The following is a 72,089-nucleotide window of genomic DNA, read 5'->3' on the forward strand; positions in this document are numbered from 1 at the left end:
AAAGAAGAATAGGGAGATGCATGACATATATAGGAAACAAGGAACAAATAAGATACTTCAGGAGTATAAAAAGAGTAAGAAAATACTTAAAAATAAATCAGGATAGCTAAAAGAAGACGGCGTTGCTATGCCATTCAAGGTGAAGGAGCTTCGATAGATTAAGGAAGCGCAAAAGGATGGTAAGGGATAAAATTTGTCCTCTTGAAGATCAGAACGGTGGGCTATATATGGATCCAAAAGAAATGGGGAGATCTTAAACTTTTTTTTTTGCGTCTGTATTTACTACCGAAACTGGAATGGAGTCAATGGAAATAAGGCAATCAAAGAGTGAGTTCATGGAACCTATATAGATTGAAGAGGAGGAGGTGCTTGCTATCTTGGGACAAATCTGAGTAGACGAATCTCCAGAACCTGGCGGGGTATTGCCTTGGATCTTGAAGGAGACTGCTGTTGAAATTGCAGTGTCCCTGGTCGGTATATTTAAAATGTCGATATCTACGACTGAGGTGCCGGAGGATTGAAGGATAGCCCATGTGGTTCCGTTGTTTAAGAAAGGTTCTGAAAGGAATCCAGGAACTTAGAGCCCGATAATTTTGAAGTCGGTTGTAGGTAAACTATTGGAACGGGTACAAAGAGATAGTATCTACAGGTATCCTATCTACAAATCCCTCTCATTAGGGAGAGAAAACGCAGCTTTTTGCTGGTTAGGTCATGTTTGACAAATCGATTAGAGTTTGTCGAGGAGGTTATCAGGAAAGTGGATGAAGGGAATACATTGGCTTCAGTAAGGCCTTTGAGAAGGTGCTGCATTGGAGGTTAGTTAGGAATATTCAGTCGCTAGGAACACATGGTGAGGTTATAAATTGGATTAGACATTTGCTCAATGGAAGAAGTCAGAGAGTGGTAGTGGAGAACTGCTTCTCTTAGTGACGGCCAGTGACAAGTGGTGTGCCACAGGGATCAGTGCTGGGTCCATTATAACTGGTCATCTATATCAATGATCTGAATGCTAATGTGGTAAATTGGATCAGCAAATTTTCTGATGATACAAAGACTGGAGGTGTAGTGGACAGTGAGGAATATTTTCAAAACTTACAGCGGGATTTGGAACAGCTGGAAAATGTGCTGAAAATGGCAGATTGAGTGTAATACAGACAGGTGTGTGGTGTTTCACTTCGGAAGGTAAAAACAAGGTAGAACATGCAAGGTAAATGATAGGGCACTGACGAGTGCAGTAGAACAGAGTGATCTGGAAACACAGATACGTAATTCTGTAAAAGTGGCGTCACAGTTAGATAGGGTCGTGAAGAAAGCTTTTGGCACACTGACCAATATAAATCAAAGTATACAATAAAAGAAATGGAATGTTATCGTGAGGTCATATAAGGAATTGATGATACCGAGTTTGGAGTATTGGTTGCGGTTTTGGTCACCGAATTATAGGAAGGATATTAATAAGGTTGAAACAGTGCAGAGAAGGTTTACAAGGAGGTTGCCGGGACCTGAGAAACTGAGTTACAGAAGAATGTTGAATCGGTTAGGACTTTATTCCCTGGAACGTAGAACATTGTGGGGTGATTTGATAGAGTTGTATAAAATTATGATGGGTATGGATAGAATGGATGTAAGCAGGCTTTTTCCACTGAGGCAGGGGGAGAAAAAAAAACAGAGGACATGGATTAAGGGTGAAGGGGGAAAAGTGGAATCGGAATTTTAGGGGAGGGCTTCTTCACACGGAGAGTGGTGGAAGTGTGGAACGAACTGCCAGATGAAGTGGAGAATACTGGATCACTTTTAACATTTAAGAAAAACTTGGACAGGTACATGGATAAGAGGTGTATGGAGGAATATGTTCCAGCAGCATGTCAGTGGGACTAGGCAGAAAAATGGCTCGGCACAGCCTAGAAGGGCCAATAGGCCTGTTTCTGTGCAGTAATGATGTATGGTTCTATCGGCAGCCATTTCAATTTCTCTCGCTATTCCTCTCCGACATGTCAGTCCATGTGCTCATCATCTGCTTTAATGAACCCATTCTCATTTTGGATAAGCAACGGTTTGTATTTCGTCCAGGTAACCTCCAATCTAATGGCATTAACTTCGATTTCCCTAACTTCCTTGTTGTCCCTGCTTCTTTCCTCTTTCCTCGTTTCTCCAATTTGTCCTATAACGCTTCCTCCTCAACTGCCTATCACCACCCATTTTGACAATCTTCTACCCCGCCCCCTCCCATGATTCACTAATATCTCCTTTCAGATTCCTTCTCACTTCTCCAGCATTTTTTCCTTTACACATGAATTTCCAGTCGTGTCCTTAACCAACTCTTCTGTTCTGCCCTCTGCACCTCCTAGCCCTAACAGGTAAAATTTTCTATGGCATGAGGCTTGAACCGAAACTTCCTTTCAGTTTTTTTTTCCTCTCTATTACCCACTCTGTCTTATTCCTCAAACCCCTCTTTCATCCGTCGTTCGTATTTTGTACTCTCCTGACATATAAGATTCATTCTTCTGTAGCTCTGGACCTATCCGATCCACCTGGCTTCATCTATCACATTATAGTTAGCCTCATTCCTCTCCCTCACCTTGTTTATGTTGCGTCCATTGAGTCTTTATTCAATTCCATAAATGCTACCTGATCTGCCGAGACCCTCCCAACATTTTGTATGGGTTGTATTCGATTTTTAGCATCTCCAGGCGTTCTACTGTTAGTGACTTGCTTGTTACTTTTTTTTTCTATCTTGCAGCGTTTTGTGTGTGCTGCTGAAAATTAAGTTTGTTCATTCTCATTTTTTCGGTAAAGCACTACAGAAAAGAAAATTATGCATATAAAAATAAACAAATTTAGCCTGAAACACACAATAAGTTACGATGTATATATAAACACTTTAGATTAGGCTTTATACTTGGACTGATTGTATGCAGAATAAGTACCGCTGGGTAGAGGAGTATCTGTGAATGAGTTGACTCTTGCAGGAAATTGTAAACTCGTTGTTGGTGGAAGTGGGCGGGGTGGGGTGATGGGTTATAGGATGGATCTGTTGATTAACCTGACGGTTTGTGGGGAAGAACTATGTTCGAGAATGGTGACCGAGGTGTGTCTGTTGGGGGGCGAGAAGTAATCTTCCTCGTGGAAGTGCGACAAACAGTCAATAATCAAGTTATAAAGAGTTATTCATGATAGGGAAAGCGGCTACTGAGTGAATGGTCCACAATAATCGACTCCGAATTCCCCTCTCCTGCCATCTACAGTCATTTATTCGTTTTAACTACATTGAGTGAGGGGTTGTTGTTACTACACCACTCAGCCAAGTTTTCAATCTCCCTTCTGTATGCTAATTCAACGTCACATTCGATACTGCTAACAACAGTGTTGTCATCAGCGTACGCGTATACACTGTCGGAGCTCTGCTTAGTCACACAGTGATACGCGTATCGTGAGTAGAACAGAGGGCTACGTACATATCCGTATTCTGCGTCTGCGCTGATGGTGTTTGGGGAAGAGGTGTTTTTACCAATCCGAACTGACTAAGGTCTACATGTGAGGAAATCCAGCATCCATTAACACATCGTCATGGAGGCCCAGGTCACGGAGATTACAGATCAGATTTTACAGGATGATGGTGTAAATACCGAGTAATTACCGATAAAGACTATCCTGATATACGTATCTCTGCTGTCCAGATATTCCAGAGTTGTTTGAAGAACGAACGGGAAAGCATCTGTTGCAGCGTCGGAAAGGGCTGATGCTGAAGCATATTAGATGCTCTCTGAAGGGTGAATTGGATGGGTTCCATCTGGCCTGCCGAACACTTCATCATTGTGTATGCACGTACCTGTGGGCGATCATCATTTGGACAGTTTACTACGCTTTTCTTTGGCACCAGCACGAACCTGCTTTAAGCTGGTGGGTACCAGCTACTGCTGGACTTGAGACTGAGGTCACCCGTGAACACATCAGCCAGCTGGTCGGACCTGGTCTTTCGTACTCGGCCAGGTACTCCGTCCGGATAGGATGCTTTCTTTAATTACACTCTCTTGAAGTGAATCCGCACGTCATCTTCAGATACCGAGACTAAAGTATCATCGGGTGACATGGGGTTGCACAATGGTTCCATCCTGTAGTGATGGTCAAAGTGAGCATAGAGAACATTGAACTCATCCTGAAGCGAAGATCTTCTGGTCCCTATGTCGTAAGATTTAGTTTTGTAGCAGTTCATGGGATTCAAATCCAGGCACTGCCGTCGAACATCCCTTGTTGATTCAGTCTCGTCCGGAATATCCACTTCACCCGAGAAATGCCTTTACTGAAATCATAAGTGCTCCTCGTGTAGGATTCTGGATCTCCAGACTTGAATGCCTCTTAGCAAGTCCCGGATTTCATTGTTCAACCAGGACACACCAATACAGTGCCGTTTTAATAAAGTCACTAACACCCCTGGTGTAGTCATTCAGTCATGTTATAAGATATTGATCAGGTCAGAACCCACTGAAACCAATAAAGGCAATATTGAAACAATTCAATTGCCTTCAGCGACCATCCATCAGTTGGTATTAACTTTGCAGTCTTTCACTTTCGGCTCTGTCTTTATGCAGGGAGCAGGATCCAGTCCAGTGATCCGATTTGTCAAAATACGGACTCGGGTAGCAGCGACAGGCCTTACCTATCGTACAGGTCTAATGTTTTGGAACCTCTGGTACTGCGGGCTAAGTGCTGATGACACTTGGCAGGGTTTTCTTCAAATGCCCTGGAAAAAAAACAGTCCGCCATATTTTGAAAACTTTCGGGATGGGCCGTTTCTTGTTTACAGCCGCATCGTGCTTGCTTATAATCGGTCACTGGTGTTTGTTATCGATATCGATGATCTGTTTGGTAATATGATAAACTAAAACTGCAAATAACAGAGGAATAACAGTGGGACCTGATAATACCGACCTATAATTCCTTGAAAGTAGAGTCATAAGTAGATAGTGTCTAAGGAGAACTTATGACCCTTCGGCCTTCATATATCAATGTAATACGTACAGGATTTATGATGCTGTGTTCATGTTGTAGAAGACAATGATAATGTTTAAGATGGAGTATTGTATGTGTTCGGGTCACCTACTTGCATGAACGATATCAGCAATTTTGAAAGAGTACAAAGATATATTGAGAGGCCGAAGCCGTGATTTCAGGACTGGGGTCATAGGGAAAGTTTGGGACGGTTCAGAATCGGAACGTTATCAACCATTGATTTCAATATTTAAAAGACAATGGGATAACAACATCAATAACATGGGAGGACTATGGGATAACAACAACATGCATGTCAGCGTTCTGGATAACACGGTCCAGTTCAACACTGACGAGTGAGTGGAGGAGTCTGCTTCAGTGCCGTACTGCTCTATGATTCTCTGTTCCATGATTCTGTTACCGAATGCAACTGCAGGATGGTCTTCAGAGGGGTATATGTACTTCCGACAGGCTGGGTGTCGAGTGACATCAACATGGGACCTCTTACTTTCTTCTTACCGTCTGTTGTGGGTAAAATATTCAGTTTTTTTGTGCTTTTGTGTTTCACATTTTGTGTGCTAATGTTGTCAGCGAATTAGGAAAAGAAATCGCAAAACAAAATGTCGTTTTCCAAAAGAAACTCGGAATTACCTTTTGAATTTTTTTTCCGCTCCCGACTTGACCTTATGTAAGTACCGAAATTTCTGTGATTGAATACATGAACAACCAGGACTGTATTTAAAATATCAGGCTGCATCTGTGGAAGATTATGGTCAACTGACCTTGCGGGTCCAGACATCTTATGTGGGCCCTTCATAGAATTCATAATACACAGATCATCGAGGAGGGGTTCACTGCGCTCAATTAAATATTTTATTCTCATGCACATACAAAGGGTTTCGACAATTACTGCCGGAATGCTCCCTGATATGCCATTAAACCCAAATCTTCGACACAGAGGTATTTCAACAGCTGCAATTAGAAGCCACTGCACAGCCGAAAGCTGAGTTACTGATACTGGTTTCAGAATGCTGATCTGTTGAATATTAACTTACGTACAATACATAACAACCATCGGCACTTTCCTTTCTACTCGAAAGGATTTCTTAAATGTTGTATGATAGTAATTATAGATTATTTGTTAACTGCTCAACACCTGAAAGTATGCCGTGGTCTGTGATAGTTTAAAGTGTGAAAGCATTAAAATGTAAACTATTGCACAGGGACTGGACATTTGTAATTTCAGTTAAAAAAGAAACAGGCGTAATGAGTGCGTGAATCTACGGAAGGTTGGTCTTGTGATTGTTAGGATTGTATTGAAAAGAAGTTTAAATTAATCCTTTTCATTCACGATAGGGTCTCACTGCCTGCAAATGTCTGCATCATTGTGAGAAATGAATTTGCAGGAACATGTGAAAGTCAGAGACAGCTTCTTTTTCCGAAATTGTATAAAATCTTAGTGTATGGGGGTCGCAATCAAACACATCTGTTTTCCCTTTGTTCTTCAGAATATCTGATAAGGATTCTCATTCTAGGAATTAAATGTTTATTCTGCATACGCCAGATACCAACGACAGTTTTGAAAGAGGAAACGTCGGGCTTAGATTTTTGTTTTGACATACCTGCGTGTTTAGATTGTGTTCCTTCGTTCGTTTGTTTTGATATTGATTTCAGAGGGAGACACGGATTCCACACTGGCCATGTGAAATCAAGGCTAATGTGATCGAGATACTAGTTTATCTATTCTGAGTACTATAAGCCGGTTGCTCAAAGGTAAATTGACAGTAAGACAAATTCCAGGTGCTGCAGGATGTTCAAATTAATGTCACTCTCTCAGAATACAGTTGTACGGTGTACTAAGAATTTTACCTTCCTTCCAGAACATCTCCATCCACTGGCATTCCTTGCTTAGCCAGTTCTGAATCTATGCAGCCAGGGTTCACAAGATCCCAGACCATTTGACGTTCTGAATGCGTGCTGCATACGGAGCTCAGAGAAACACCTTAACATTTGATATACCTCAGCTGGAATGTTGTGACTTAATTAGCTCATTTCCTACCTTTTCATCGAATTTATTCTGGCTCATTATCCTGCCTTCAGATATCCATGCTGACAATCCCCAACCACGATTAGTTTCTCAAAATGCTTGTAAATTCTGTCTTTAAAAATAAATACCTTTCCAATAGCTTGCCCACTACTGACCGTAGAATCACTGGCCTGTAATTCTCAGGACTACAGAACATTTCTTGAACAATGAAATAACATTTGCCATTCTCCAAACCTCCCGCACTACTTCTGTGGCTAGTCATGACGCAAATGTCATGTCCAAAAGCCCAGAAATATCTTCTCTCGCTTTCTCTAATTACCTGGAGTATATTCCTTCTAGCACCCCGGGAAATATTTATTTCAATGTTTTCCCACTTTCTAGCTTCTATTTCTAAGCGTCTGAATGCTCCAGTACATCTGTCTTTTTCGCGGTATCCACACAAATCAACGTCGCACTCACTGGGGAATATTGAGGCAAAGTATCAGTAAGGACTTTCACTTCCTCCTTGCACTCCAGACACATGCTTCCTCTTTTATCGCTTGTCTCTCCCACTCCCTCTCTCGTCCCTTCTACGTCTATTGTTAAATTCTTCCTGGCTACATTCTGACTTTCAGTAACCCTGTCTGATCATTTTTCCCAAACGTTAAGTGTATTTCTGTCTTCCTCTTGAAGAGGTTTTCCTTAACTCTTGTCAATCAAGTTCACTCTACATGGCCATCCGTTTCCCGCCTCAATGAAACAATCCAATACTTAACCCCAATCAAGTGCTCCATAAACAATCACCATATATCTTTGGTGCATCTGAAGTAACACATCACTTCCCAAATACGGCTCACAGATTCCTACCTAATAATGTCAATTAAGTCAGAGGTCCCCAACCTCCGGGCCGTGTAATGATACCGGGCAGGGAAGCATGGAGGGATGCAACGGTAGCCAGCTCTTCTTTAAGAAAAAGGCCGTAATAATCAACGTAATTAATTAGGTGACTCCCGGTACGTAAACGTCGGTCCAGATCAGAGTGTTATTCTGAAATGCAACATTCAAATAAGCGAGAGTTACTCATTTTGGTGGCCTGGTGGACGAAGCTATCCCGGGCCCTGTTGATCCTGGCTTTTGTGCTGCGGTATCATTTCCCGGCTGATTGTCAAGTCTCTACGATAATTTGGAATTCATTCGTTTCTGGAAAACCAAGCACATGATTATTTGAACTTATGACATATTTGGCAAACTTACTCATTTAAAAAAAAACCGTTTTATTTGAAAACTCTGCTGAATTGCAATTGGGGCTGGGCGTTATCAACAGAGTTGGCCATTTCCCAAATTATTTTCCCAAGTTCCTACCTAATAGCATCAATTAAATACATTCCATACTATCAGCTCCTATGTGTAAGGTTATTGCAAATGTTCATCAGTTACCCGCGATGAGACATGTCACTTGATGCGTTTCTTTTCCAGGTACGAAATCCCAAAAGGATAGTACTCTATATCTCTTGCCCTCTTATTGTGCCAGGACACTTTTCGAGACGCAACTGAGAAACTCTGTCATATCTAAACCTTTTATTCCGTGGAAGTGCCATTAAGTTGCCTGTGAGAACATCCGTCTTAATATGGCACCCGTCCAAAATCTAGTTCCCGAACAGTTCCTCGTTTCTCCGTTTTTTTTCTGCTGATAGGTTTGGGGAGGGGATGCGTGTATTCTTCGCAGTATACTTCCGAAAGAGTAATGACTCCCTTTCTGCTTCAGTGATATTCTTACAGTCTATCAATAGACAGTTTATCCACTGTTTCTTTCCTTTCTACAGCTGTGTTAATATAATAATCACCCCGTGTTTCAGTGCCAATCCCTTTACTCTCTTTTATCCAATTCTGACTATTTTCAAAAATCTGAACCCGCGGGTGTCCAGAAGCAATTCCCACCCTTAGGAGTGTCAATTCTCTGTGATAGTTTGGAGTGCACCTCAACATATGTGAAAATCAAGCCAGATCAATGTACGTTTGTCACATTTCCTACCTTAAATGAAGGAAGTAGGCAATATTCCGTGGATTGTGCATTTTCAGGATGACCAGGAGGCAAATGATTGTTTAAATTGATGACAAACCTACTCATGCTTAAAACTGTTTTATTCGAAAGCTCCTCTAAATTTCAATTCGACGGGGGCGTCATTTACACAGGACTCCATTTACCGTAAGCATGTATTTCAATCCATTCTTCAGTTCCTCTCTGAATTTCCTTTGTGTCAGTGTATAGATACAAGTATTGGTGCACATGCTCAGAATTTGCAACATGTACCCAAGTTGTTGTAGTATATATACCGGGGTATTCAAATATCTGTCCTGGTAGACATAGTTTTCCGGTTGCCATTTCAAGGAATGAGCTACATAGGGCATCCAAAATAATATGAAATTAGCTGATATAGCAAACAACAAAATCATTGACTTTCTGCGGTTTTCCATTTCGGTATCTTTCTGTTTATCACTGCTGTTCCGAAGCCCTCTGCGAACTCTATTTGCCACAAAGATATGTCTGACTGTTAATCCATTGAAGACAAGAATTAAGCTGATTGGTAGCAACGGTGTTAAAATGCTGTCAAACAATTCGATTCCTTTCCACTCAAGTGAAGTGGCATATTCATGTGTGAGGGAGCAACGCCACGGCATGTTGTCAATGATGACGTATGGTTCAACGGCGAAGTAAAACGGGGCACATCTCCCGCAGCTCACTATGGCCACCGTCACCATAACCACCGTTGCTGTTCTCTCAGTGCAGTATCGTTCACGCAGCTTTCCACAACATATTGCGATGAAACGATCGAAGGTAAAACTGACCGTATACCAAACAGAACAGTCCCGCGTTACAACCCTAAATACAAGTGTCAGAGCACAGACAGGAGTGATGAGCAGGTATCTAGAAAAAATGTAGATATTGTTGGTCTGATCCACCAAAGCAAAAACTATAACGACCATCAGATCCGCTGTTGCCATTCCAACCAGGTAACGGGTGATGCATTTGGAGAGGCCGCACTTTCCCCGAGATAGGATCACAATGGCCGTTAAATTAACTACGAGAAATTTGGAGAGGGAGAAAAAAAAAACATCACAGAAGTATCAGTGTCTTCAGCTCTCTGATTGCCCACCATTCTTCCAATGCTATGCAGGGTATAGTTGTTTTGGAAGTAAAAAGTAGAGATTCAATGTGTGCCGGCTCCGTCGGTGCACTCCGGCTGGAGGACAATAATGGACTGGAGTGGCATTGTGTTGGCGTCCTACTGACAGTTCAAAGCGGGGAATCGGATTTACGCGATGCACGAACCGGTGAGAAGTCGTTCCCTCCAGAAACAACACCATTTCCAATATTAGAGGTGAAATTGTTGAAAGGATTATGTGCATTGAACTTAAAGTGATTCAAAGCATAAGTTATTTTTTTGTGATTATGGATGAACTGACCTGCTTGTCGATATTCGACTGGAAGGTCAGTTGAAAAAGCTGCGTATCTGGAAAAGAGACCGCTGCCTTTTAAGAAAGCAGAGCAAGATCAAACCATGAAACTGCGGCAATATTGGCACACCGTATTTGACAAAGGAGTAAAAAAAGAATCATCACACGGAAAAAAAATGTGGAAAATGAACTGAGGTGAGTGAAAGTCCAAACAGTTCAGAGGAACAAAAGCAAGACGATGGCTCTATAAATAGAGTGAAAGTTCCAGTATCTTACCGGGGATACCAATCGCTACAATTGCAGGATAGAAAACGCTCGCGATGAAGTAAATCGCTGGATATCCCATATTCCGTCGGAAGCAGCGTTCAGTGGTACGAAACGTTCCAACTGCTCATGTGGACCGGAGATCAATTTTACAGAGTTATATAGACTTCAAGAGTAATTCCTCTGAGGCAGTTACAGTGGTTATGACATCAGCCACACAAGGGTCAAAGATCTACACAACACTGACATTAAAGTGTTCTTTTCACTCCGAAACCATGCCATAAATTAATTTCTCCATGGGATGTTACAGGTTATTAAATTTAAAACAAGTGTTAATATGAACATTACCAAAGTAGTTTCCAAGATACCCGGCTTCAGCTGCTGAAATTGAACATTTTCTGATTAGTGTTGTTATTAACATAGACAATTATCCTGAGCAATCAACATGGACAATCTACTTTGAACACGTTTTGTCACATTCGACGGAGTCATTCGTTTCCGACATTACGGGCAGGAGTTTAGCTTAGGAGGTGAAATGGAGTACACGCCTTAATTGACTGTTTCATTTGTTCTTTCCATTCATTTCGAGTGTGTTGAGTGCTGAAATTCGCAGTACCAGCCGATGACATGTATCACAATTAAACACGATGCACATATGTGCTTCTAAGCATATAAGAGAGATCGAGGGCAATATTTCAAGGACTTTTGTTAATAAAAAAGGTAGACAGCGACATTCGCTGCGGTTTGTGGTCCGATTGCTGAACGTTCCTTTACAGCACACACATGGACCGTTCGGTATGAAACATAGAACATCAACTGGTATTACACTTGACCAATTCATGAGAAGCATGGGAGAGCCGAATTAAGGTAGGTGAAAAACAGGAGGATGATGAGAGAGAGAGTGGGAGAGATAAGAGATAAAAGAGGAAACGTGTATGGTGTGCAAGGAGGCAGTGAAAGTCATTTATGATACTTTGCTTCAGTATTCACCAGTGCGTAAGACCTTAATGAATGTGGATACAGCGGAAAAAGGAAGTTGAGCTGAGGCATGCAGACACTTAGAATTACGACCTGGTAACTGGGAATACATGAATGTAAACCATTTCCCGGCAATAGAAGGTATGGAATCGAGGAAAATAGAGAAAACGAGCGAAAATATTGCTGAAGAAATGTAATAGGGATTGGAAAGGCTTCTTGGAGACGGAATTTATGAAGAAACGTATTCTAGTTGGGGATAGTCAGCATGTTTTTGTGTCCCTAATGAGGCAGAAAAACTCCATGAAGAAATGATGAAGCAGAAGAGCCGATCTAGGATACATGAATTTTGTAATGTATTAGACTGGGTTCCCTATGTTGCACACTTTCAGAAAGCTAGGTGGCCTGGGGTCTAGTGAAACCAGGCTGCATAGATTCAGAACTGGTTAACCAAGGGAAGGCCGACGAAGTAGTGGATGGAGTGTATTCTGCCTGGAGGACTGTGGCTAGTGATTTTCCACAAGGAAGGTATAATCTTCGGAACAGTTTACAACTATACCTAAAAGCTGCTATTATAGTGTTCTTGGAGACAGACTTTAATTTGACCATCCTTCAGGACATGGATGATTTACTGAGTTAGGGCTGAATTTGAAAGCAGACTGCTTAATTCGAACTGAAGCTGCACGCTATCTAAACTGAAATCACGGTTACCTATTACAGGACGGATGCTATGATTACATCCAAACATGTTTTCCAATGGACCCTTGCGACTCAGGATCAGCTTTTTAAAATACTCAGCAGCATTCTTTGTTGCTTTCCGAATGAACCAGCCTGCCAGAAGGCGAATTTCAAATTCCCAATTCAAGTACACACGAATTTGTCTTGTCAATTTACCTTTGAACAGCTGGTTCATCGTACCCGGAATAGATACACTCATATTTCGGTCCATTTAACGTGGATTTCACATGTCCAGTGTGGAATCCGTGTCTCCCTCTGAAATCAATACCACAGCAAACAAACAGAAAAACGCAATCAAGATACGCAGTTAAGGCAAAACAAAAATCTAAGCTCTAACGTTTCTTCCTTCAAAACTGTCGCTGGTAACTGGCGTATATAGAATAAACAGTTAACTCCTAGGATGAAAATCTTAATCAAATATTCTAAAGAACAAAGGGACAGCAGATGTGGTTGATTGCGGCTCCCATACACTAAGACTTCATGCAATTTCGGAAACTGATGCAGTCTCTGATATTCACATCTTCCTGCAAATTTATTTCAACCAATGAAGCAGACATTTGCGGACAGTGAGATACTCTCGTTAAAAAATATTAATTCAAACATCCTTTTATGACAATGTTAACAATCACATGACTATCTTCCGTTCACTCACGCACGCATTACCTCTGTTTCTCTTCCAACTGAATTCACAAATATCCAGTCCTGTGCAATATTTTACATTCTCAATGCATTCGTACTTTAATCTATCGCAGAAATTTTAAGTGTTGAACAGATAACAAATAATCTATAATTAGAATCATACAGCATTTAAGAAATCATTTCGAATCTAAAGCAAATGAACGCTGTAAGTTATGTATCGGCCGCAAATTATTATTCAATATATCTGAAAGATTACGTCACGACGTCACCAAATCTTCAACGACTTAAACGTTTTCTCACATCTAATCACTGACCAAGGATAGGATTGAGATTAAATGAACGATTTGTTGTGTATTATCAGGTTTAATATTCCCATCACTACCGTTAAAGTAACAGATTTTTATACTGTACTGGCCCGTTTGCTACACGCCCCCAGCCCAATCCGGAACTATGGCGTTTACTGCCTTAATGATGGAGTGAAGGTATATTCCTTTAGTGTTTTACCTCCCTTATAATCAGAGGGAAGAGTGTATGATGATGGCGCCTAAAAGAAACTCGTTTGCTTGCATCTTCTGATTCAGCTCTGTTTCTATCTCTAATAACTCTTTTTCGTCTTTTTCCAAGTTCTGTTGAAGTCTGTGGCTTGGAGTTGCACGATATAGAAACATATTGAACTAGGAAAGGGATGGATAATATAGAGGCAGAAACTTTTTTTTTCTACTGGTAGATGAAACCGAAACTAGGAGACATAGCCTCAAGTACGACAAAGTTGATTTTGGACGGAGATAAGGAGAAAATAGTTTCCCAGAGAGTGGTAAATCTGTAGAATTCTCTGCCCAATTAAGTAATGGAGGCTACTCCAGCAAATATATTTAAGATTATGTCGGACAGATTTTTGAAAAGTGGGGGAATTAAGGGTTAATGGGAAAAGACAGATAGGTGGAAAAGCGCCCATGGTCAGATTGGCTATGAACTTACTAAATGGCGGAGAAGACTCGATGGGCCAAATGCCCTACCGCTGTTTCTATTTCGTAAGTTTTTCAGTTTTTATTCTTGCCGCTCGTGTAGTTACATTTGGTTAGCACCTCTAGCGGTGTCCTCTGATCTATCACAAAAGCAACCTATCGGATTTTTTAATTCTTCACTTAAGTCTTCTATCCTTGTATTTCCGGAAAAGTCGAATGTTATGAATATAATTTTGTGGCTTCATAAAGCTGCTCTGTGTTGTGGTCTTTTGATATGTCGCACAGGAACACATTCCAATCAATTTCCTTTCATCTGTCATAACGTTACATTACACTGCCCTCTGGTGGTCAGCTGCTCACCATGCTTATCCGCGGGCAGTAATGTCATGATCAATATTTCTCAGATGCTGAGGTAAAAAAAAAAGTAGGGCATGGTATATTCTTCTTTCAGATTCCTGCCCCGTTTCCTACCATTGCGACTTTCTAATTGGTCTCAAATGGGTAAGGAAATCGGAGTATTGACAACAGAACTGGGATTTTTGTTTGTATGCTGGCGGGAGATGTATGGAAATAGCCTGCCATTTATCGTCATATTATAAGGAGCTGCATCACGACGTCTATCACCAACCTTCTGTTTCAAACCTAACCCCTGCTTATTATATTTCTGTGAATGGAGATGTTGTACCGGCAACTTTTCTATCGACTGTAAACACTTAATTTGATCTCCAGTGTTACGCTTCTATTCTGATAATAATTACGATACTACATTCAAAATTCGCATAAATCATTACATGTTTCACGCTATCCTTCCCCTTCGCTACGATATAATTTTTTTCTTATTATTCACTCTTTTCTTTCACAAGCACTCTAGGACTGACTCAAATGCATTACTTACACGCTCCTGGCACTCAGCTTCATCGCAAATAAGTTGCCTCCTCATTAAGGTGGACAACATCTCTTCAAGACGGGTCACCACATGATGGAAAACATGAATGCTTCTTTTAATCTGTCCCCCTACACTGTAGATTGCTGCCGCAATTCCGCCCAATACTCAATTAAGCACCATTTTGCTTCGACTTCGTTTTCATTCCTTGCCTCACATCGTTCCATAGGTAATCATCTAAATCGTTATCACAGCGTTTTTATTTTCCTTTAGACATACATGACCAACGATATCGCCACACTGAGGACAATTCCACGTTACCCTGTGACAATCAGGGTAGAACTAAGATTAGGGAAGTTGTTGATCCTTTTGCAGCAAGTTATTATTTCATTGTTTGTCCAAAAGTTTTATCGGGGATTATATCAATAAAAAAGTAAATTAACTTTCATAATGGCAAAGTGTGTGTATATACTGCTGGGACTTGAGAAGGTAAACTGAAAGGAACTGCTTGACGTTGCGTCAGCGGCGGAACAATGAGGTCTGATTAAAATGTTTATACACGCTGTGTAGGAGGCTTTTCAAACCCAATAGATTACATTTGAAAGTTCATAGTAAAATTTAGTAGCAAAACACGTAAAACATACAATCTGAAATACTTTATTTTCCCTGCAGGGATATTTAGTAAATCGATAGAAGAGTACATGGATGAATAACCACACAAGATAAATATTGAAGACAAGACAAATGTAAAAAGAATAGATAGTAATGATGTTAACCGTACGGCATATGAAACTGTGAGAGCAATAGTCATGAGTTATATTGGGATTGCCAAAATATAGATTGAGATGGATTTTGCCGACAATACTAAGATTGACCACAACAGATGTTCTTCCTTTAATTGAACAGTAAAATAAAAGTTAAGGAGGAAGCAGAGTGTATTAGGAATAATAGTGGGATGGTACATTATGCAGAGAAGGACATAGTGGAGCATTAACTCATATTTTGCCGCTTATTCATCTGCGAAAGTCATAGCAATATGCAATTAAATATAGAGAAACATCAAGTTGTTTTCATTTTGCTCAGCAGAAATTGTCCAATCGAAGACAGGTGGAGCAGTCATGCCACTAGTCCTTGTATAGGTATCAATCCCCCCCACACCTTTTTGTGGACTCTGAACTGATTCTTGCTCTTGGATAATCAAATCAGGGAAATAGAATTTCAGGTATTGAGCTGCTAAACCTGTGACCATTCCCGGAGAATCAGATATTTGTTCTGCATAGAGCGTGGAATCGGGTTCTGGGTCAAACTAATCTGAGGAATTGAACGTCGACACAAGGAACTTTAGATCATGTTCTGCTAAATGACACCATTCTTGGAGGAGCAGCTACTTATTATGTAAAACGACAAAACTACCAAAGAAGTAATTTGTAATCCCGAAAAAAACTGTCTTTGTTGCATTATTTAATTGGTTTAGACCAGTCAGAGTTGGAAGACAAAATATAGAAGGCTGGGGTGGGACAATGATGGTTATAGCCCTGTAACAAGCTGATCCAGCTAGGTTAGGTGACATTAAGCCAATGGAATTGAGATCAATTGATGAGGAAGACAATAAAAGTCGGGAGTTCTAAATGCACTGGGGCGATAACTCTCCAGCAACCAGAAACCAATCAACGTTGTTAAGGACGACCCCACGGACACGTGGAGATCGGTTCCCACGATGAATGTCTGGCCAGAGCAGACTCTTTTCTCGTGTAATCAGTTTTCTCTTCATTGACTCTTCATGGGGGGTCAGGAATTCTAGTAGAGTGGACACAGGTAGATAGTTTGTGAACCCACGTGCTTTTTACCTGAGAGTGTAAGATACTTGTCGTTAAATACAGATTCTCTGTGCCTCACTGATCATTATTGCAATAGAATTGACGCCCCTGCGTGGTCTCGAAGATGATTCTCTTTGTTGAACTGGTGACTCGAGTCCGACCACGTGCGTGAGGTATTGATAGATCAGATGTAACACAGGCTGAAGTTCACAGGATGAAATCCAGGGGATTCTCCAAATCGAAAATACTTGGATTGTTTTAATTTGAATGGATACCTCTAGAACTTCGCGTTGAAGCAGAGACTGGGTATGTGGAATTTGTGTGGCTGTGACGTGAAAGCAACTGGGCATGCCCTGTGTAAATTAGTCCTCATCGAAGCAGTCGAACAGGAAGTTTAAACAATTACAAAAAACAGTCCCAGTTGGCTGTTTAAATGAGGATGTGGTCGGGTTAGGACAAAGTGGTATGTCAGAACCGCGGAGATAAGAATCGGAAAAAGACTGTGGCAAAAAGTAGAAGCAGAGTGATATAGGTTAGAAGGCGAGCACAAAATGATCCAAAAGGAAGAAGAGACCTTTAGTGAGAGAGTTACACAGTGGAGACCTGATGCATATGAACCAGTTTCGGCTCCAGTATGAGAAATCACTTAAAGAAAATAAAAACTAAACTACAGTCAGCAGCCGAAGTCGTGAAGGATGAAGCGGAAGCATTGCGGTAACAATGCAGTGATTTATAAACGGCTACAAATGTGATTCGGAAACCTGCACCGGAAATGAAAAGCAACACTGGCGATCGTGCAAAGTGTGTAAATCAGATTCAAAATTTGCAGGACCAACTTGAAGCACAGAGAGGAATAATTTATGCTTCTGGATCTAAACAAGGAAGGAAGGTGAATATGAACTTATTGATTTGTAGGATTTGATAATTGAAGCTACTTGACACAGTTACGATAATTACAGAGCACCATTTCCCGTGGAATTCAAACTAACACGGTATTACGTTCTGCACGATTCGTATCTCGAGTTACTATCAGAAAGTTGGGACAGGGGCCGCGCATAGTGAACAAATCAAAAACGAACCTCTCATACACCGCACAGATCGAGGTACAGCAGCTTACAGATATTGCTACATATATCGCGACCTCGGTGCTCGGAGACGATCCGTGAGTTCTTTCCAAGCAACTAGACATGACAGTGTAATATATGGCATAGCTCACTCAGAGGAAAGGAAATTAATGGTAATGTGTTAATATCCAAATATGCATTCAGCTTTGCCAGATATACATCCGCATGTTCTGGGAACGCAACGTTCTGGGAATGGACTGAAGAACGCAGTAATCACTGCAATGGGTGCTGACAAGGGAGACCCGGTAGACCCGCTATGCAATGTTACCAGAGGAGAGGGGAACATCCCACTGCATTTGCATCCCGTTTATGGACTGTGTACCAAGGGGTGTTTGGAACAGCATTAAAGTGCGACTATTTAGAACGGGGTCCTCAGATATATGTTTGAGAAAAGTGGTGACTCACCGTTCCGATAAATCTAAAAGGGTTCTGGAAATATTTGATCGCACCCCAACTAAGGCACTGAGGAAAATGAGTAGAGCGCGAAAAAAAGAGATGCAAAGACCAACTAAACTCTGTAATGGGAAGGGGATGTCTATCGAATGTCAGGCTGCCTGTTCGCTTCCCAATGACCTCCCTGTTACATATCAAATGGGAAGGAATTTCAGAGGATATGGAACAAGGCTAGGAAAAGGGAGAACTGAAGGTGGAGAAATTAAATCATATATCTGAGGTCAATAGAGACATATTAAGAGAGAACGGCCAAACCGGAGACGAGAAAGAGTAGAGCAATGTGGTTTGTCATTGGAGTGGCCAGAAAGACCGGCATTACAAAATAACATGAGAGAGACACGACCTTACAGGGAATTGTATCCTGAACTCCAATGACCTTGTCAGGCCTAACCAACATAGCTATGTGAGACAAGGTATGATGAAATCGGAAGGCCTCTGGCGAATGGTAGGGTTGGAGTCCACACTGTTAACTTTCTGTAGACTCTGGCGAGTCGCAAAAACACCTTTAACATCACTAATGTAATAACAACGCAAAATGGAAGATACAAGGTAAAAAAAAAGTGGTACATGCGAGTGCACCTTTGGACGTTATATTAGGAGACCTTGCATTGAAACGTTCGATAGTTTTGGCAGCATTACTTGGTGAGCAAGGTACATATACCTGACGTGGTTGTATGACCGAAGCGCGGCTTTGCTTTGACCCAGTAAACTGTATGATTTAACAGATGCCAACTATAATGCAATACATACAACGCATGCAGATTCCAGCAGGAGAATATCAGGATGGAAGATGCACATGGCTGAAATGTGGATAAAGCCGGAGGGGGTGAGCAATGATCAGAAGGTGCAGCAAATCATTGCACAGAAGACAGGGGCATTTGCCAGGTCCAAGCATCCCCAGCCACAAAAAAAGAAAAGGAGAGGATGTTGTAGGTGAGGTAATATAATTTTAGTACAAAAGGAGTACTGAGGCTGGTGGCTACTGCTAATAACTCACCTATTTGGCCATTGAGGAAACCAGATGTAGCTGGCGGTTCACAATAGACTACCGGCAGCTGAATAAAGCAACTCTGTTAACAGCCCCAACTCTTTCAGCTGACTCGGAGACAGTGATCAAACATATTGAAAGAGTGCAATTGTTCACAGTATCAGATATAATTAATGGATTTTGATCTATCCAACTGGAATGAGAGTGTCAATACATGTTACCTTACATGATCAGCAGTATGAATGGACTGCCCTACCACAGGACTACCATAACTCCATTTATAGTTCACCAGTGCTTAGGGGGAAGGTTTAAAAATATTTCAGAAACCCAGTGTTTGGTACAATAGGTAGATGACATACTCTTGCAAACTGAAACCATGCAGGAGCATATCAGCTATTGACAAAAATATTGGAAAATATTACTTGAATTGGGACTAAGGATAAACCCTAATAACACACAGGTGATGGCACGAGAAGTAAAGTATTTACGAATGATCTTAACATGGGGAAAATGAAAAAGTGAAAATTGAAGAGAAAAAGTCATTATGAAACTGCCTATTTCCCGAAAACTGAAAGGACTGTGGTCTGTCTTGGGGCTGGTAGGCTACTTTTCCGATCATAGTGATGGATGTTTGACTAAGGCAGCTGCTTTACTACAGTTACCGAAAACAAATATTGTGTGGGAATGGAAATAAGAACATACCCACTCCGTTAAAGTTTCGCAGCAAGTGTTGCCCACTGTTCCTGCGTTAAAAACCGGAAATCCGAATGAGATTACAAAGAAGGTGGAAGCTGTCCAAGCTAACACAAAACCTACAAATGCCAAAGCAAAGCAACTTTTTGGAAAGACTATTCACTTGCTGGTGACTACCCCGGAGTATCAAATCGGAACAAGGCACACATTTCCCGATCCAGATAATGGCTCCTTTAGGGAACGAGCAGAGATATGATATACCCTATAGACCACAATCTATTGGAATTGTGGAAAGGTTAAATCGACCACTTAAAATATAATTGCAAAAATGTTGCAACAACGTAGAACAACATGGCTGGTTCTTTGGCCGTGATGATATTAAAAAAGATAGTGTCAGCTTCAGCTGATTACACCCCTTATAAACTCATGATAGGAAGGGACATGAGAGCTTTAGAGGAGTAGTTAGGGCTAACATAGTCAGAACACGAAATGGAATGGAATGCTTCAGCAAAGTAGTTCCAACATTTCGCGGAGACTGTGAAAGAGGCTAATTGTGTGGCAGCCAACCAAATGCTAAAGACGAAGCAGCAGAGAAAAGTCTATATCTGAAAAGGCAGTCTTTTCGAACTGCTCAGTACAAAGAGAGATGATTAGAATACAACAGTCTACTTCATTTTAAATGGATAGTTTGCAGGGCCCTATGAACTTATAGACAAAACGAGTCCATCAATATACACAGAAATGATTCTCCAGATAAATGTGGGTGGAGCCATATCAACCAGCTGTTGTTGTTGGGGTGCGGAGGGACAGCAATGTTATCACTATCGGCACTGAGCAATTGATGTAGACGGGGGCACTGAATTGGGAAGCTTCAGGATGGAGCAACTGTTCCAAGAAATGGGACCGGGAGAGTTCCTTTCAATGTGGTGATTGTCAGTTCCCTCACCTTGAGAACAAGGGCAGTTTTGTGAAAAAATCAAAGGAAAAGAACAACATCCAAGTGCCTGTTCACACTTTTCCGAAGCAAAAGGGCATATGGACGCCTTGAATCCAAAGACAATTGAAAGTCTGGATTGGATGGTCTATAAATACAAGTAAAATATGGACATAAAATAATTTAAGATTTAAGTTAAAAATAGGTGCAGAAAATGCCGTTGTGTGTTAGAGGTTTACCTGAACATGAATATAACAATACATTTAGTTTTGATGGCATTTACCATGACTGGGCCATGGAGAGTCTTTTTTTTCCAGAACCAGTACAACGGACAAACATGCCCACAGTGATATTGATATGATTGCTTGGAAAACAGTCAATGAACAACAAGAATATCTTCTCATTGAACACTGGTAATAATGTCTAAAACAAAAGTAATGGATCGCTCCCCCACTTGATTGCTGGCTGGTCACGTGTTGTGGAGAAAGCAAGAGAGACAATCCATCAATGGACTAAACATACTAAAATAATTAAAACCCACGCTCATAAGCCAAAAAAAATATTCAGTGACCAAAGGTCTTCGATAAGTTTTGGAATTGGTGACAGATGTTCAAATATCACCGTGGATCCGAGTAGTATCACATGCTGCTGTAAAAATAATTTAATGTACCCTGATATTGCTCAATGTAAATAAACAGAGAATATGGAAGGCTGAACTAATGAGAAATATTGAAGATAATGCTTTCATAAAACAGCAGAGCCTGTTATGAGCATATAGTGGATAACTTTAGTGATTAAATGTTACTATTTGTATAGAATGGAAGTGTTCCTCTCGGACTGGGGTTCCATTGCCATCTAATATGCAGACTGCTGAGTGAGTGGTAATAATGTTTCCAAGAGAAATACCTCTGGATTAAGAGGAGGGAGATTTTGACCGGGTGTGGGGGAAGTAAACAGTCGAACTAATGACAGGGGAAGCAGACAAACCAGTTGATTTTTCCCCCGATTAGATGGAGTCTGAACTGATTCTTGCTCTGTGACAATGTAAACAGAAAAAAATTACACAAGAAGCTTCATGTAATAACCTGCTAAACCCGGGACCATTCTTAGACAAGTAGACTATTTTTTATGAAAATGGTCTGGACTCTAAACTGATTATTGCTCTTGAGAATATAAACAAAGCAACTGAGCGTGGTCACAAGGAAAGTGAGGTAATGATCTGCTAAATTTGAGACATTTCTTGGAGGAGTAAACTGCCAGTCTACCAAAGAAGCAATCTGAAAACTCGTTGGACTCTGTCTGGGTGTCCTCACCTAACTAGGTTGGACCAGTCGGTGTAAAAAGACACAAGTAAGTAAGGCAAGTGTGGGCAAAGCCATGGAAATGTGTTGGCTATAGCCCTGTACAATGACCAGTAGCAACGTGACGCAGGTAAGACAGCTGACCGTGAACCAGACTGAGCTGAAAGCAACTGATTGGGCAATCGAGGTCAAGCGAACAAGCGGTCTGATAGGGCAATCGAAAATTGTAAGCACAAACAAATAAAAAGAGGGGTAGCGCAAGCAGGGTAGCCAGTGAGCGAGTGGGCCAGTGAATGAGTGGAGTTTTGAGGCTTTAGCGAGAAAAGGCGGAGGACGTGTATGCTCCCAGGGAGGTAAGGCCGGCTGTTTCTTTAATTAATGTAATTAACATAGAAGTTGGTAATGGAAGCAGTAGATGGAGCAGTCCAGTTCTCCGTTTGTCAGATGTGGCAGCTCAGGGACAGTACAATTGTCTCTGATGACTACACCTGCAAAAAGGGGCATAGAGCTGCATCTCCTGTCAAACCGAGTGAGGGAACCGGAGCTGGAGCTGGAAGAACTTCGCATCATTATGACCTGGATGAAAAGGCGAAATGATGGGTAAGTTTGCGGATGACACGAGGACTGGAGGCGTCGTGGATGGAGCTGTCGGTTGGCGAAGATTACATTAGGATATAGACAGGATGCAGAGTTGGGCAGAAAGTTGGCAGATGGAGTTCAATCTGGATAAGTGTGAGGTGATGCACTTTGGAAGGACACACCAGAAGGCTGATTACAGGGTTAATGGTTGGTTACTTATGAGTGTGGATGAACATAAGGACCTTGGGTTTCAAATCTATTCATTCTTCAATGTCGCTGCACAGGTTGATAGGATAGTTAAGAAGGCCTATGGGATGCTAGGCCATTAATAGGGGGATTGAGTTCAAGAATAGAGTGGTTATGTTGCAAATCTACAAATCTTTCGTAAGACCACACTTGGAGTATTGTGTTCAGTTCTGGTCACGTCATTATAAGAATGATGTGGAAACTATGGAGAGGGTGCAGAGGAGATTTACCAGGATGTTGCCTGCATTGGAGAACAAGTCTTATGAGGCAAGGCTAGAAGATCTGCGTCTTTTCTCTTTGGAGCTCAGAAGGATGAGTGGGAAACTAATAGAGGTCTAGGAGATCATGGGAGTCTTGATAGTGTGGATAGCCAGTGTCAGCACACCATGGCAAGAATAGCAAGTACCAGAGGGTACAACGTTAAGGGAGGGAAGTTTAGGGGAGACATGAGGGGTAAGTTTTTTTTTACACAGAGGTTTGTGGGTGCATGGATTGACTTGCCAGGGATGGTGGTGGAGGCTAAAACATTAGAGGTATTTAAGAGCTTCTTGACTGGCACATGGTTGGAAGAAAAATAGTGGGTTACGGGGTAATTTAGTTTAGTATTTCTTTCAGGAATATGCGGATCGGCACAACATCGAGGGCCAAAGGACCTGTACCGTGGTGTAGTATTCTAGAGCCTAGTGTCATTCGGGAGGCATAATCAGTAATAAATCGGAGTTTCAGGGAGACAGTCACCCCGAAACATCAGGAAACAGTTAACTGGGTGACTGTCAGGAGGGGGAAGGGGAATAGTCAGAAAGAGCAGAGCTCCCCTCTGGCCGTTCCATCAATATTAAGTATACGGTTGGTAGGGACAACCTAACAGGGACATTTGTAGTGATCGCAACTCTGACACCGAGATTGAACTCTCAGCTCAGAAAGGAAGGTGGGAAAAAAGGAGAGCAGTAGTGATAGGGGGTGCCATAGTTAGGGCGACAGGTAAGAGGTTCTTTGAGAGACATCTAGAATCCCGGATGAGCTGTTGTCTTCCTGGTGCCATGGTCCGCGATATCTCGGATCGAGTTCTCGATATCCTCAAGAGAAAGGGCGAGCAGCCAGTTATTGTGGTCCGTATAGGGACCAATGACATAGATAGGAGTAGGAATGAGGCCCTGAAGAAGAAATATATGGAGTTAGGAAAGAAGTTGAAAAGAACGATCTCGGGGTAGGTAATCTTGGGATTGTTGCCTTTGCCACGAGACAGGGAGGGGAGGACAAGGAAGTTATAACAGATGAATGCGTGGCTGATAGTTGGTGCAGGGGGCAGGGGCTCTGATTGCTGGATCATTGGGGTCTCTTCTGGGACAGGTTTGAGCTTTACAAAAAAGAACGTGCTGCACCTGACTTAGAAAGTGACCAATATCCTGGCGGACAGGTTTGCTACAGCTGTTGGGGAGGGTTGAAACTAGTTTGCCAGGTTGGTGGTGTGGGAATCAGAATCAGAATGCTAGTGCAGAGATTAGGGTAGAAGGACAAGTGCATGATGCTATGTGTTCTGAGTTGGTGAGGAAAGACAGGCAGGGGACAAAACATAAATGTAGCCAGAGCGGTTGAAATGTGTCCATTTCACAGCTAGGAGAATTAGGAATAAAGGGGATGAACTTAGAACATGGAACTACGATAGTCTATAGGCCCCCATTTAGCCCTTTGGACACCGAGGAGTAGATGAGCAGGCAGATTTTAGAATAATGCAGGAAATACAGGGTTGTAATTATGGGTGATTTAAACTTCCATCATATTGACTGGAACCTCCTGACTGGAAGAGGGTTGGATGAGGCTGAATTTGTCAGGTGTGTTCAAAAAGGATTCCTAACACTGTATATAGACCTTCCGATGAGCGGAGAGGCCACACTGGATCTAGTTCTGGGTAATGATCCTCGTCAAGCGGTAGACCTCTTGGTCTGGGAGCGTTTTGGTGAGAAGGACCACTACTCCTTTAGCTTCAGCATAGCTGTGTAAAAGGATAAAAACAGACAAAATGGAAAGAGCTTAACTGAAGAAGAGCTAACTATGAAGGGAGGAGTTAGGAACTGGTTAGTGTAAATTGGAATCAGATGTCCAAGTGTGAAAGCACAGAAGTAATGTGGAGGAGGTTTAGCGGTCACTTGTGCTGTGTTCTGGATAGGTTAGTCCCACTGAGACAAGAAAAAAACTGATAGGAAAAGGGAATCGTGGTTGACGAAACACGTGAGGCAACTCGTCAAGAGGAAGAAGGAAGCAAATGTTAGATATAAGAAGCAAGAGGCAGGAGGGTCTCATGAGAAATATAGAGTAGCCAGAAGGGAGTATAGGAAGGAATTCGCAGAGCTCGAATTGGGCATGACAAAGCTTTGGCATCTAGGATTAATGAGAAACCCAAGGTGTTCAATGCGTTCGTTAAGAACAGCAGAATGACAAGAATGAAGGTGGGGCCGCTAAAGGATAAAGAAGGCAACATGGGCCTTGAGGAGGAAGAGGTTAGGAATAAGCGAAATGAATATTTTGCTTCAGTATTCAGAACTAAAAAGGATCTTGATCTGGTTGAGGTCGAATTAGAACAGACCCGTGTGCAGGACAATGCGGAGATTAAGGATGAAGAGGTTTTGAACCTTCTTAAAAACGTCAAAATTGATAGGTACGCATGGCTGGACGTGATATATCCCAGCTATCGCTGGAGCAGTAGATATGATCTTTGAATCCTCTTTAGCTGCACGGGAGGTGGCGGAGTATTGGAGAATGACGAATGTAGCTCCCATGCTTAAAAAAAAGGTAATCGGGTGAATCCTGGGAGCTATAGACCAGTGAGTCCTATGTCGGTTGTCTGCAAACTGTTGGAAAGGATTCTTAAGGATAGGATCTACGAGCATTTGGAGAAGTATAGTCCTTGAGTGAAGGATAGCCAACATAGTTTTGTGAAGGGATGGTCGAGACTCACGAGCCTAATTGACATTTTTGAAGAGGTAACAAAAGAAATTCATGACGGTAGGGCGGTAGATATGGTCTACATGGATTTTAGCAAGTTATTGACAACGTTTGAATCATCCGGGAAGACATAGGGCATGGGGTCAGTGGATGTTTTGCTGTTTGGATAAAAAATTAGCATACAGGAAGATAGCAGAGGGTAGTAGTGGAAGGAAAGTATTCTGCCAGGAGTTCGGAGACAAGTGGAGTTCCGCAAGGATCTGTCACGGGACCCCTGCTCTTTGTGACTTCTATAACTGACCTGAATGAAGAGGCGGAAGGATGGGTGAGAAAGTTTGCGGATGACACGAAGATTGGAATAGTTCTGGATGGAGCTGCAGTTTGTCGAAGGTTACATGAGGATACAGACAAGATGCAGATATGGGCGGAAAAGTGGCAGATGGAGTTCAATTCCGATAAGTGTGAGGTGATGCATTTTCGAAGGTCAAACAAGAAGGGTTAGTTCAGGGTTAATGTTCGGTTACTGAAGAGTGTGGATGAACAGAGATTCCGTGGGAGTGAAATCCATACATCCGTTAAGGTCGCCGCCCAGATTGATAGGATAGAGTAAGAAGGCCTATGGGATATTAGGTTTCATTAATTGGGGGATTGAGTTCAAGAGTAGAGAAGTCATGTTGCAACTCTACAAATCTCTGGTGAGACTACACTGGTCACCTCGTTATAGAATGGATGTTGTCTGGATTGGAAAACAAGTCTTCTGAAGCAGGGTTAGCAGAGTTGGGACTCTTCTCCTTGGAGCGAAGAAGAATGATAGGGGACTTGATAGAGGTCTACTAGATCATGAGAGTCATAGATAAGGTGGACAGTTAGTACCTGTTTCCCAGGGCACGAATAGCAGGCACTAGAGGGCATATGTACAACATTAAGGGACGGAAGAGTATGCGATTTATCAGGAGTAATGTTTTTACACAAAGTACATCCCTGAAATGACTTGCCAGGGATGGTGGTGGACGATAAAACATTAGAGGTATTTAAAAGCCTCCTTGAGAGGAACATGGATAAAAGATAAAGATTATTACTGGGTAGTGTGGGTTTAGTATTTTTTTAAAGGAATATATGGGTCAGCATAGCATCAATGGCTGAAGGGCCTTTACTGAGCTGTAGTTTTCTATTGCTGTAGTGCGTACAGGACAATCAACGCTGCTGCGCAGTTTGACAATGTTGTTAACATGGCTTATGGTGTGTTGGCATTCACCAGCTGTGGGATTGAGTTCAAGAGCCGTGAGGTAATATTACACCTATATAAGAGCCGTGAGGTAATATTACACCTATATAAGAGCTTGGCCAGACACCACTTCAAGTATTGTGATCAGTTCATTACAGGACGGATATGGATACTATAGAGGGAGTGTAGAGGAGATTTACAAGAATTGTGCCTGGATTGGAGGGCGTACCTTTTGAGTATAGGTTGAGTGCAGTTGGCCTTATCATCTTGGAGGGTTGAAGGATGCGAGGAACCTAATGGAGGTGTCTAAGATGATGAAGGACATTGATTAGGCAGATTCAATGGGATCTTTTAAGACCCGCTTAGATAGGTACGTGGAGCTTAGAAAAATAGATAGCTGTGCGCTAGGGAAATTCTAGGCAGTGTCTGGAGTAGGGTACTTGGACCACAAAACATTGTGAGCGAAGGAACCTGTCAAATGCTGTAAATGTCTCTGGTTTATGTTCTGCGCTCTAATTAAGCCATTGATATTGCTGTATCCCGAAAAAAAAAAACAATACATGTTTCAAACCAGAATACGGGATATTCGTTTGATATCTTGAATAGTGTCTTCCACACTATCAAAGGGTTCACAATAGTTCTGGACAAAGATCGGGGGATATTTGCTGGCTTTTCTCTGACAAAGGCACACACACACACACATCGCATTATATATACATAGACATCCATACTCTAAAAATCACAGTAACAGAAACTCACGCACACACAGATAAGCGCTTACACATACATTTACAAGCGTACAAACACAGCGAGCCACAGACTCGCACAGATACACATAGACACAAAAACACATATGCAAACACAGACATACACACCAACGACGCATGCAAGCGCATACAGATTCGCAAATTAATAACGACCCCCGAAGTCTAAAACACACGCACACCGACCCACACACACGTACGTTGAAAAAAAAACCGAAGCGCGTACACACACGCACTCACAGTCACACACACACACACACCATCAGGCTACACTATCTTTTCCACCTCTCCAGCTCCCCAATAGGTGATGGAAAACAATTTCGCAAACTGTAGTGATATAATTTACTTCAAGATTCAGTGACTGCCAAATGGTTCATTTGACGTATTTATTTACAATCAAATCACCTTTAATTCATTAGTCACTTCGGAAAGCTCACTCACAATCTTGGGCGGGAGGCGGGGGTGGGGAAGCGGAACAACACCAACAAATGATCGAGAATTTAATTTATTAAATTAGCTAAAATCTTTCACAGCAGGGATTGCATGTCTGACGTAATCGGTTTGCAATTTTTTTCAACCTTTATTTTTAAATCTATTGAGATCTCTCCCTGTGGAGACGCTGTATCGTATTAAAATCCAAAGCATGAGAGGCCTGAGCATTTAATTTCGAGAGATCGGCCCAGCAGTGGGAGAAAATCATAACACATAGAAAATGGCTGTAATGTGGTTTAGGTACGACGGCGTGCAGAAAATATTGTACATATTCATCGCCGTCATTGGAGTTCCTGGTGAGTGGGCAGAGCAATTCATGTTTGCCATTTCTGTGTACTGACCGGTGTGAACATGTTCGTTGTCAATTTACAAGCTTTGAACATGACGACTCGGAGATATCGATCTTGTCATTTCAAATCTCAGATTTATTTTTTCATATTTAATGGCAAATAAAATATCTGCCTCTCCTCTAACTCAAGGAATCAACTCGAACGTTGTTCCTGCTTTCAATAAAACTTCGTCCGGTGTTGTCACGGTGGACGATGAGGAGGAGTAACAGGGAGGGATTTAAGTTCTGAAGATTGCTGTTTCCGAGTCATTGACCAGTGAAACTATGTTTGACATCTGGCTATGGAGTCTATCACACTCGGATGCCACTGCCTGTTGGTCAAAGATTAGGTGTGATCACCTGAACCAGTGTGCAGAGATCTGCTGCCATGGGTTGTCGAATTGAACAGTTCCATAGAATTCATCCATTAACGGAGACTCTCAGCCTCTGGTTACTCAGTTGAGTCTGTTTTCCCTCGTCAGAAGCTAGGGCATCGTCTCGGCCTGAAGAAGTGTCTTAAACGAGTTTGTTCAATTCCATGGGTGTTGCCTGATCTGCTGAGTTCCTCCATTGCTTCGAGCGTGTTACTGCCCTCTGAATCCCTTCTTGGCCCCATCAGATGCTGAGTTTCCAGAGGCCTGAGCACTCCTAGTTAAATCAGAGAATCCGGTACTATCAACGGCTTCGAACAGGAATAGCACCGATTGTTGTTGTTGAGCTAGATCGATTTTATCGCTGACGATTCCCCGCACATTGTTTTAATTGCACATTAAAGAACGCTGGTCAGAGACAAGCCGACGCGTTTCTCAGGTTAGATGCCGTTCACGAACTGTAGCAACTGTGATGCCCAAATGAACCAAATCCCGTGTTAATTTCCGGAAACAATTTTCAGTAATGCCAAGTGTCTGTTCTCTCTTTCTCACTCTCTCCAGTGAATTTAGTGGCTATGGTGATCCTATCCCGGGGAAAGTGCGGCCTCTCTAGCTGCACCACACGCTACCTGGTGGCCATGGCGACGGCGGATCTACTGACCGTTGTGACGCAGGTTATGTTGTTTCAAATCACTTGGTATTACTTCCCATGGACTTTTATGGACATCACTCCTGTGTGCAGTCTTATCAACGTACTAGCATTCACAGCCACCGATTTTTCGGTCTGGTTCACCGTCACGTTCACCTTTGATCGGTTTATCGCCATTTGCTGCCAGAAGCTGAAAACAAAATATTGCACAGGAAAAACTGCGGCTGTGGTTCTAACAACCACCGGTGTAGTGTTCTTTCTGAGAAATGTTCCCCGATACTTCACTTTTGAGCCCTGGCTAGTCATCGACAATATACCGTGGCTCTGTAAGATCAGGAAAAATATTTTCACTGACCCCGGATGGGTAGGATATGACTGGCTCGATAAGGTTTCAACTCCGTTTCTCCCTTTCATTCTGATATTGCTGCTCAATGCGCTGACAGTCCGGTACATTTTAGTGGCCAGTCGTATACGTAAGGGGCTATTGGGTCAGAATAAGGAGGAGAACGGCCATGACCCGGAGATGGAGAGCAGGAGGAGGTCTGTGGTTTTACTCTTCACCATCTCCGGCAATTTCATTCTCCTTTGGATGACATACTTTGCAAATTTCATATATAAGTATGTCTCAGAAAAACATATCGGTTCCAATGATTCTGAACGGATCTTTAACAATGTCGGCTTTTTGCTGAGTGATTTCAGCTGCTGCACGAACACATTTATTTATGTGATAACCCAGTCGAAACTCAGGGAGCAGGTGATCAGTGCACTGCAATTTCCGGTCACATCGCTGCATCAAATCATTAATAAAGCCAGGTAGTGAGCACAAGACATAGGTTGTCGCCCTGAGTCTGGTCTGGCCTACAGTTCCACACATTCACCTTCTGATCTCCCTGTTGGATTATCCTTTCGAACGGCTGCTCCGAGGAATTAGTGCATTGGGTGGTGGAGGAGGGTGGCGGGTGGAGACGTTTGCGAGCAAAGCACCGCTCTTTCGAGGCAGTACCTCATTATCCTGCCAGATGTAATTCAAAGGGCTATTCCGTTCTTTGGATACGTCCACCTATTCCCATTCACGTCCTCACAGTAACCCCAGAGTGTGGCGTTCTCAGTCATCTGCTCAGACGTCTCTTCGTATCGAGCAAAATAAAATTATTGTGAAACTTACCGAAAAGAATGTTTGTGTTTTGTACGACGACTTAAGTGAAGGTTTGATGGGTAAGGTAATAAAAGGTTATGTCATATTATTCATCAAAGGATTTCGTATTTAAAAAGCCATTAAAAGGAGATAATGTTTCGAAGGGATATAAAACTTGGAAATGTTTGGGGATTTATTAAAAAGGCGGTTTGTTTGATGAGTGCAAAATGAAATCGATGAAATGAATTAATAAATGAAATAGATAAGTTAATGGCCAGGTGATTAGCTGCCATACATATCAAGGATAATTTAAGTGAAATAGTTCAACAATATGTGGATAAGTTTCTTAGGGAATACCCTGATGTGTTGGAAGTCAACTGTGGCAATGGTAGTCTTACTGATGGCGAGATTTCTTTCGGTGAATTTAAGCAGGCCATTATTAATGCACGTCAGACGTCCCCAGGATAGGATAATTGGACACGACAGGAAAATATCTTCAGATAATATTAAAATTTCTGAATTGCGTTTGGAGGTTAAGCAAACCGTCCTTCCTCATGGAAGCTGGCGTTATCAGTGCCTGTTCTCAACTCTGGGAGCGCCCTAGCACATCCTCCAAGCTGTATATTTGATTGTCTCATTGCTGCAAGCTTACGGAACATATGGCAATCGAGTGTTTGAATTATGTTTTGGAAACAAGATGAGATATGTCGTTTTATCAAAGTGGATTTCAGAAGGGTAGAATGACATTCGATTCAGTTTTATGTCTGGAAACTGGTGCTAGGAAAGCAGATAATTAAAGGTACTGTAATGACAGTATTTCTCATATTAAAATGCGTGTGACGTGTCATGGAAGGAAAGACATTTTAAAATTTGGATATTAGCAGTAAGGGGGATATGTTTATTGTTCGGAGTTTATAATTTGGACGATCTTAGTAGGTAAGGGTGAGCAAGTTATTTTTGTGTTTCTGTGAAGAAGAGATTGGGTCCCCGCAAGGCCGCATTGGTAGCCCCTTATTATTTAATATTATTCTTAATGATAATTTCTCTGCGATAGGTACTATAGTGGGTTCTTCATTAAATACAGATATTGGTGCTTTATTGATCAGAGGTAGAAATTTCGATCTGACTGTATATGGGGTGCGCTTTACAATTAACGATTTCGAACAGTGGACAAGTAGATGGGGATTTCAGCGTCCAACAGTTACGTACTTTACAAACAGGTTAATAGACCTGCACTTCATTATAAATTAACTGATCATACTGTTGAAGTAGTGTCTGTGGCAATATTTCTAGCCTTGTGACTGCACAACATGCTGATATGGAAGCACGATATTAGTAAAATAGCTGGTAAATAGGAAGGGGCATTAAATCCCTTTAGGCATTTCAGTCGGTATTCTTGGAATGCTACTTGAAAATATTTCTTCAAAATTTTTATTTTTTAATTAGATCCGTTATTGATTCTGTCCTTGTGGCTTATGGAACAGCTCCATCTTCACCTTAATATGTTTGGATGTCATACAAGCATAGGGTTTACGTTTGTGTTGTGCTGCCGTTAAGTCGTCCACAGCGTCGGATTTACTGATTAGAAGGGGATTAATGGTCTTACAGTTGCGGTGGTTACAGCTGATGAAAACACACTGGATCAATTTGCGGGGCAAAGGAATGATCATCAGGTCCAGAGTAAGTTGGACGACAGATGCCAGCATCACAAGTAGAGTGTTCTTAGTTTTGCATGAGCGGCTTCCTATCACGCGAGGAACTTTGCTTTGTTGGAGTCTTCATTATGTCCCACTGTCGCGTTCTCGGTAACCCCAAATTTCCCACTATGACTTCAGTTGATTTTAGGTGACACGACTTATTAAAGCTTAGGTATTTCGCTAATCCTGAGAAGCTGTTTGGTTCATCGATATATTAAGGGAAATTATTCTAATATGTTAAGTACTTTTACAGTTCGATCAAAAGATAATTTAACTGGAAATGTTGATGCTGCTGATTTTGTGCCCGAATTACAGGGAATGATGAAGACACGTATTACTAATCATTTATCAGCATCCTCGATTGTCATCATGTCTCGTTTACTGTGGGTGGTGGATGTCTGTCCGTATTAAGTTGTAATTTACTCAGATTCCTATCGCTTTGATGAGTCTCAAAACAGGTAGGAGGTCAGATGTACTGTTGGAAACGTATCAACCTTTTTTTTCATACACCAAGTATCGGGTTACATCTTTCCTATATGGGTCACTGCTTAGCGAGTTGTTGAGGGAAATGAGCGGGTTGATTGACTAGTTAGGAAATTGGTTAATAATTCCACTTCGGAGGCTTAATAAATACAAGCTTATGGCAAAACTATTGCAATAATGTGCATAAAGGGAGACACCTTTACAGAACACATAAAATTATTGGGTTTATGGTGGAAGGGGTTGAACAGGAAATGAAGGAAATACATTGACGTGACTTATAACTGGAGAAAATATGCTTAATCATTCCTTATATCGTTGGAAAACATCATTCTGGTTAATAATAACAAAAGTAAGAGGAGCAGGAGTCGGCCATCTGGCTCATCCAAACTGCTTGCCCATTCAATATGATCACGGCTGATCTGAGCATGGACTCATATCCAGCTACCCACCTTTTTTCCGTAACCCTTAATCCCCCTACTATCCAAATATCCCTCGAAACTTGCCTTAAATATATTTAATGATATACCCTCCGCCGCTTCACTGGGCAGAGAATTCCAGACGTTTTTACACGCATTAGGAAAATCAGTTCATCCTTTCTTCCTTCCTAAATTTAGACTCCCGAATCTTAAAGCTGGTTCCCGTAGTTCTTGTCTCAGCTGCCAATGAAAACAACTTTCCTGCCTCAATCTTACCTTTCCCTTTTATAATTTAATGTTTCTTATAAGACTCCTTTCATTCGTCTGCTTTCCAACGAGTACAGACCCAGGGGAGTCAATCTCTCCTCATAGTCTAACACCCTCATCTCTGGAATCAACCTGGGGAATCTCAGCTGCACCAGACCCAAAGCGAGTATATCCTTCTTCAAGTAAGAGACCAGGACTGCATGCAGTACTCCAGATGCGGCTAATCGGTACCTTGTGAAGTTGCAGTATAACCTCACTGCTCTTAAATTCAATCCCACTAGCAATTAAAGTCAACATTCTTGCTGCACCTACAACCAAGATTTTTGCGAGTCATGAATGGGCACTCCCAAGTCCCTCTGCACAGCAGCATGCTGCTGTCCTTTACCATTTAATAATCTCAAATTCCATTATTCTCCCATTGTACATAAACTCGCATTTATCATCAATATACTCCATGTGCCAGATCCTTTCCTACTTACTTGACCTATCTATATCTCTCTTCAGACTCACCGTATCCTCTGAAAAAATTAGCTTTTCTAATCAATTTAGTGTCATCAGCCAACTTAGTCACACTACGCACGGACTTCTCTTCCAGATCGTTCCAGAATGTCATGAACAATTGTGGGCACAGCACCCCCCCCCCCCCACCTGCGGCACACCGTTCTCCATAGATTACCAAGAAAGTATCATCCATATACCCCAACTTTCTGCTTTCTATTAATTAACAAATCCTCTATCCATGCCAATTCATCATACAGGACTCGATGAAGCATCATATGGATAAGCCCTCTGTGCTTCACATTACTGTACGCCTTCAGAAAATCCAAGTAGATTACGTCCACCTGCTTCTTTTATGGACTGCGGATTGTTATTTCTTCAAATAACTCCAAAAGCTTTGTTAAACAGGACCTTACTTCGCTGAATCCATGCTGCTTCTGCCTGATAGATCCATTACATTGCTGTTGCCTCTCGAATTCTTCTAAAATTAAATTTTCAAGCATGATCTCAACTATAGAACTGGCCTATGCATACCTGACTTTTGCCTACATATTTTTGAACAGCTTAATGACTTCCGCCTTCTTCCAATCGCCGGGGCCTGCGCAGAGTCCGGAGATTTTTGCTAAATTAACACTAAAGCCACTACTACAAATCTGCCATTTATTTCAGTACTCTGGGACACAATCCATTAAGACCAGGAGACTTGTCTACCTCTTGGTTCACAAGTTTGTTCTGTACTACTTCTTCAGTGATAGCTATTGCATTTAGGCCCTCAGATCTCATTGCATCCATGTCATTTCTCTTCGGCATGATATAGTATGTCAACAAATACACTAAAAGGCGTCCATAGACGTCAAGTGAAAAACATTCTGACAGGCTGCCTCACTGTCTGGCTTGGGGACTACTGCACAGGACCAAAAGAAGTTGCCGATTATTGTAAATGTAGTCAACTCCATATTAGTTATTAGTCTAGGATATCTTCAAGGAGCGGCCATTATTAAGGACCTCCAGCACCCAGAGCCTATTTCTCAATTTACCTTTTGGTAGGAGGCACAGAAACCTAAAGGCACAAACACAGCGATACAAGTACAGATTCATTCCGTCTGCCAACCGATTCTTAAAATGCCATTGAACCCTTGGACACTACCTAACTTTTTTAATATATTGTATTTTTGTTTTGCACGATTTTAATCTATTCAGTATGCATGCACTGTATAAAGTATACTGAATAAGATTTATTTATTTATTTATTTATCTATCTATCTATCTATCTATCTATCTATCTATCTATCTATCTATCTATCTATCTATCTATTTATTTATTTATTTATTTATTTATTTATTTATTATTACTGTTACCATTGTTTTACATTGTGTATTGCATTAAACTGCTGCTAGTATGTTAACAAATTTCATGTCACATGCCGTTAATAATAAACCTGATTCTGAAAAGTGATTCTGATTCGTCACTGGAGATTTTGTAACGGGGAGCTGTCAACCCCATTTTCTTGATCCTCCGCTTTTGGGTGAGTCAATGCCCAGCTCTCGGAGGCGTGTTACTCCACTATCTGCTTGGTTAGTCTTGATCTCTTCAACTCCCGGTCGGTCGCTCTCGTCTCTATGTTGCACATCTCATCCTAGCTCGCGGCATCGTGGTGCTGTGCTCCTTTGCCACCCGATCAACCAACTTCGTCGAGTAAGCAACACTCTAGCCTCACTCCTCAGTCACTCCCCTCGCCGTGTATTCAATCCAAAACCCTTACACCCCACTTTCCCCTACGTCTATCTATCATCTTCAGCCAGATATTTTCTGACATGAAGTGCCAAACGCTCGTCCACTTTATTTGCAGTCCTTTCCTCATCCCATCAGTAGCAGCACATTTACCTGACTGTCTTCTAGCTCAGCTACCACCACAACCAGGACACAACCCACAACACCCACAAACTTCCTATTGTGTCTTTAATACCTGTTGGATGCCATTTCGCCTACTCATTCAGTGACATCCGAACAGATATCAAAATGTTAGTGTACAAAGCAGTGGTAATGCCAAAGCTCCTGTATGCATCAGAAACCTGGACGACATACCGATGGTATCTGAAAGTACTTGAAAATTTCCATCAATGCTGCCTTCGAAACATCTTAAATATCAGCTGTGAAGATAGACGAACCAACATCAGCGTGCTAAATGAAGCAACAACAACAAGCATTGAAGCCTACGTCATCAAGAACCAACTAATATGGAGCGGTTATGTTTTTCGGATGAAAGACGAACGTCGGCCGAAACAAATCTTCTACTCCCAGTTTAAAGAAGGCAAACGTAAAGGAGGCAGACAACAGAAGAGATTCAAAGACGTCTTAAAAGCCAAAATGAAGAAATGTAACATCGACATCAACAATTTGGAAACCAATGCCAAGTACAGGAAACTCTGGCAAGCCATCATCTGAGAAGGTACAGCAACTTTCGAAGCCAACAGATGTGCAGAATGTGATAAAAAAAGAAGGAAATGGGAAGAGAGGCAGCAGCAACCAAAGACCAACCTGCCATCTGGAACTACCTGTCCTGAATGCTGCAGAACTTTCAAAGCCAAGATTGCACTCATAAGCCACTTGAGAGGCCCATAAATAGTCAAGTCAAATCAAGTCAAGTCAACTTTCATTGTCATTTCGACCATAATTTCTGGTACAGTGCATAGTAAAACTGAGACAACTTTTTTCAGAACCATGGTTTACATGACACAGTACAAAAAAACTAGACTGAACTCCATAATAACAAAACACAGAGAAAGATAAACTAGACTACAGACCTACACTGGACAGCATAACTTGCACAAAAACAGAGCAGGCATTACAATAAATAATAAATAGGACAGTAGGACAAGGTGTCAGTCCAGGCTTCGGGTATTGAGGAGTCTGATAGCTTGGGAGAAGAAACAGTTACATAGCCTTGTCGTGAGACCCCGAATGCTTCGGAGCCTTTTTCCAGACGGCCGGAGGGAGAAGAGATTGCATGATGGCTGCATGGGGTACTTCATAATGCTGTTTGCTTCACGGATGCAGCGTATAGAGTAAATGTCCGTGATGGCGGGAAGAGAGACCCCAATGATCTTCTCAGCTGACATTATCCCCTGCAGGGTCTTGCGATCCGAGATGTTGCAATTTCAGAATCAGGCAGTGGTGTAGCTGCTCAGGATGCTCTCAATACATCCCCTGTAGAATGTGATGAGGATGTGGTGTGGGGGATGTACTTTCCTTAGCCTTCGCAAAAAGTAGAGACGCTGGTGGGCTTTCCTTGCTATGGAGCTGGTGTTGAGGGACCCAGGTGAGATTCTCCGTCAGCTGAACACCAAAAAATTTGGTGCTCTTTACAGTCTCTAATGAGGAGCCATCGATGTTCAGCGGGGAGTGCCCTCCTGAAGTCAATAACCATCTCTTTTGTTTTGTTCACATTAAGAAACAGGTTGTGGGCTCTGCACCAGTCCGTTAGCCGCTGCACTTCCTCTCTGTAAGCTGGCTCGTCGTTTTTTTCTGATGAGACCCACCATGGTGGTGTCATCGGCGAACTTGATGGTATGGTTCGAGCTGTGTGTTGCAGCACAGTCGTGGGTTAGCAGAGTGAAGAGCAGTGGAGTGAGCACGCAACCGTGGGTAGCCCCAGATAGATCTTCCCCACCAGTCCCAAAACAGAGGTCAACGGGTAACCTTGCCCAGACCTCAGATAATATGCCTCAGATAAAGTACTCAGTAACTTCAGTCTGTGTATAGGTTTAGCAGCGGACCAGATGTATTATCCCTCAGAACCCCATTCTACCTCCTTTACCAGGAAGACATTGACATCTTTACAAATCAAGGAATTGTCATCATCTGCTTCAAATATGCCAATTTATTTAGAATTTGTGACAACAAATGCCATAGCCGCAGCAATTCCTCGCTAAAGATATTTCGACTCAGCACGAAGTGGTCATCTTTCTATTCTGAGACGCTGCTCCCCAGTCGCCGACTGCTCCACTGTAACAAACATTCTCCACACTTCCACTGTAACTAGGCCTTTCAATATTCAATAATTTTAATGAGATTTTCCTGCAGGGAACACAGGAACAGAGTAACCAAACGCCCCTCACGTGTTAACTAATCCGTTCCTGGCACCATCCTTGAGAACCTCCTTAAGAATCTCCAAGTGCATCTGTGACTGCTGAAGATCTTTCACCCATAGAGATGCCTTTATCGGTTCTTCCAAGGTGCCATGATGATTCACATTCTACACAACATTCTATTGAAGAACCGTTTTTCTTTTCTCCTCAACACTTGTCCAAATCCTTCTGCAAAGTCTCCGTCTCCTCAGCACTGCCTACCTTTTCAATTGTCTCCGTATCTTCCGCATACTTGGCCATTAACCCGCCGGGTTCATCAGTTGAATGTTGCTCATATAATGTGAAACGAAACGGTCCCAACGCCAATCTATGGAACACAATGCCCAAGAATGAAGATGTATGCGTCTTCAATACGGACAAATATTTTCATCAGAGTCAATGGAATTGAACTACAGTGTTTTTCAAGTTAATGCAACAAAGAAAGTGAGCCAGGGGTATATCCTAATCCCTGGACACAGATCCTCTGTATAAATCAGGGTTGTTTCTAATGCATCAACTCAGAGTGTCTGCCGGACCGATGACTTCAGGAGCAACAGAAGTCAGATTCTCACTGGAATGGTGCACTCAGTCATCTGGCGAAAACACGAAGTTTACTATCCTTTTATTTCAACGTTTGGAATTCCCGGTAAGTCGTCTGTCAGCTACCTTTGGTGGGAATTGAAATTTAATTACAATGTTGTCATTGTTTCTGTCTCTTGTTTGATTGTCACGTGTCCAGTCCGAGGATTCCGCGTTCCCGGAATGGAATGAAAACACCGGGACTTTGGATTCGGGAAACTGGATCTAAAAACAGACTGCAACATGAACTGAGCGAATCCGCCAGCATCTGTAGAATTCAGCGTTTCAGGCACTGTTCATCGAGATGTTTGGTTTCGGGTCTCTATCCCCTTGGTATAACAGCGACTGCACGGCATTTGCAAACATTGTGTTTATAGAGCCCACAGAAATTATTTGAATAAATACTCTGCATTTGTATGTGAGCGGCTGTCCGAGTTAAGTTTAACAATCAGACCATCGACTGGTACCAAAGGTGAGGACTTCAAAGTTGCAGCATAAAGTTTGTGGATTTTTAATACGTGTGCGCTGTGACTGAATCTGAAACAATTGATGGACAACACAATGAAGTCGATGCGGAGCCAATTAACACAGCCAACATGTAGTTTCATCGTTATCAATAAGTGAAATGCGTTCCATTTTCTGGACATCTGACACTATTATAGTCTGCGGCACCGAGTCTGCTACTGGATGTTGAATTCCGCTCACTAGTTTCTACAGGATGGATTCCATGGGAGGTATCATGTCTGCCTCTGCGGTTGTGTTAGACTGCGCTGTATCTGTCGGAATCAGTCAATGTTCTGTTGCAAAGACAGTGAGGCAGCAAAAGATGGAAGAGGAAGCAACACGGTAATGCTAGAAGTAATAAGCTCCAGGCAGCTTGTCTGGGAAGAGAACCCAGCGAATACTCGTGTCAGCATCCTTCCTGAGTAGAGACACTTTAACTGCTTTTAAACATAATTATGTTCTGCCTAGATGAGCGTTTCCAGTTTTTCCAGTTTTTGTTCCGTCCTTCGGCTGTTCTGTTGCTGACAGGCTGTGAAGGTGGCATGGAAGTTGATGATTGTCTAACGGAATAAACCCGCCATCAGCTCCGGACTTACTCACTTCATCCATTCGAGACGCGGGAGAGACCTGGTAGAAAATTTTCCAAACAGTATTTACTCTCAGGAGGTAGTTACCTACTTTTAACTTTCAGCTAGTACTTCCATATTTCGGTCATAGGTGAGGAATCCGCATTCAGATCATATTGAACTTATTTTACCAAGTAAACACTTTCCTGTCTCGCCAGCTCTGCGCCCTCCTTCGACGCGACCACTGCTAAATGCAATACTAAAGTGGAAAATACATGATCCCCTCAAACCGCTTGCATTGGCTTCTTCTCAATAATTTTTCAACTTGTTCCCTGTCTCTCTTCCAGCGAACTTGGTGGCGATTGTGATCGTGTCCCGGGGAAAGTGCGGTCTCTCCATATGTGTAACACGTTACCTTTTGGGAATGGCAGCGGCCGTTCTCATGGTCGTTATTTCGGATCCGTTGCTGACGAAAATTCCTTGGGTATATTTTCCCCGATCATTCCTAGACATCACTCCTGTATGCAGATTCCGGGCATGGCTGATTTTTGCGAGTACTGCGATCTCTGTCTGGCTGACTGCCACATTAACCACTGATCGGTTCGTAGCTATATGCTGTGAGAAGCTGAAAACAAAATATTGCACCGAGAGAACGGCGGCTGTGGTTATCGGGACAGTGAGTGTGCTGCCCTGTTTGGAGTGTGTCCCCTGGAGCTTTACATTGGAGCATACGGTATCAATTGACGGTATTCCCTGGTATTGTATTTATAAGCAGAGCTTCAATAACTCTCCATCATGGGCGGCATTTGAGTTATTTAACCGCATTTTAACTCGCTGTGTCTTTTTGATTTTGCTGTTCAATATTCAGATTGTCAGGCGGATTCTAGCAGCCCCTCGAGCTCGTAGGGAGCTCCGGGGACAAAAGAGTGGAGACAATGACAAGGACCGGGAGATGGAGAACGGACGCAAATTCATCGTTTTGCTCTTCAGCATAACTGGTAGTTTCATATTGCTCTGGATAACAGAGGTTGTATTTTATATCTACCAACGTATTTGTATGAGTACTGTTTATTCTCCTACAGAACCCCATTACATCATTGAATACACAGCGGGAATGCTGCAGGTCTCAGTTCCTGCACCAACACTTGTATTTACGCCCTGACTCAGAGCAAATTCCGAAAGGAACTGAGGTATGCGATGACTAACACACTGAATCGGATTTTGAATCTCATGAAACTTTAGAAATAAACGCTGCCGGGTATTACAGTTCGACTGCTTTTATGTTCCCAATTCTGTACTTGCATTTGTTTGTAAATGAGATCAATGTGATGAATATTCTTACAAAACAAATGCGAGAAAATATACAGATGCTCGAAATACAAAAAACAACGCACACGAAGTCAGCGTCCCGATGGAGAGTTTTGGCCCGAAATATACACTGTTTATGCTTTTTATAGAAAACCCCTTTGCAATGCACCTCCCGCGTAGATTATATTGAAGCTTGAGATGAACGTGTTACCCCCGATTTGACGTTCTGACAAAACAGCCTGATCTTTTTTATATGTTTTCGTCTTCTTCAATCACTCCTGTTCCCGCCATAAGCCGCCTTTTCCTGGCGCCTCTTTCTCTTCCAGTAGCCGACGAGGATGGGAACTCAATTAAGCAAGTTCCGAAGAAAGGGTAACTAAGATAACCGAGTAAAATTAGGAACCGTCCTACCTGAAGGCGATGGGCGGTGTCGTCCGAATCACGACGGTACTGTTCTAGCTGAAAGGAGGGCAGTTGCCAGAGTCCTCCCTGAGAAAGGAAAGTAGTCCGTAGCCTAGCTTCAGGCTGATGACTCAGAGTAAGCCAAGATGCCTGCATTGCTGAGGCTGAAAGAAGCCTGAGAAGAAAAGAAGATAGGCTGCGAATAAAGAAAACAGATAAAGTAAAAAAAAAAAATAGAAAAGCTTAGCTACGGGGAGAAACGACGGAAGGAAACATCAAGCTGCATAAATGGAGACAGAGGAAATACTCAGTGTGTACATACTCTGCATAAAGAAACGTTCTGCTGTCCGAACTAGAATTAAATTCCTAAACATGAAAAATGGGAAGTGCCAGCAGTCGACCTGCTTGCACTTACCTTAATAACACGAAGCTGTTCTGAGGTAAGACAAAACTTTGAATGCTCAACTGCAGTTAGGAAAAGAGATACCTTGGTGTCTGAGACCATAGGACGCTGAAAACAGCTGTGCTGGTTGACTCTAAGAAGGTATTGGATTTCATCAATCGGGGAATCCAATTTAGGAGCCAAATGATAATATTGCAGCTAAATTGAACCCTGGCCAGACCCAACTTGGAACACTGTGCTCAGTTCTCATCGCTTCACTACAGGATGGATGTGGAAGACATAGAAAGGATGCAGAGGAGACTTAGAAGGATACAGCTTGGTTTGGGCAGCATCACCTATGAGAATAGGTTGAGTGAACTCGGCCTTTCCTCTTTGTGGCGACGGAGAATGAGAGGTGACCTGATAGCGGTTTGTAAGGTGATGAGAGGCATTGATCGTGTGGATGCTCATAAACTTTTCCCCAGGGCTGAAATGGTTGCCACAAGAGGACTCATGTTTAAAGTGCTGGGGAGAGAGGACTTATACAGTAGTGACTGTGTGGAATGGGCAGCCGGCAAATGTAGTGGAGGCTGATTACGATAAGTTCTTTTAAGAGACTTTTAGATTGGCACATGAAAGTTAGTTAAATAGAGGGCTATAAGTAAGCCGAGTAATTTCCAAGGCAGGGACATGTTCGGCACGATTTTGTGGGCAGAAGGGCATGCATTGTGCTGTAGGTTTTCTATGTTTTCAAATATTTACTCGGCCTGAAATCTACGCTGTCCTTAATAAAATATTACATAAACGAAAATTCATGCTGCACGGCAGAGAAAGGATGTGAGTAGCAGCACTTCAATTACTGCTACTGCACAGCCGCCCGACCCGTCCCCGCGCCCCCCCCCCCACGTAACTCAGAGAGAGCAGAGAGATAGCGTTGGCAGTAGGATGTCAGGTCCCTGTACTCTAAGTGCTGCGATCAGGGGTTGAAGCATAGTATATAACACGTCACACTTCATGGCAGTCAATCTCAATCGTCTGCCCGCCGCCGGACAGTGAGCAATATGGTTTTGCTGACCACTGCTCACCATTGCGTACCTTTACCCTATATGGGCCAATATAACAGTGACTTCACATTTCCACTATATGAAATGAAATCGATCGGCAACTTGAAATATCAATATAATATATCACACAGTAGACGTTTGTCAATATGGTTGGCAGCTTCTGCCTTCTTTTTCTGAAGACATATTTAACAGGCGCATAGATGAAAACATTCGCCCTGAAAGATGTCTAAATCCCGCCGCTAATTCCCATTTCATGGAACCGGACCTTTAGCGGCTCAATGGTACTGATAGCCTCGCTGGTTGTGATAGTCATCAAATAGTCATTGAATTTGACATGCATCCACCTCGATCTGTCCGAACCAGTATCTTTATTACACTGCTACTCATAGCTCTCCTGTGCAACGACGGTTCTATATAATTTCTGGGCTTCGCTTCTGGAACGTCACCCGTCGATCTCCATTATTGAATTGACTCTCACTTGGCGCTGAGAATATTGGATCGGTGTAACACTGGGATATTTCAAGAAGTAAGTGTGAAAGAAACTCGCTCGTGGGCCGGCAACGGTATCCATTGAAAATGAAAGCCCCCGCTGGGGAATCATGTTTAAACATGCTGACGTCCTTGATTAGTAACAGCATCTAACCTTAACGGAATAAAATGAAGGAAATGTGGTTTAGAGCGGTAATTAATCAGCCATAATGGAATGATGAAACAGACACAGCATACCGAATCGCCTTTCTGCAAGATCTATTTTATTCTTCTGAATCCTGTCACAGCTTCTCTTTCTTCCACAATCATCGGACTCGGCATTGGACTTTATCTTCTACTTACCAACATCCATCTGTAAAGCAGTGTACCTCGTTATAATTGAATCTCCTTTGTATAAATTTTGTCGAATCTGCCTTGAGACGCTACAATAAAGACTTAAACCGATTAGAAGACTGAGCAAAATGGCAGTGTGAACACATTATCAGGTAATGTATGGGCCTGAACTTCGGTGAGGTGCAAAGGGACTCAAGATATTTCGTGAAGTTACGAAAGCACAATAACGCTTGTTTTTCCTCAGGATGCTGAATAAAGCCGGTTTACCTCAACAGATGCAGGTGACCTTTTCCCGGCTGCACCATAGAGAGCATCTTAACACACTACATCTCTGTGTTGTATCTAGGTTCTACAGGAGCTGATAGGAAAGTCTCTAGGGCACAGAAGATCATCGGGACACCGTTTCCAGCCCTAAAGGACACCGACAGCTGACGCTGCCTGAAGAAACTTACAAGCACCTGTCAGGACAATACACACCCATGCAAACATCTGTTTAATCTTCTTCCGTCTGGCAGACGTTATAAGATTTTCTATGCACGCACTTCAGACTGAAAAATAGCTTTTTTCCCCAGAGCTATAATTGCTCTGAACCAATTGATGAAGCATTATCCATAAATTTGTTATATTAATACTTTCAATACTGGTTTTATTGCCGTCATGCATCTAAGCTACGCTTTTGTACTGCTAGACATTGCTTGTACTGGCTGTTTACTGGATTTTATTTATTGGTTATTTATTTTCCTTTGTTTTATAGCATTGCATACGAGAGTTAGAAACTCCTTTTCGCTGCATTGGTGAATGACAAATTGTACTATGCAATGCCAATAAAGATATTTCAATTTCAGTTTCAATTTCATTTCGAGAGGAATCGGATATATTGACATGGATGGACTGTTGAAGCTTTAAACTGCACTGATGAAGCCCTAACTTGAGTATTGCCAGCAGTTTGTAGCGCCTCGTCTTATAAAGGATGCGTTGATATTGGAGGGCGTTCAAAGGTAATTTAGACCATTATTCCAGGATTGACAGACTTGCCATTTGAGGAGCATTATATGTTCCTGGACCTCTACTTGCGTTAAGTAATTCAGAAGACTGAGTGGTGACCACATAAATCACCCGCTGCGACCCTTCCTGACTATTAGCCCGTGACTAACCATATCTAACACTCGTGACTTCCGGCGGCTTAGGACCACCTGCCCTATGACTGAACTGAGCTTCCTTGCGATTCAGCAGCTGCTGCTAAATAGCTTGAACCTCCTCTGGAAGCAATCGGCGATCCGTCTCTCGAGACCTCGGTTGCTCTAATGGTTTGGCAAGTACTCTTAAGGAAATCAAAATCAGGAAAAGGCTTCTTCGCATTCCAAGATTCCGGATCGGAGTCCTACAATTACATTCAGGCCGGTCTATTATTACAAATAGGGCCAAAACATGATGCCCGTCCGTCAATCACCTCTCGTACCTCATCCACAGCACGATCACTCCCGTTCTCACCATCTCCCGCCAAATTAGCTTAAACTCTCTCGAAACGCTCTAGCAGATATTATGTAGTATAGATTGTCCCAATAGTAATATTCACAACTGGTTTCATCCCAAAGACGCTACGCATTATTTTTAAGTTATTTTGCCTTCACAGCAATATTTGTGCTTGTAGAAATAAGGTCATTTAGGTGACGTTGATTTTAAGTGGCTTGAAGATCTCAGGAACAGATGATTCCTGGGAGTTTCACTCACAACAGTTTCTAGGTACGAAAAACCTACGAACAAAATCCGAGTGAGTGGCAGTTTTGTAGGCGAAAATCTCTTATTGATGAGAGCGATCAAAAGCAAATGGCCGGACTGATTGAAGTGGACAGCAAGGAAATGTTAGCTAAAATAACAATATGTTGCAATAGTGTTGGCAAGGAGAGCATCTCTGTATATATAAAACATGTAAACTTAAAGAGGATGTGGTGGAGCAGAAGAACCATGAACGTATAATATACTCAGTAGTCCCTTCATCGGCGACGTCAGGCGCCTTATAAGGTGGCCATACTGAGTGTATATAAATGACTTGGAGTAAAATGTGGACACACGCAAGTTTGCAAATGATAGAAAACATGGTGGAGTTATGGATTGCAAAGAAACATTTCCATTGAATCAGAATCAGAATCTGTCCAATTCGGAGTCGGATGTCAGAGGTGAAGACGCTGTTCCTGAATCTCGGAGTATGTCGCTTCAGGCTTCTATACCTCCTACCTGATGGTAGCAGTGGGAATGCGGCATGCACAGGGCTCGGGAGGTCTTTAATAACGGACGCTGTAGTTTTGAACCACCGATCCTTGAAGATGTCCTGGGTGTTATGTACGGTAGAATCCAAGATTGAATTAACTAAACTTACAACCCTCTTCAGCTTCGTTCGATCCTGTGCAGTTTCACCCAGCCTGGCCCCTCCCATACCTGACGGACACTAATCTGCACGCAACCCCAGTCTAAGCGCATAAAAGTATTCGACACAACAACCTGAAATCTGCACATTCCCAAACCTGCGTGCACCCCAGATTTGGGATACTTATCCCTAAATCTTTGCACATTTCTAAATTACGGTGCAGCTCAAATTGGCCGACACTTTCTTAACTCTATGCGCATCCCCACTTCCGTGTGCACCAATTTCATGATTATCCCCCAAGTCTGTGCGCACCTCCAAATCCGGAAGCAACCCCACATCAGCGTGAACACCGCATCCACAGACAGCTGAAAGCGTGTGCTCCCCTGAATTGACATGCAACCACAAATTCGCCTCCCCCAAACACTTCGCCATTGACATTAGGGTATTCCTGGTCAAGAATTATTTCAGAGTGCTCACAAAATAGCTTCATTAATGAAACAACCTCGAGCTTTGTCAAACCTCCAAATCTGCAGCTACCGCAAATATGTCCGCAATACACAGACACCTCGAATCCGCATGCACACCCGAGTTCCTGTGCAAACCTAAGTATGCCGAGATACCTAAATCTGTGCTCGTCTAATATTCTGCTTATCTCCGCATATTCCAGAGTAAACCCTTAAAACTGCGCGCATCCTAAATCCGCGTGCATCCCTAAAAGCGTGTACAGAGAAATATGCGAACATCAGAAGGCGCAGACAAAAATCGAAGTGCACCACCTACCCACTGACACCCCCAGATGCACAGCAGTGTATCTCCGAGCAAGAATTATTTTAAGCGATTCACAAAATGGTTACACTCCACCATAAAATAACAGCAATACCGTTGAAAGTTCAAAGAACATTCGTTTTGAAAATATCGGTAAATGAAACAACCTGCAGATACGTCTCAATCCGCAGATGCCACAGATCTCCGAGAACCCCGAAATCCGCGAACATCTGAATACCGGCCTAAACACCCTTAACGAGCATCCCGAAGACTGTGTGTACCTCTATAATGGCGGTCAGATGAATAAATCTGTTCAGATGCAAAACCAAATATGTTGACACTGTCCTAATTCTGCGCAAATCCCAAATCGGCGCGCACCCCATTCACGATGACACTTCCCAAATGAATAAAGGATTTATTATGACTGCATCTGGAAATGAAACAAAATTCCAATACGTAAAACCCACAAATGCACAGACAGCAGAAATCTGTGAGTACCCTGAATTCCGTAAACATCCCCATGTTGGCACGTGCAAAACCCTAAATCAGTGTGCTACACATTTTTGCCGGTACTGTCCGAAATCCGCGCAATCTGCAAATAAGCGCGCACCCCAAACACGCTGGCACTCCCCGAATGCATTATCTCAGAGCTGGAATCATTTCAAACTGTTCAGAACAGGGTTCCCTCGGCATTAAACATCCTCACGTGGCACAAAACCTGTTTGCAGATCAGTAGACACATCCGGATTTGCTCGTCATCTCCAATTCCTGTGCACCCTCATCCTCAACAGCAGGCACGTATCTCTAAAATCCGTGTGAGCCCCAAAATCTGCGCATATCCCCAAGTAAAAGCGCACCCCAAAATGTATGCGCACCCTAATCCGCATATTCGATGACCCAGACGAAGAATCGTTTCAAACACTGAATGGCTGCCTTGACAGTAAAAGCCGAACACATCCCAAAGGTTTTGAGTACCTCACCAAATCGGACGACACACACAGATGACCCGAAATCCTCATGAATTCCCAGATCCACCCACCACCCACAGAAAGTGGTGACTCTATATTCGATAACACACCCTTAAATATGCTCTCCCCAAATACGTGCACACTCTGCAACCCATTTTCGCTGACACGCCTAATTTCTGCTCAATCACCAATGCAGCGCGTACACTAAACCCGCTGAAACACCCACTTGTCCATGATATTTTTCCGAGCAAGATACAATTTTTTAAAAATATTTATTTATTAAATTATAGAAATTACAAGAATAAATGTAATAGTAAAATAGTAAGAAAGATAATATTAACCCTCCCCCTCCCCTTAACCCTTATCTAAAGAAAGAAAAAACAAAGAAGAGAAAGATTGCCTGGATATCGAAGTATCTCCACTTGCTACACGGAGTTCAAAATAATTTTGATATATATTTTTTACTTTCCCCAATTACTATAATTTTATCTTCAAAGGACCTATGTATTTAATCCTATCTTTTGTAACCCAATCTCTCTTTAATTTCTTATGTTCTGTTTCTGTTAAATGTATTTCTTGTAAAAAAAAAATCTCCTTTCATTTTCTTAATATATATTAAAACTCTTTTTTCTTTTCACAGGTCCATTAATTCCATTAACATTAAAACTTAAAAAAAATAAGTAAATTAATCATTCATAGTACCTTAGGAATTCTTTAAAATTCCCCATGTTGCTATGAGTCTCTCCCCAATCATCCAGGCAAAGAAGAAGAAAAATAGAAAAAAGATAACTAATATATAAGAAAAAAAAACAAAATACCCCCCCCACTAATGTTGCGAATAAAAAGAATACAACATTAACCCCCATTTTACGGGTCATGGCAATCGCCATGCTTGTACACGTGAAACTCACAGCTATCGATCAGGAGCTCCCCGAGCTCCCGCGCAAAAAAAAAGAGAAAACTATATAAATAAAGAAAAAAAAATAATAATTAATGTCTGTACTCTCAATTAATACTCCTCGACCGTTTTTCTTTCCTATAAATGTCCGTCAGGTCCAACCTTATTACATTCTTCATCATTAGTCCATTTCATTTCTATAATTCTTCAGTCCTCTTCATGGGCATCAGGTAATTCTTGTACAAATTCCTCCGCTTTCCAGTAGTCAACGAAGAATCTTCTTTCTCCATTATCCAGGTAAATTATCAATTTTGCTGGAGAGCTCAATAAAAATTTATAGCCCTTTTCCCATAAAGATTTTTTCACTGGATTATATTCCTTCCGCCTATTCAACAGTTTGTAGCTTATGTCTGGATAAAAAAAAACTGTTTTCCCTTCTACTATCAATGGGCCATTTCTCTTTTTATCACCTTGAGTAGCTGCCTTCAAGATCATTTCTTTATCTTGATACCTTAAACATTTTTATCAAAATTGATCTCGGATTTTGATCTTGTTGAGGTCGTGGTCTTAAATTTCTGTGTGCTCTTTCAATTTCAATTACTTGACTTCCTTCTTTCATTTCCAAAATTTCCGGAATCCATTCTTGAAAGAATTTTATTGGATTTTCTCCCTCTGTACCTTCCATAAGACCAACAATTTTAATACTATTTCGTCTTCTAGAGTTCTCAAGCACATCCATTTTTTTCCATCATCCGTTTTCTTCCTGCTGTCCAGGCAAGCTTATCGTACTCTATCTTTTCTATTCTTTCCGTGTTTTCTTTTATTTTTACTTCCATCTCTTTAACTTTATTATCCATCTTCTTTTGTTCTTCCACCACATTGTCAAGTATATTCTGTATGCTTCTTATATCTGTTCTTATAGCTTTAAATTCATTCGCCATATTTATTCTTATCGTTTTAAATTCATTCGCCATATCTGTTCTTATAACTTTTGATTCATTGATTATAAATATCAGGATATCTTTTGTGTCTCCTTTAATCTCTCCCTTCTTTACTTTTTCTTCTGGATTTCCCAAAGAGTCTGTTTCACCTTCCGACTCACTTTCAATTTCACTTCCAACCATAGTTAAAGCTTTTATTTTTGTAACATCTGTTCATGGATGCGTTGTTCTTGCCGTTTCTTCTTAGAGACCGCCGACATTGCTGCAACTTCTTTTCCCGCAACGTAAAAAGTGCCATGCACTTCGTCGGGAGAAGATCCAACTTGAGTCCGAGGCTTCGCCAAGTCGGCTAGGCCTTTTTCCCCGCCGATTTGCGCAGTCTTCGAAGTAGTTGCTTTCTTCTGTTTCAGTTTAGGAGCCATATCAAAAGATAATCCTGAGTTACTTATAAGTAGTTGCTAATAGTTAACTCTTCTTCATTTAAACCTTATTTCATTACTTTTGGCGAGGGAGCTGGAATCCCAACGTTTCGACCCTATGTCATCACGTGACGTCCCCTGCAAGATACATTTGAAACAGTTGAGAAATTGGCAGCGTCGACATTAATAATCCGCACTCAGCAGATTCGGGTGCAAATCTTATTCCGGTATTTCACCTAAATCTCTGTTTATCCCCAAATATGTATGCACGGTCATGATGGAGACTAAATTTCGAGTGATTTCTAAGTTTCTTCCCTAAATCTCACCGGCGGTTCTCTTCTCGCATTCCCTTCAAACTTGCAGTAATTTCTAAAACGCACAGCGCAGTATCTTTAAATGTGAATTTAAAGTGTGTTACAGTATTGATAATTAGACAAATAGTCCGTAAAGTTACGCAGCTCTCCGGATTATCGGACTTTACTTTAGCATGGGCTTTGCATTGATAAATTAAAACTGCCCGCCATGAATCCACAAAACCTGTGCACATCAGCAAATCAGTCCCCACTCCAAACACGGTGACACACCACAAACATAATAGATTATTCCAAAGCAGAACTTATGTCCAACATTTCGGAAAATGGCTGTTTCGATATTTCAAATTCGCACGGACCCCAAAATGCGATTGCAACAGCCCGCGGAAATATACAAACATCACAAAACCTAATTACGCCCCCCCCCAATTGACTACAGACGTATCCCCAAATCCGTGTGCATATTTGCCGCCAACCCTTCATGTACACACTCCTGAAATAAGTGAAATAAGGAAGAATCGTTTAAAATAGTTCACGTCAAATTTGAAATTAAATTTATTATTCTCGTGATCTAAATGAAATAACTTTGAGATTCGGCACACCTCCAAATCCGCAGACACACCAAATACGTGAGAAATCCGTCTGCATCTCCAAATGCAAATACATCCCCATATCGTTAGAGAACTTCGAAACCGTGGACACCACACACATGCAAATTGTGTGAGGTCATGGGCTTATTTGGAGATGTGTGAGTTGGCGGATGGTGAGTTTGCGTGCGGATTATTAATGTTGAGGCTGCCATTTTGTCAATTGTTTTTAATGACTGTTGCGCCAAGAAAATCTGATGTACATGTGGCGGAGTCCGCAGGTTCAGGGTGCGCTCTGAATTGGCGATTGCACAACTTTAGTTTTTGTCGTCGCATGTGGGTTGCACACGGTCTTGGGGTTCATATGGATCTGGGGTTGTGCATGGATTTAGGAGCGTTCTCTAATGAAGGGTTGCAGACTGATTTGGTATTGTGCACTGATGTAGGGGTGTGTTCCGATACAGGGGTGCGCACTTACTTGTGGATAGCAGATTTAGGGTAGTTTGCGAATATGTGAGTCTCCACGTTTTTCTTGGTGCATATCGATTTGCTGACGTCCGTATTGGTTTTTACTGGTAAGACCGCCATTTTGTGTTTGCAATGGGTCATCTATTATGCCTGAGGCGTTGTCAGCAGATTTGGGGGTACAGACCGATTTTAGTGATTTTAGTTAGGGGTGTAGTCTTGAATATGGGGCTGCACACGGATTTGGGTTGACACGCAGATTTGGGTGTCACACCGATCTTTAAAAAGGATGTTTGTGCACATGTGGCTTTCTAACGTCAAGACGGTCATTTGATGAATTGTTTGGAAAGTTTGCTGGTCTGGAATCATCCATTATGCATCTGGGGTGTCACCGACTTCGGGATTGCGCAGATTTATGCCTGCTTCGGCATATATGGGTGGCAACTGATTTGCGATGTGAACAGATTCAGTGAAAACGGTCAATATAGAGGTGCACACTGATTTCGAGCTGTTCTGGTCTTTACTGATTTCGGGATTCTCAGAGATCTGTGGTGTCTGCGGATTTGGAGTGTGACGTATCTGAAGCTTGTTTTAGCTACAGTTACTTTCGACGATATTCATGCTAGAGGCAGCCATTCCGAGAACTGTTTGAAATAATTCTTGCTATGACATACTCTGCTGCGCCTAAAGGGGTGTCAGCGCGTTTGGAGTGCGCTTTGATTTGTGAGTGCACACTTGGAATGTGCGCAGACTTGTGAAACACATGTATCTGGGGGTGCAAACGATTTAAAGCATGAACACAGAGTCGAGAGATGCTGCGGATTTGTGGTCGAACAAGAATGTAGTTCTTCATAGGGACCTGGCTTGTCGCCGGATGTTTAACCATACTTTATTAAGAAGTGCACTTGCAAGTTAATACTTTATCCTTATTGATTGGTTAAGGACGATTTTGTGAACTAGCTGAAATTATTCCTGCTCAAATAAATTCTGATGAGCATGTGGGATCGCCAGTGAGCTTGCTGGCGGACACTGATTTGGGCTGCGGGTGGGACAAATCTCATTTATAGCAACCGGATACTAAATGCACTTTGAACCTTGGCCTTTGTTCTAGCTATTATTAACATATGAGCCAGCTACTTGGTGAAACTATTGGTAATGATTCTTCCTCCAGAATAATGTAATGTGCATGTGAGTGTTTCAGTGGATTTGGGGGTGCATACAGATTTAGTGGTGTGCACAGCTTTCGGAGAGTTTCAGCGAGTACGTGTGCACAGTGATTATATGGGTGTGTGGGTGGATTTGGGACCACATACGTATTTGGTGGTGCTTTCTGATTGGGAGGTTGCACTGGCTTAGGGATGGATCAGCCAATATGGTTGCACAGATTTGAGACGGCCGTATGGATTTGGGGTGCACACGGATATGGGAGTGCCTGAGGATTTGGGATGCACTCTGATTTGACGATGTATACAGATTCAGCGGTGTGTTGTCGAGTACAGGGGCCCACTCTTATTTGGGGATGTGTATATATTTAGGGGTGTTTACCGAACTCGGGCTTCTCACAGATTTGTAATTTTTTATCGATTTGGAGTTGCGACGCATCAGAAGGTTGTTTCATTTATAGATAATATAAAAATAAATGCACTATCAACAGTAATCTTGTTATTTTATGCTGCAAGCTGCTATTTTGTGACCCATTTGAAATAACTCTTGTTCCAAATATGGTCCGCTTGGATTTGGGAAAGTACATAGATTAGTAGGCGAACACAGATTACTGTGTCTCAGCGGATTTGGGGATGCACACGCATTCTGGGTAACTTGCGGATTTTTAATGTTGAGGCCCTTATCCTTACCCAGTTATGTTCCGGCTGGACTTAGTCCTTAACTTGCTGGAGAGAGCGCGGAAAGAACAAATGCTGTTTTCTCCCGGTATGGATTAGTTTTTAGTGCCAAGTGCTCCTGTCACGTTTAGTCACACTGCAACCTTATCCTTCAATCTCTTTGAATTATGGAGGACAGCAGGTGTATAAATGTCTCCCTCCAGCGGACTTCATCATGATCATCATGACTCCAGAATTTCTACTATTTTCTTTAATGTTTCCTAAATGTACATGTGATTTTTTAAAATTATGTTTTCTCGCCTCGCAGCAGTGAACCATCTGATTGGCCTATCAGAGTTCTCTTTGGGAAATAGTTGACTTGATCAACATTTCGGATCTGGCTATTGGTTACGATCGCACTTAGTGAAAAAAAGGTGGTCATTTTCTGAACAGTTTGAATGTGGATGTGTCAGCGGGCTTGGGGGCACACTTAATTAGGAATTGCGCAGATTTAGGGCAGCATCGGTGAATATGGAGGTGCATGCTGCTCCATATCCATGCGGTGCCCATGGATTTGGAGATGCTCACGGATGCAGGGGTATTTTATTGGGGTGCGCACTGACTCGGGAAATGCGCAGATTCAGGGATGTGGCGGCAAATACGAGTCTGGAAACAGTATTATGGAGTGTACCTGGATTTGGGGAGTCGCGCAGATTTAAAAGTGTTTACCTGAATATGGGCTTGGGCACAGATTTGTCGGTGTGCGCAGATTTCCAGGTGTTTTGTCCCATATGAGGGTGCACACAGATTTGGGGCTGCGCATTAGAGTTGTGTCTGCCACCCTATCTACAGTTGAAATCGCATTTCGGTGTGCGTGGGAATTTTAACTGTCGAAACAGATATTTTTTGAACTGTTTGAAATTATTCCTGCTCTGGAATAATCTATTTTGTATGTGGGGTGTCAGCGTCTTTGGGTACACACTGATAAAGTGATGTGCACAGACATGGGGATGAATTTGGCTGTGTTGGCGGATCAGGATTTGCAGACGAATGAATGTTGGTTTTCATGTGGATTTTTAATGACCAGGCTGCCATTTTGTTGAACTGGTTGAAATGATCTTTGATTTGGCATGATCTAATGTGCATGTAGGGATGCCAGTGGGTATGTGGTTCACACTGTTTTGGGGACTGTGCAGACTTTGTGGTTTCTTTGTGAATATAGGGTTCACACGGTTTTAGCAATGCACATGAATCCGGGGATGTGGCAGATTTAGGGATCTGTTCTCGAATTTAGAGTCCACACGTATGTTACGATGTGCGCATATTTAGGCGTGCCTTGTCGAATACGGGGGTGCACACGTATTTATTGTTAAGCTGATAGTTGCGACTCTCGGCCGATCTACAGTTCAAATCGTATCCTGGGGTGCATGGGAATTTTAATGTAGAAACAGCCGTTTGCTGAACGGTTTGACATGATTCTTGCTCTGGAAAAATGTAATATATGTAGTGTGTGTGCGTGTTTGGGGAGCTCACTGATTTCCTGATATGCGCAGAATTCGGGGTGTGTTTTCAAAGGTTAGCGTGCACATGTATTTGGCGGATCAAGGTTTGCACACGATTATTTGCCTGTGTGCAGATTATTAATGACGAGGAAGCCATTTTCTCAACGGTTTGAAGTGATTCTTTCTCTGGGAAAATCTGATGTGCACGTGGGAGTTTCAGCATCTTTGGGGTGCGCACTGAATGGGAATTGCGCATATTTAGTTTATGTCGGCGAATACGGGAGTATACAGTGTCTTGGGGAAGGCATGAACCCGGGGATACGCACGGATTTAGGTGAGCTCTCGAAAATGGGTTTGCACACGTGCGCTGATTTCAGGGTGTGTGCTCCACTATGGGGCTGCGGATCTATTTGGGGATTGAGCAGATTTACGGGCGTGTCGACGAATATGGGAGTTGCAAAGTTTTTGTGGGTGTATATGATGGTTCAGACGGATCTGGCTGTGTCGGACCTTGGGATGTGTGCGGATAACTTAATTTCCAAGTCGCCATTTTATGTTTGGAGTGAATCTTCTTTTGGATTATTTAATGTGCAAAGGGCAATATGCGCAGATTTGCGGGGTGCACGTGGATTTTAGTGATGTGCACATTTTAGAGGGCATTTTAAATATGGGGGTGCACACGAATTTGGGTGGCAAACAAATCTGCAAACGGATTTTAGGGGGCGTGAGAGCTTTTATTGTCCGGACAGCCATTTTCTGCTCTGAACCAGATATCAGTAATAGCTGGCTCACTACGTTACGTATTAATTCAGGTTCGAAGTCCGTCTGTCTTAAGTGTTACCCACATTTTGTGATATTATCTGTCCTCGCCCTCGGAGCCATTGGGATTATTAACTGGGTACAATCTGGCCTTCATTTTGGCATTCATTGACCTCGTCTCTGCCTTTTATTCAATGCTACTTGCTCGCCTGTAGTTTTATCTCCTACTCCCCAAAAGCAGGCCTGCACATACAACATATTAATGGCAGGGCAGCTGCATCAAACTCCCCAGATAGAATATTAAATCCCTTTCGGTACAGGTATAAAACACATGCTCTTACACAAGTCGCACCAAACCTGGAAGACAGTCGAATAATGTGTGTATACGATGACCACCTGCAAAAATCGTTAGCCACGCATTTACCTGCACGTCCTTAGCATCTCTTCCCTCGTCAGATTACTAACCCAGAGTTGCTAGGCCATGAGCCTTCAGAATCACTAAATTAACTTATTTGGAAATGTTGGGGGATCTATAGGCTTGCATAGCACGAATCTCCTGTTCCTCCACACTGCGATCAAATCCACCATATATACTCTGTAATACAGTTTAAAATTTTATTGCGTAGGATCTTTTTATTGTGATGAAATTCTACGCTGTCCACAACAGTGCATAGGTGTCATTAATTCATTTAGAGATGAAGCGAAGAATAATGAGCCACGGTGCCCAGTAACCTCAATTTTACCCCAGCCTAATCGCTAAGTTCTGTTCTTTTTTTTTTTTTTTTGTTTACCATGTGAGAATACACATAAATATCACGGAGAGGATGTACAAATTCCTTCCAGAAAAAACACCGGAATGAACTCCGTTTTCCATTGTTCCGAGATGGAATCGTCTGATTCTAACCGTTGTGTTACGTGGAGCCAACAAACCGCGAGTTAACAACTCACATATCCACTTCTTCTCTCAAGTCATTTACAAATATCAGAGAAAGCAGGGTTACCGAACAGATCTTTTGGATACGTCCCATCTACTGTCAGCCCCATACTCACCATGCCTCCCGACGTTCTCGATCGAGCTATTGTGGGGGATCTTGTCAAACGCCTCACTGAATTCCATACACAGATCATCCATCTTCAGAATTTATTTTGTCACTCTCTTAGAAAGTCATTCAGGTGCTTAAGTTATGACACTTCCCCTCACAAAGCCATTTGATTGCCTGTGATTATGCTTCGACAATTATTTGTCAAACCTATCGTGCAGAATCCCCTATAAACTTTTAGCCTGCATTGATGGCAGTAGTCACTGTTTTACAATTCCTAGGATTATCCTTGCCACTTATTACCCGTCTTAACCAAGCTTATATTTAGAGTTTATACTTCGATATTACCCGCTCAGGATTAAAATTAATAAACATCATGGACCAACCCCTGAAGGACTAAGATTGATACCTCAATTCAGCTTTCTCCGGTGAATGTAAACCTGAATACAAACTGCCGCTACTCCCAACATCTTTCTAATTGTATAAATAATTTATCCGCGATCGTGTTTGTTTAGAGAGACCCTCGAGTTTCCCAGTTGCGTCAATTCAAAATTAGCTGAACCTTTGTTCCATTAATTATCAAGTTTCTGTTTCTATCACACTGTCCTTTTCAACCATTTTTTACTTGTTCTTTGTCCAAGGTCAGTTCTGCGTTGGCATAGTCGAATATCTAGTTGACACTGACTAAGATTAGACCAGTCAGAAGCAAGACACAATCTGCAGATTCTAGAAATCCGAAATGCTGGAGGATCTCTGTAGGCCAGGCAGCATCTGTGGACAAGTGTAAACTGTGGACGTTTTGGGCAGAGACCTTTCATCAGAATTGGATTTCTTTTACTTTCTCTCCAATTCTGCTGCCTGAGCTGAAGACTTACGCCAGCACTTTCTATAGGATTAGATCATATCAGTTCCCATTTCGCTTCGCTGTGTCTTTTGTTCAAAGGTTCACAGCATCGCCTCGTCCACCCGACACCGCTACTCCACCTTCCCTTTGAAGGCCAACATTTTGTTACTGGATGTTTGTTCAAATCGGTAAACAGAAAGATAAAATACAGGTAGGGACAGAGGAGAAAATCAGTGTGAAGTAAAGGACGGGTAATGATGGGAGCAGGAGTGGTTAATACCGACGAAAGTATACTCCATATCAAGCTGTTTTGTCAGAATCGGGAAGAAGGGTTGACAGGTTCGCTTCAAGTCACAACTTAAGCGGGACGAGGGTGAGATGCAAAGGGGATTTCACTGGGAAGCTGAGTCTAGTAGTGCCGTCGCGATCAACTGTACATATCTGTTGTATAACTGTAAGGCAACACACACAAAATGCTGGAGCAATTCAGCAGATGGATGGCAACTTTGGAAAAGAGTAATCATTCAACTATTCGGGCCTACAACCTTCATGATTTTGTGTGTTTTGCTCTGTATTCAGAACATCGACAGATTTTCTCCTGCTTTGTTTGAAACTCTGTTCATAATGCTGTTTCCGTTTATTACAAGTGGGAGTACAGAATAGGAGCGTGAAGGCAGCTGAATTGTACTACTGCATAGCATTTATTTCGATGTTTTAATGAGTTTCAAAATCCGACTCAGTGGGTATTTCACCACATTCTTGAGATCCTCTCGGAATTTGCTCTGAGCCAGGGCGTAAATACACGTGTTGTTGCAGGAACTGAGGATCTGCAGCATTCCCGCTGTCTCATCTATAATGTAAACGGGATTCGTGACAGAATAATAAACAAAACTCTTTGAAATCCGTTGATAGATGTAAAATACCAAACGTGTTCCCCACAACAATATGAAACTACCCGTTATGCTGAAGAGCAAAACGATGGATTTGCGTCGGTTCTCCATCTCCCGGTCCTTGTCATTCTCTAGACTTTTTTGTCCCCGGAGCCCCCTGCGGGCTCGACTGACCACCAGAATCCTCCTGGCAGTCAGAATATTGAAAAACAAAATCAGAAAGAATGGGACACAAGGGGTAAACATGAGGTGAAGCATGTCAAATGCCGCCCATGAGGGGGAGATTCTGTAGCTCCGTGTAAGAACACAATACCAGGGGATACCATCAATTGTTATCACAGGCTCATATACAAAGCCCCAAGGGACACTCTCCAAACAGGCCATCATACTCACTGTCCCAATTACCACAGCCGCCGTCCTCGCGGTGCAGTATTTTGTTTTCAGCTTCTCACAGCAAATAGCCACAAATCGATCGACGGTGAAAGAGACAGTCAACCAGACAGAGGCAGTAGCGCTCGCATGAATCAGCCATCTAGCGATACTGCACACAGGAGTGATGAACAGGAATGATCGGCGAAAATAAAGCCAAGCAGTCCACATCAGGAGCGGAAGCGAGATAACGACCAGGAGATCGGCCGCTGCCATTCCCACCAGGTTGAGAGTGACACATTTGGAGAGACCGCACTTATCCCGGGACAGGATCACAATCGCCATCAAGTTCGCTGAAGAGAGAGGGGAAATAGGAAATTGAGAAAATACTGAGTAAAACCCATCGCCGCAGTTTTTGGGGATCATGTAATATTTCCATTTCATTGCTGCATAGAAGGGTGAAGAGAGGGTCAAGAGCTGGCTGAGTTTACACATTAAAATAAAGTCGAATGATTTAAATACGGATTGCTTTCTGATGACCAAAAGTATGAAGAGTCAGCGGACAGATGAATCTCGGTACCCTCAGAGTCAGTACTATATGGAACATTTTTTATCGGCTTCATCCGCGTCTGATATGAATGAAAAGAATCAATTCGGACGCCGATGGCGGGATTCTTGCATTAAACAATCATCAACTTCCATGTGACTCCCTGTCAGCGACAGAACAGCCGAAAGTCACAACAGAAACAGAAATTCCCGGAAACACTCATCCAGACCAAAATACAATATGTGGGAAAGCAGTTAACGTGTATTTTATGAGCTGTTTTCAGAGAGCCCCCATGACACGACTTGCTCTTACTCTTTCTATACAAGCTGCCTGAGGCTTTGTGTTTCCAGTATTTCCCATGTTTGTTTCCTATTCCAGCATTTGACAGCTCGCCGGCTTTCCAGCAGAACTTTGACTGAGGCAGCAGTCACAGCCTAGTCTGATACAGCCTGTCAGATATACTTGACGCCCCCGACTGACTCCATCACAGGGAAGCCGGGAGCATAATTCAACATCCAGTAGCAGGCACGGTGACACAGTCAGATGTCTGTAGCGGTGTCTGTTGTGGATATATTATAATACATTTTACAGTATTTATATTTATATGGATAACACAATACATTTCACAGTGTTGGTAGTTATGAATATACACGTCGGTTTTGTTAATTGATCAGCAACGACGTCATTGTGTTGTCCAGCAACTGCTTGACTTTCGTCCACACCACTCACTTTTACTGAAAATCCTCAAACTTCCTGCTGCAACAGGGAGCTCTTCAAATTTGCTGAATCGGTACCACTAATCGATTGTTTGATCAAGACACTTACCTAACACAACCGCTCATATACCAATGCAGACAATCAATTAGCATAATCTCCGCGGCAGTATAAACACAGTATTTGCAAATGCAGTGTAGCTGCTTCGAGACAAATAGCACAGAGACCCGAGCATCACATTATTGAACACAAACCGCTGGAAGATATTTGCCTGTCCCACTGAGGTCTTCCGATGTTGGCGGATTCGCTGAATTCTTACAGCGGTTTATTTTTAGATCCAGATATCAGAATCCACAATCGCTGCCTTTGATTCCATTCCTAGAATGCCGAATACTAAGACTGGACATGCGGCAGTGGAAATCAGAAACAGAAACTGTCACGATATTGGCATTAATTTCAAATCGTCCCCCACCCCCCAACGGCAACTGATACCACAGCTTACCGAGAATTCCAAACGCTGAAATAAAAGGATAGTAAACTTCTCCTATCCGCAAAAGGGCTGGATAACCCATTTCCGTGATTAGCTGCCAATTGTGTTGCTCCTGCATTCACAGCTCCTTCGGAAACTCTGTGCTACTGTATTCAAAACGCATTTAATTTATAGAAATGATCAGTCTCCAGAGACGCTGTTATGCCGCTGACTGACTACAGTCACTTGAACAATCGTGGTGATTCAACACCATTCATTGTCTCTAATGTAAATTTTGGGCCGATAGAAGACAATATTCCGAGGCATTACATCAGCAGTTACTCTGCTGGTGGAAGGAACGTCGGAGCTCCATTGACAAACAGCCGAAGCAGCCACCCTTGCAGATTTCATTTTTTAATTTTTCCGCTAAATATCAATTTGGAGACAGAATTCAAAGACACGTCCGACCCCTAACTTCTCATCCTGTGGTCACACGCACACACACACACACACACACACACACACACACACACACACACACACACACACACACACACACACACACACACACACACACACACACACACACACACACACACACACACACATTGGCAGTGTTCAGATGACCACGATGCTGTTTGCAAAGGAAATATTCAATAATAAATATTAAACATAGGAATATAGATGGGGAGATGAATCGACGAAGGTTGGATGAAACTGAATGAAAGAAAGGCAAGCGTTAGATGCAATAATATATCTGTGTGAAAGAGATTCAGACCGACAGATTGCCAATGGTACAGGCTACAACGGCCGCTTCACACAACCGCCTGATATTTACCTCTCCCTCGCTGACCGACTTCTCTTCTCCTACCAACCGGGAAAAACTTCAATCAACTCCGATATTCCTTCCTGTCTAGGAACCAGAGCAGCCGCTCCTGTCTGACATACAAGGTGCGTTACAGAGCACAGAGACACCGACAACTCACAAGTTCCACAGTTTCAGAGAGCAGAGAAATTCAGATTCAGTCCCAAACTGAACCCAAGGCCCAGACGCAGATTACCAATACAACGGTTACACTGATCCACTGATAGTCAATAGTTCCATTGTATTCTGCACCACTGTCCTATAGGTAGAGACACAGTCCCAGTCCCAAATCTCTACCCCGGGGCTGACAGTGTCACTGTGATTTCAGGATTGGACACACTAATCGAAAATTGGGAACTGATCAATGTGGCATTGGAAGAGCTTAAGAAAGGTTTGGATAAGCACATGATATTACGGATAATATGCATGTGCGTGAATTAGTCAGCAGGACGATGTCAGATAAAGGAAATAAATGGACCACGTTCAAACCTTTAGGTAACTCAGGGTTTCTGGCTGAGACCCCAACTGTTTCCAGTCTAAATTGGAGATTTGGATGTGAGGACTAACAGACATATCGGCTGTTGTACAGATCTGAATTTCAGGGTTAGTAGTGGGAAGGGCGCAGCGAGGATTTGGGGATGCAGACAGAAGTGATGGAGTGAAGATGTAGCAGACCGAAAGGATATGGTGTTATTTGAGGCCATTCATTCCCAGAGGGACAAACTAGAAAATCAATATTTACATGGCGCCAGGGTGACAGGTTCGGAGAGACCTCACGGCCCTTGTCAACAAATCACTAAGAGTTAACATTCCGGTACAGCAAAAAATTTGGGAGCCAATCAGTTTTTTTGCGTTGTGATACAGGAGAGTTGGAGAAGAGTTATAGAGATGTCTTACTGGGAGGTGTCCTGCGGGTGTCCTGAGAATGTACCCTGAATACTAGATCCGGGTCTTGTCACACTTCCTTGTGGAAGTTACCACTGTTGAAGAGAGTGGGCCGAAACTATCCCTCACACTGACCGTGTAGTTCCGGGGATGTCACACATGCTGTGTGCGGAGAGAGTGCGTCTGTATTCTCTGGAATTCTGACGAGAATTGCAGGATTCTTTCAGATCATTCAGTCCAATGGCAGGAAGGATGTTTCTCCTGAATGATGGTTATATTACCATGTGTCACTGTCCCTGAATGAAGTACCGGATATTCAGGAAGGAGTGGAAAACAAATGTCCTTAATCAGTGATTCCGTCCTCAATTAAAACATACAACGGTGCAGGACAGGAGGAAGCCATTTGGTCTGTGGTGTTGGGCTGACGTAAGTAAGCCAGTGATGTCTCATTAAATTAATCTCTCTGCCTGAATGCACATTGAGTATTATTTCCAGGCCTAGGCACAGTTCCCCAAGAAAGTTATCCATGCAACTGAGAGAGTGAAGGGACTATTCCTTACACTGACTTGACAGCTTCAGGAGATGAAAGGCTGTCTTTGTGAGTGGAGAGTGAATGAGCTGCACCTGTGTTGTCTGGAATTGTAAGGAGCATTGATGAATTCTATCAGGTAATTCGCACCGATTGCTGGGAGGATGGTTCGCTTGAATGAACATTCTTTTACCATGGGTTATAGACTCAGAATGAAGGAAATAATATTCACAATGGAGTGGAAAATAAATTTCCCTCATCAATGTTTATTTCTCCAGTTAGACAGTGCGGTACAGGAAGAGACGCTTACTCTGTTGTGGTGAGCTGATGTGATAACGTCGGTGAAGCATAATTACACAAATCACCCTGCCTGGAGTTTGTCTATACCTGTCCCTTTTCTGTGAATTTGTTTACCTATCGCAGAATCTTATAAGTGCCACTGCATTCTTTACCACGCCAGAAATGCATTCCAGACACCCGTAACTCTCTGTTTTGTTTTATTTTAAACATTTCCCTCATAAATCTCCTTTGAAAATTTTCCTCTCTGATCTCAACTGCATGTCCTCTCCTGTTACTGTGAGAAAGGTTACATTTGTTTGCTGTATTTATGACTCTTATAAAACTTTCTATCTCCCCTTGGTGGCCCCCAATCTGGAAAGAATAACACAAGTTCGTGAAAATCCTCCTTCTCTATAAACCTCTTCGAACCTCTTTCAGAAGCCTTGGTCTCTATTTTATAACGGGGTGACCGAAGCAAATTTTAAACTCCAGACGGAACCTAACCAGAGATTGATAAAGCGTCAACATCACTTCCTTTTATGAAAATAAGATTCCTCTCAGTAATTGCCTTGACTTCTGCCATTCCGGAAAGAGCAGTTCAAGTTCGTGTAATTTCTGCATCTCCAGACCTTGTAGATATCCTCCCAAAGGTCCTCTTTATAACTTACTCTATTGCCTTTCCAAATCCAACGAAACGACGGGAGTGGGCTGGTTCAGCCACGACCCGAGGAGCAGTAAGTGGTGGAATGTTTGCTTGCATTCGGACAGATGGATACAGTGATCAGCCGAAGTGAACGGCCACAACACAATGAACTTGCGCGACAGGAAGCTGAGCATGAAATTCACATTCCGGGTAAACAGTACTAGCCACAATTGGACGAGCGAGAACGAAGGGGGTCAATGAGGAAAAGACCAGATTAATTAATTGCTTAATGGTTTTATTACCGTAAATATTAGTGAAAATTACGATCATGGGACGGTAGTTTGACTAAAAAGCGAGTAAATATGTTTTTGTCCAAACTGGCGATGACCTGAAGGAGTAGATCTGCCTGCACCCATTGGAGTATCTGGAATGGCGGGGCCATGGGTCGTCCATACTTTCACAGGAGAGTGGAGTCAAGGAGAGAGTGCTGAATTGCAAGTCGAGTTTCCGGTAACTGACGCCAAAGACTTTAAAGAAAAGTTGCTCTCGTTTCTGCAGAGTGAGGCGAAGAAGCTGTCTGATGTGAATGGTCTAATGATTCATTCAGCAGTTGAATTAAATTCTGAACTCGGTCTGGCTTTACATCTCTGGTTGATAAATGCAGATGTATTTCTTCGCAGAGCCAGTTTTGTAGGCTTTGAATGTTCGGTGGCATCAAGCCCACATCCGATGGGGATGAAGAATATGAGGCTTCGGCAGAGCAGACATCTCAGTTACTGGATGAATTATATGAGAAAACTGAGAATGGTAGAGTGCTTGAGCTGATTTGGCGAGTTTCATAAAGGCAGAAAATCTACAGCCTCATCAGCGAGTTGCCTGCAAGGTCAGGAAGATGCTATTGCCACTGCTGATAGCGCTGCCGATCTTAGGGTGAAGTTTAGGCACACTGTTTAGGAAGAAGGAGCTAAATTGTTTGCCTACATTTTCAGATTGGCGAAGCTGCTGCACTGTTTGATCTACAAAGGGTGCATTCAACTGCCTAAGAGATATTGAGGAAGAGCGAATTGTGAAGAGGAGGTTATCACATGATGTGATTGCTCTAAGTATTTGAATGATCCGGAAGATGCGGCGTCCTTCATCTTTATAATGAATTACTCAGGGAAGATAGAGGGCAGGAAAACAAGATGGAGGAGCAGGAGGCCTCCACCATCAGAGCAAAGGTCCCGGTAGTAGCCTCTGTTGTTAAAGCGCCCTTAACGTGACACAAATGCGGGTTTTGCAACTCGTCGTGAAACATCCGAGGACGAACGTAATTCGGATGATATTGTTTGGAGCTGCCACCAAGCACCAAGGGCCAATAGGATGCCCGACCCACTGGTGCGATGTACCGAGGCGAGGGCTGCTACTGAGCAGCGTACTTAGAACAGCGCAGTGACCAGTGTTTTCTGTTGCAACTGAGGAGAACATAGACATTTTAAGCGGTAGATAGAAAGATAGGAGAGTCTTCGGAAATGGAATTAGCGGTTAATCAAACAACAAAGCAAATAGATAAAACTACAGAGGGACACAGTGAAGGAACGGGCTGACGTTTTCGACAGGATACGTTACTATCTGTGTATTAAGGAACATGCTAAAGTAAAAATAAATATTATTCCCGAAGGGTTAGTGGGACCAAGCTCTGATGTATCTAGGCGAATTGAAGGTGTTTATGTTAGAGGCATAACTGACCGCTGGTTCTGAAGTTATTTGCTTTGTAGAACCATTTACATCCGGTGTTTGACGCACTTGCCATTGACGCCTTGAGTGCCCTTGATATTCCGCGGCTTAGTACTGATGGTTACCCCTCCGATGGATACTTTCCGTCAATGCTGGAGTTTATGGAAACATATGTTGGAGTAACTGAGACTATTGACACAACACCGTTGTTGAGCCCGGATTGGATTGAAAATGATGGAATTGTTATTCTTTCAGAAGGCGCCAAGGAGAATGCGAAGAGAGAAATACAGAGAACTTCTTGAACACCGTATCCATACACCCTGTGTTCAGAGCTGCTTTTGAGAAGGGGCAAGTTCCTGCTAAGTAGGATGATGAGCGGAAAGGAGGAACTGTGAGGTGCATCCCGTCTGATCCTGTCATGTTACGTTCTGGGAGCAGCTAGAGCGACAGGAAACCCTACATTTGCTGAAATGTGCGTGAAGTGGAAACAGGGATTGTCTGATAACATGTTGGAACGCGAAGACGCCTTTTCCACTGGCAAGTCTGAATTAGATTTTGCCACACTACTAGAGCAATCGAGGGCACCCTTTTCCGGGAGAGGTCTCGCGGATTGGTTCCAGCAAGGGATCAGGATATTTATCAGCAGCTGCTGTGACTGAAGGAAGCTAAGTTTAGTCAGGGAGCAGGAGCGCTTAAGCCGTCGGGGGACACGAGTGATAGAGACTGGGAAACACAGTCCAGTAGTCAGCTGGGGGTCGCGGTCCAGTAGTCAACCGGGACACACATGTGAAAGACACGGGGAGACACCGTCCAGTAGTCAGCCAGGAGATGTGAGTGATAGACATGGAAAACACGGTCCAGTAGTCTGTAAGTGTCACAAGGGGTGATTTAATGCGAAAACCATTCATTCTCCTGAATTACCCTGAGTGGAGACCCAGAACCGTCACATGCTTCTCGCATGACAAAGCTGTCAAACCTGGAATAATTTTCTAAACCACCTCTGAACCGTCTCCAGTGACAGAACACCCTGTCTCAGACAAGGGCCTCCAAACTGCTCACAGTACTCAAGGTGCATTTCATCAGTGCATTTAAAAACCAGAAAATTACATCACTGCATCCACACTCCATTCCTCTCGAAATGATCGCGAAAGCATCGCCAAAGATTGCAATGAGCAAGTACAATATTGTCTCCACACTCAAGTACGTATCCAACATTACAGACATTTTCTCTGTATAGTCATTTAGTCCCCTGTGCTATAGACCATCTCTCGGAATGACATGTTGAGGCAGCGAATGCCTGAAGTTTTTAATAACATTCATCGACTCCACAGGGACAGATTTCAACAGATTTGGAAACAGAGAGTTTTACATTACTTACACACTAATTGCGTCAGTCAAGTGCAGTCCCCACGGTGACTGACTGTAAGTAATTGCGTGAATTAATTTTAGAACCTTTGTGAGGCTTAAATTGTCCTCATTAAGGTGACCGAACATTCCAGGTGACCTACCGATTAAATGTGTCTCCAAATACTCTTCACAGGTCTATTTGCCAGGTGTGTTGTGTGTGTTTGTGTGTGTGTGTGTGTGTGTGTGTGTGTGTGTGTGTGTGTGTGTGTGTGTGTGTGTGTGTGTGTGCGTGTGTGTATTTGAGTGCAGGCGCGTGTCTTTGTTTTTCTGTGTCTCCGTGACTGTATATGAATGTTTTTGTGTCAGACGCCAGCTAGCAAACAGCTGTTGTTTCACTTCTATCTCCAGGACCGGTCTTACACAAACGCATTGGACAAAGACTGTCCATTTGCCCTATCTTGACAACATTCATCACACTGTTTACCTCAAGAAATGTCCTATCGTGTTTCGAACAACAAGTCCCAGCAAACGTACTGTACATTTCCTCGGCCCAAATTTATTTCCCTAATATTGCCGTGTTTCCATTTTTTCACGAGGAAGAAGGATTGCCTAACATCCAAATATTAATCAGTAATATTAATATTAGCAAGAGATTTTGATTTCTTATGTCTAATCATTACTAACATATATCATCCTTTCCTGGAAACGCCCGACTTGCATTAATAATAGCCCTCTTAAATTCACACATAGACAACTTAACATCACTGATACTATCATTGCTACACCTGACTATCAACACATCCGTCTACTCACTGAGAACCTTATCCCTACATTTCAACCTCTTCGATTAAATTATCTTGCTTAGGATTCGCGGCAAATGACTCATCCAATAACTCAACCTTCTCTATTTGAGTAGCAATCATTTTACCCTCATCATTCAAGACTGAAATATCAGGATCATTATGAACCGTAACCCCTATTTCCTTTAATCATTACCTAAACTTCCCTAAGTTTAATATCCCTTCGAGAATAACCTCAATATGGCCTCCAGTAAACGCTTTTCGCAATCTTCAAAATTTTCCACACCACAGCCAGTAGCCTTTTTGTTTTTGATAAGGTCACTCGGAGACCGATAGTTCTCAACTTGCCTAAACTCTTTACTTCTGTCCCTAACTGATTCTATGCACTCTGCAGTCCACCATGGTGCAGCCTCTCTCCCATGAATTCTTTTTTAATAGGATCTCTTTCAATACTGTTAGATGAGTAATGTGTCATTACATTTCATTGCAAAAATTGACATCAAACTCAACATTTAGCCCTGACAGGTGTTCACCACATAATAATTTAAACACCTCCCAATTTGCTTCAACAAAAAAATCACGTCCTCATAGTGGCCTCTTGTCACTGATGTAAGTCTATACAACGGCTTATAAAGACGGCAAATGTCACTCCCCAATGTTTCATCACCCATAGCGTCCAATATGCTCACGACAGCCAGTGTGTTCAAAACCAAAGCTAAGTACCTAGCTATATCAGAATTATTAAGAATATTGAATTTCGTGGCGAGAACCAGGATTCCTGAAAATATATAAAATCGGAAGGCCTTCACAATTCATATACATATATATTGTATTGAACATGGGAAATCAGGCTTCTCGCATTCTGCAATATTTTAGTCCCATAATGTCAACTGGGTTTCAGACACCGCACGCTTCAGAGCTTCATTTACAGCTTCCTACATAGCATCAGTTATACCAAGATACTTTTCTGCAGGTTTCAAAATACTATCAATTTCCACTGTTTGATGTGACGACTGAGCTGCAGAATTCAACAGGTCGGTTCTAAACATCACAAACTTTATATTATCCAGCTGTAAAGCACCATTAGTAAGAGAACAGTCATGCCGACATATATCCAATGATTTCATAGCCCCTTCTCTGACTTGGAAGAAAAGAGACTATCATCGTTTTGATTAACTGTGTACAAGATCACTCTCACTGACTGACGGTCATATGAACTAACCGTCGTATGAATTCATATTTGACGACAGGAATTTCAGCCAGTGACAACTGGGGAAAAATGATATCTGAGCTACCACCGGCTGCGTGCAAATCTGCCTCAATCTCAGCCCAACCACTTCTGCTCAGGACCTGACAGGGTATTCACTTTGAACATTGAAGGTGTTGAAATTGCAGGGGCCCTGGCAGAAATATATTAAATATAAATATCCACGGGTCAGGTGCCGGAGGATTGGAGGATAGCTGATGTAGTTCTGTTGTTAAAAAAGGCTCAAAAAGTAAGCGGGAAAATTATAGGCAGGTAAGATTGACATCGGTAGTAGGTAAATTATTGGAAGGAATACTAAGATCTACAAGTATTTGGATAGACAAGTTGACTTACTAGAAAAATTCAGCATGCCTTTGTGCGTGGCATATTATGTTGAACCAATCTATTAGAGTTGTTCGAGGAAGTTACGAGGAAAGTGGATGAAGGGAAGGCGGTGGATGTTGTAGACATGGACTTCAGTAGGGCCTTTGACAAGGCCCCGCATGGTAGATTTTAGAATGATTCAGTCGCTGGCACACATGGATAGGTAGTAAATTGGATTAAACATTGGCTCAATGGAAGAAGCCAGAGAGTTGTAGTGCAGTACAACGACTCTTAGCGGAGGCCTGGGACTAGTGGTGTGCCTCAGGGATCAGTCCTGGGTCCATTGTTATTTGTCATCTATATCAATGATCTGGGCGATAATGTGGCAAATTGAATCAGCAAATTTGCTGATGATACAAAGTTTGGAGGGGTAGTATACAGTGAGGAGCGTTTTCAAAGCTTGCAGAAGGATTTGGACAAGTTGGACGAATGGGCAGAAAAATGGCAGATGGTGTTTAATGCGGACACGTGTGAGGTATTGCACTTCGGAAGGTCAATCAAAGTTAGAACATACAAGGTAAGTGGTAGGACACTGAGGAGAGCAGTAGATCAGAGGGATCTGGGAGTACAGATACATAATTCCCAAATTGTGGCGTCACAAGTGGATAAGATTTAAAAATGAGCTTTTGCAACATTGGACTTTATAAATCAAAGCATTGAGTATAAGAGTTAGAATGTAATGATGCGGTTGAATAAGACATTATTGAGACCGAATTTGGAGTATTGTGTGCAGTTCTGGTCACCCAATTACGGGATGGATAATAATAGGGTTAAAAGAGTGCAGAGAAGGTTTACAAAGATGTTGCCGGAACTTGAGAAACTGAGTTACAGAGAAAAGGTTGAATAAGTTAGGACTTTATTCTCTGGAGCATAGGAAAATGAGGGGTGATTTGATAGAGGTGTATAAAATTATGACGGGGATAGATAGAATGAATGCAAGCAGGCTTTTTCCACTGAGAACAGGGGAGAAAAAAAGGGGTCATGGGTTAATGGTGAAGGGAGGAAAGTTTAAAGGGAACATGGGGGAGGGGCTTTTTCACGCAGAGAGTGGTGGGAGTGTGCAATGAGCTGCCAGATGAAGTGGTGAATGCGGGTTCACTTTTGACATTTAAGACAATCTTGGACAGGTATATGGATGAGAGGGGTTTGGAGGGATATGGCCCAGGTACAGGTCAGTGGGACTAGGCAGAATAAAGATTCGGCACAGCCAAGATGAGCCGAAAGGCCTGTTTCTGTGCTATAATATTCTATGGTTCTCGGTTCTTTGGCTGCTCTAGTTTCATCCGAGTTACCCTGCGGCCAAATGATCCCTGAGTGTCAACGCAGCTGTGAAACGGAACGAGTGAATGAAATCAACTGAGCCATCAGATACCGGGATTACTGAAGACATCACGGCTGTCGAGGACGCTCCTGCACAGAAATGGAGTTGAGTTTTATTTTATTCCAAGTCAATTTAATAGCGAGACCCATTATACACATAAAACCCAGATATATATCGCAATCCAATGACGGATGCCTGATGCGGAGAATTAGTTGTTAATGAACCTTTAGGAAAATGTGCTTTGCTTTACCTGTGCTTTTTAACCAATATTGAAAACAAAGTCCAAGGAGATTTTAACACAAGCAGCATTTCTTCTCTAAACTTAGCCTGGGTCGCTGTATAAATGCAGGTGTTCGTGCAGGAACTCAGGTACATCAGCATGTAGCCGGTTTCAGTGACGATATAGGCAGAATCGGTGTAATCGCCCTGGTAATAAAGGGTTCCTGTGAGTTGAGTGGTCAGAAAGCTCACGGCAACTGTCCACCACAACAGAACGAAACTGCCGGACACACTAAATAGTAAAATGATGGATTTCCGGCGGCTTTCCATCTCCGGATCCTTCTGTGTTTCTCTGTTGTGACCGCGCAGACCACGACGCGCTTTACTGGCTAATAAAATGCGCCTCACTGTCAGACAGTTAAAGAGGGCTATCAGAACAAAAGGTACTATAACCGTTAAAATACTCTGAAGATAAGAAAATGCGACTCCCACAAGAGACGTCACAAACCACGAGCTCCGCTGACAGCCCCATTGCATACCGTTAATTACACGCACAGGTTTAAACTCAAATAAATACGGGACGTTCTGTAAATGTAACAGGAGCGCCGCGGTTATAACGGCGGCAACAGCTGTCCTCACTGTGCAATATTTCGCTTTCAGCTTTTGACAACAGATCGCTACAAATCGATCGATTGTGAACAGGACAGTGTACCAGACCGAGGTTTGCAGGGTGGTTGAATTGAAGTACATAGCAACCCTTACAGGTGGATGTGTAGGACAGGAAGGATGTTGGAAACTGGAAGGTGATGATATGATACCCGATTACACAGAACATTATCACCAGGAGATCTGCCATTGCCATGGCAAACATGTAGTGGGATATACATTTGGAAAGGCCACATTTCCCTCGGAAGAGGACCACCATTGTCAGTAGGTTCGCTAGGGAAAGAGACACAAAATGTGAGTTACTAACAGGGCGAGGGGAAGTGTTACACTCGAATCGTTTCAGAATCGTCAATCAATAAATAAGCTCTTACACTTGGATATATCTGCCATTTTTCATCACTTTCATTATTACCTTAAAGGTGT

This window comes from Hypanus sabinus, unplaced genomic scaffold (genome assembly GCF_030144855.1).
Source record: "Hypanus sabinus isolate sHypSab1 unplaced genomic scaffold, sHypSab1.hap1 scaffold_532, whole genome shotgun sequence".
NCBI classification, from domain to species: domain Eukaryota; kingdom Metazoa; phylum Chordata; class Chondrichthyes; order Myliobatiformes; family Dasyatidae; genus Hypanus; species Hypanus sabinus.